The sequence below is a fragment of the Phyllostomus discolor genome, chromosome X (genome assembly GCF_004126475.2).
Source record: "Phyllostomus discolor isolate MPI-MPIP mPhyDis1 chromosome X, mPhyDis1.pri.v3, whole genome shotgun sequence".
Lineage (NCBI taxonomy): Eukaryota > Metazoa > Chordata > Mammalia > Chiroptera > Phyllostomidae > Phyllostomus > Phyllostomus discolor.
Genome location: NC_050198.1, coordinates 9,397,810 through 9,465,458, shown reverse-complemented (window position 1 = coordinate 9,465,458; position 67,649 = coordinate 9,397,810). Strand labels below are relative to the sequence as shown.

Here is a 67,649-nt window from a genome sequence, read left to right as displayed (position 1 = left end):
CCCTCTCTCTAAAAATGAATAAAATCTTTTTGTAAAAAAAAGTATAATCCCTTATCCTTGTTTAGAACCTTTTAACTGACAAGGCAATGTCTGCACACTGAAGAGGGTCTCAGTATCTTTTCAGAATTGCAGGGAGGACTCCCAAAATTTCTGCACTGCTCCTTGCTTCAAAGTCTCCGCTAACTGGTTCCATCTACCACCAGCTTTGTCATTTTGCATATGCTGGGGGTAGAAATGCCTTTGGGGGAGTACTGGGAGGTTAAAAGCCCAATTGCCCTTTTAACGAAACCTATGCCAACATTTCAAACCTTTGGAGATTAAACAGGAACTCATTTTAACCACCACTAGGGCGACATCTATTGATTTTGAGGCTGCTTGTAACAACAAATTGATATTTAAAACATTTCAATTCAGCAGTGGTTCCTGCAACAGCTTCCTGCATTTTTCTGCAATGCAACCCATCTGATTTCTCCCTTAGCAGCATTCTAGCTCAGTACCAGTCAAGGCATGGTCCAGAGACTGGCAGCATCAATGTCAGCTGATCAGTCAGAAATGCTGAGCCCGGGGCCCTGGCCCAGACGTACCGCATCAAACTATTTTAAGAAGGTCCTCAGGTAATCCCTATACGCACTCAAATTTTGAGAAGCACTGTCCTAGTTCCTGTTATTTCTAAAGAACAGGGCAACCACACTTCCAGCTGAACCTCTTAAAGTCCTCAGCCAGTCTTCTCAAAAACTAATCAAACAGCTTTTTAATATGATCCCATTTTCAAATTTAAAAGATTACAGTATAGGGCTCTTTGGCCTGAAGTTAAAATAAAAAAAGGGAGGGGGATTCTGGCCCAGTCTCACTCTCCATTCCTCTTCTGGCACAGAGGACATGGGGAAAGAAAAAAATAAACCCCTCATGCCCTGCAGTGTCTTAGCAAACATCCAACAGCAAAGGAACAGTGGGGTCTTAAAAGGTCTTTGCCCAAGGCCTTTTGTTTCTAAGCCAGCAGGACCCCCAAGAACCCAAGTGTGGACTGAGAGCCTATCGCCCCACCATCCTCTTACTCTTGGTGGCATCTCCCTTTATCTGCACTGCGGCAGACATCCTGGGTTAAGCCCCACTCCCGGGACATCCATGATGTCCTGCGGCCCCTGCCCCGGCAGCACCGGTTTTTCCCTTGTGGAGATTTTCTCAGAAAGCCTCAAAGACATGATTTAGCTGGTAGAACTTCTGCCTCACGAACATCACATTTTACTGTCTCCTGTGCTACATCTTAAAAGCAGCACATGCTTATTTGGGTGCCATGCAGGCCCTTTGAACTTTATTCCTGTTAAGGTTTTTGATTCTGTGTCCAAAAATGTGCCTTTATGTCCGTCAGTCAGGAAACCAACTGTACCAAGAGCATTCCTCCCTTGTATTTTTTTTAAATAAAAGATTTTATTTATTTTTAGAGGGGAAGGGAGACAGAAAAAGAGAAACATGTTTGTGGTTGCCTCTCTCATGCCCCCTACTGGGGACCTGGCCTGCCACCTAGGCATGTGCCCTGAGAATCAAACCAGCAACCCTTTGGTTTGCAGGCCGGCACTCAGTCCACTGAGCCACACCAGCCAGGGCTCCCTTGTATTTCTCAATGTTTAACGGTAATTTCAAACTCACGAAGTTAATTTCAAACTCACGAAGTTGCAGTATGTCAGTGAATTGAATATTGATACAATACTGGTATTCAAACTACCATTCCTGGTCCTGACTGGTGTGGCTCACTTGGTTGGGCATCGTCCCGTGGAGCAAAGTGTTACAAAGTTCAATTCCCAGTCACAGCATATGCCTGGGATGCAGGCCAGGTCCAGTCGGGGCACATGCGAGAGGCAACCAATCGACGTTTCTCACATTGATGTTTCCCTTCTTTCCCTCACTCTAAAAATAAATAAAATCTTGAAAAAAACCTACTGTTCCTATTTCAGTTTGTCAGTTTATACGATAAACTTACCAAATACTGCCTAGATGGTGGTGATAGGCCCTTCTCAGAGTGCGGGAGGCACGATGTCCATCTGCTGTTTGTTGATCTTGATCACATGGTCAAAGTGCTGCATGATCTCTCCACTATAAATTTTTCTCTTGCAATGGGTGCATAAACAACAGCCCCCTAAGGATGTCCATACTATACTGGAAGTTCAGAACTTGATGTTACCTTATATTGCCAAAGGAACTTTGCAGCTGTTGTTAAAAATGTTGAATTGGGGAAGATTATTGTGGATCGTCCAGGTGGGCCCCAACGGCATCCCCAGGGGGCCTTACAACAGGGATGCAGAGGGGTCAAAGAGAGAAGGCAATGGAGGCAGTGGAGTCAGAGACTGGAAGATACTATGCTGCCGGCTGTGAGAGTGAAGAGGAAAAGAGCCAAAAAATGTAGGCTGCCTCTAGAAGCTACAAAAGGCAGGAAACGGCTTCTTCCCTAGAACCAGCCCCAGACACCTTGGTTTGAGCTGTTCAAGATTGTTTTCAGACTTCTGACCTCCAGAACTCTAAGAGAATTCAAGGGACTGTGGTAAATTTGTTTGAGCAATAGGGAACTGATACACAACTCATAAGTAATCTGTGGAAGATTTAAAGCCACATTAAATATGCTCCTCAAAATTACCAAGATTTTTCATCGGTGGACGATTCTTGCCTGATTTAGTCTTCATTGTAATTGCAAGATGCTAATTTTTCAACTCCCCCTTAACTACTTATTAATCAGCATTCTATGGTAAGCACCTTACTGATTTATGTGTCCCCCATTCATTTGTATATTTGTTTTCCATACACTCTCATGACTTCCCATTCTGTCAATGGTATTAGAGCTCATTAGTATGCCTAATTAGTTCAGTGCACAAACCTTTCTGGATTTACTCAGTTGGAGCCAAAGGCCATGCTCAAACCAAGCACAAGCAGCCAGGATCAGAGTCTCTTGCTATTATGTCCCTCAAGCAGACAGGATCAGTGGCCTTACTGCCTGACCTGCATGCAGTGGTATTCAAACCTGAGCCACGGTCCTCTTTAGGCTGGCAGGGACTAAAATGGAGGCCACGTACAAGAATTCTATCCAGCCCTGGCTGGTGTGGCTCAGTGGATTGAGCGCCGGCCTTCAAACCAGTCACTCGTTCCATCCCCAGTCAGGACACATGCCTGGGTTGTGAGACCGGTCTCCAGTCGGGGGCGTGTGGGAGGCAACCACATATCAATGTTTCTCTCCCTCTCTTTCTCCCTCCCTTCCCCTCTAAAAATAAAATAATCTTTTATATTTTTTAAGAATTTTATTGGCCTGGCTGGCATAGCTCAGTGGATTGAGCGCGGGCTGTGAACCAAAGTGTTGCAGGTTCGATTCCCAGTCAGGGCACATGCCTGGGTTGCAGGCCATAACCCCCAGCAACCACACACTGATGCTTTTCTCTCTCTCTCTCTCTCTCTCTCTCTCTCTCTCTCTGTCTCCCTCCCTTCCCTTTCTAAAAAATAAATAAAATCTTAAAAAAAAAAAAGAAAAAAAAGATTGTTAAAAAAAAAAAAAAAAAAAAGAATTTTATCCACCTGGCTGGCGTAGCTCAGTGGATTGAGCGCGGGCTGAGAACCAAAGTGTCGCAGGTTCGATTCCCAGCCAGGGCACATGCCTGGGTTGCAGGCCATGACCCCCAGCAACTGCACATTGATGTTTCTCTCTCTCTCTCTCTCCTTCCCTCCCTAAAATAAAATCTGAAAAAAAGATTCTCTCTTTATCTTTATAAAAAAAAAGAATTTTATCCAATGGGTGGGGCATCAGCAAGGACAGAGACACAGTGATGTAGTTGACAGTGGAGTGCACACAGAAAAGAGGGAACACTCACAGAACCGGCTGACACCAAAATGGCTGCAGCTCCGATACTTCCGGTTTCCGGTGTGAGTTTCTCCTCCTTGGGCTTTGGGGCCATCAAGAAGGAACCCAAAAGACACAAATCACGCTGAAGAGGACCCCTTCCAGGAACACAGTGCTTTCACTCATAGTGGGAACACAACCCTTGCTAGGGTGTGGGGTGCACCTTCTTCCTCCTTGATGCATGAAGACACGGAGACGTCTCCCTCTATCATCACAGACTGGTTTTCTTGAACATGCCCATCCTTGTTCTTTTGTCTTTTTCACATCAGTCTGCTTTCTCCATGTTCCAGTTGGAAAATATAATTCTGAGAACTGCTTTTTACAGTGAACTTAAACTCCTAAGCATCTGCTACACGCACAGAGCATTAAACAAACAATCCTGGGCTTTTCTCTCTAGGCTGTACCCCTCCGGAAATTGGAGTGCTCTGTCAAAATACACCAGGCTTGTTCAGTGTGCTTTACCTGCAAGAGCCCCCTGATATTTATTGTTATACTGTTGTGCAAAGTTGCAGAGGGGGCCGTTCCCTAATGCTTCATCATAAAGGAATCACACGCTGAAATAACCACCACACCGCTGGATGTTGTCCGAGCACACCATCTGCATCAATGAGCTGGCCAGGGAGTCTCCGGGACCCCGGTGCACGAGATGAGCCTACCTGTCCAGTCACATTTATCATGATTTCCCAGGGAAATCACATCCAAGAGTACTCACATAGCTTTCCAAAAGCTCTGGACTATTTTTTTTTGCCCATGATCTCTTTCTTATTTAAAAAAAATATTGAATAAAAGCAAGAGTCAGTGAAATGACCACACTAGTTAATTGAGATTTTAAATGGTTCTGGCTGAGGAAAACTGATCTGCCAGTACTGATTTGAGGCTCTGACATCAGGGTGAAAAGGATCCAGCTACCCCTCCCCACCACCTAAATACAATAAAAGCAAAACCTGTAGGTCAGGCATTCCTAACCTGAGGCCCATGGACAGAATTCTATGTGTCCCTCAGCTTGGATGGGAAAACATTTCCGTCTTCATTTTCACTAACTCCTAAAACTGAAAAGTTGCATTTCCTTTAAACATGAACGTAGGTGGTAAGACATGTTAGTACTGGCAGTGTCTATGATATTTATCAATAGAAATCAGATGTGTTATTACATTTCAGTTGGTGCAGATCTTATAAATATCTGTGCTAATTACTACTTCAAAATTATGGTATTCAATCCACCACTAGATCCAGCTGTGTAACAAGTTATTAAAACACAAGTATTAAATCATAAGTTTTTGAAGAACCATGTAACTTGTTTCCTTATAATTACCTCCACTTCACGTATCGAAAAACATGTTTCTGAAGAGGGGCTCACAGGTTTCACCAGGCTGCCAAACGAGTTCAAGGTGCAAAAAAGGGTAAGAACCCCTAATGTCCGCTTTCAGAGAGCAAATTCCAAATGCTAGAACCTAGAGTCAAATGGTTACTAGGCAGGGGACCCCAGGCATACTTTAAAATCTGACTGCTGGCCTACTCTGGAATATTAACATTGAAATCACAAAGCTATTTTAAGGCTGAGGAAGAAAATGTAAAGTGCTTTATTAACCGAAAGCACAGCAATGTAAAAGATCATTTGCTACAAAAAAAGACACTCAGCAACAGGGCAATAGAAGCTGTTTCTTCCAAGTCACACAGCAGCTCCTATCAAAAAATGCAACCCAATGGCAAAGTGCTGTTCTAAAACTAGATAAGGAGCTTGAGCCACCGCATCTATCAATGAACTGCTTCTTTCACAGAGAAAGCCTTCTCAGGAACAAAAATGTTCAGAAGCAGCCCTGGCTGGTGTGTCTCAGTAGACTGAGTGCGGACCTGCGAACCAAAGGGTTGTTGGTTCAATTCCCAGTCAGGGCGCATGCCTGGGTTGTGGGCCAGGTCCCCGGTAGGTGGTGTATCAGAAGCAACCACACATGGATATTTCCTTCCCTTTCTTTCTCCCTCCCTCTCTCTAAAAATAAAGAAATAAAATCTTTTTTTTAAGTTCAGAAGTAAAAAATTGTGTTTAGAAAATAATTGAAGGACTTCACTTTCAGCAGCACTGCTCTAGAACATCAAATATAGACCAATGAATGGTATGTAACATCACTCATGCACTTCCTTTACCCAGTTCCCACGAATCATGGGAACAGAAAGAAACTTGCCAATTTATCGAGACAAATGCAAGCAAGGACTCTAATGCAACGGAGGGGACTAGTACACTGCACAGGAAACACTAGCACATTTTTGATATCAGCACTGCTCCAGCCCAGTCAAAACACCATTAACCACTTTCTGAAAATATTCCATCACAGTTTCAGGGTTTTCATCTGCTGATGAGTTGGACAGAACTTAAACTACAGCTATATTTGTCTTCTGTTTTATACAGGGGGCTACATGATACTACAGCTTATCCTTATTTTAGATTATAAAGGAGACAATAACACTATAGCCATTCAAGTGAAACAGTGCTTAGATCTTATCACATTTCCTTTAAAACGCAGGAAAAGGAGAGGTTGCTTCTAATCATCAGAATTCAGAATTTGCGTACTTTTATAACAATTACAAAAATGTTCAAAAACAATCAGGCACCATCCTTTCTCCAATACGATGTGGGTAAGGTCAGCATTTACCATCATCACCCTTTTAAATTAAAAACACTGCTTCCCATTCCCTTCTTCCTCCCATCCTACATTCCCTCTTCTCCCCTGAATGCATACTTCTGTGGTCCGACACAACCTGGTCCACCTCATTCCTGACTCTCAGCTCTTGGCAGGACCTGTGTGTCACCAGATTCATCAGTGGAGGCCTCGGCCTCAAGCTTGTCTTGACGCATAAAGCCAGGCCCACAGATTAGTAAACACTATCTCCAGACACCAGATATACCTCGTTTCTTCTCTAAAATGGAAAACATCCAGTTCTATTCACCCAAAACAGTGTTCTAGCAGTAGTAATGCCATTATTTTGTGATCTTACAGTTTACAGAGCCTTTGTAAAGCATTATAGAAGCATTTGGAGTGTGCTTAGGATTCTTAATGTCTTCCAATGCCATTTTTAACTTCTATGCATAAGAAAAAATATTTGCTGAAAGACAATCTAGTTCCAACATGATTTCAACTCCTATGTTGCTTCTTCTTCCACGCCAATCTAATAAAAAAGAAAATAATATGCATATACTCATATTTAAAAACAATCTGCTAGATACATGAACCTATCTTGGGAAGAAGAATGTTCTAGGTTGCCCCTAATTCTATCTCAAAAGAGACAGTGAATGTTTCATTTTTAATGATTTGCTTACTGCACATTCACCATAAATGAAGTCTTTCCATTGATAAAGCAGAAACCTTGTGTAAAAAAGTAACATGATAGCCCAGTGCTGTCTAACAATGCACGTCAATGCAGTCTTACCTTTAATGTGGGTTGTTTTGCACAAATACACTACACCAAGCTGGTATTTAAAAACATTTCCTTAGGTGAGTTTCAGTTGCTCCTGTTGCAGGCCTCTCTACAAACTGTCATCTATTTGTGCATCCAAAAATCTTCTAAGCTTCACAGGAGCGATCCAAAATGATCATTATTTCTACATCTAACATACCAGTAAGAGAGGGAACAGAAATAAACTTGTGACTTTCAACTTTACAGCGAGGCCAAATTTTTTCCTCTCCTCAGGTCACTATTATAATGAAGAATTGGTGAATATAATAGGTTGTGTGTATCATTTACCAGAATGGTAAATGGAAGTCATTACTACTGTTCAAAAAAGGCCCTAAGGCCATCCTCTTATAAAAAGATAAATGGTACCAAGTGATATAAAGAGAACTAAAAAAAGACCAGGAGATACCTCTGTACTGTGTGGTGTGGTCAGAAGAAAGAGGGGACCTAACTGAAATAAAAGAACAGACACATGAAATTTCTCATTTGTAATTTTAATCAAAGCATTTCTAATTATTTTGTAATTTTCATGTCAGCACCAAATTTTAATCATCTAAGTCAATTTTGGGGGAAAGAAACACCATCAAGAACTCCCCTCCAGAACAAAACAATGATGCTCATTCTTCCAAACAACCAAATTCAAAGTCTATGAAAATAAAAACAACAACAGCCTACACAGGGGAGGAAAACAAGTAATGAAAATCACATTCTAGGGGTTCAGTGCATTTAGCAGCCTTTTGCTATGCTATCTAATCATCCTTCAGTTGACTTTCAAAAAATAACACCCTAGGTCATCAAAATATACATTTTCCATTTGCCTTTTTAAATTAAAAATAATAATTAAACAAGAAAACTTGGGAGGGATTCACAATCAATTGCCTGCCTTGTTTGGATGTCATGTACAGCGCATGATGGTCAGGAAGGCTATTCGTAAGCACACATGATTAGGGGAAGCTTATCTTCAAGGTGTAGCTTTCTTCCACACGGTGTAGAACACCCACCTGGGCACGGAGTCAAGGAGTAAGAGCAGGTAATTCAAAGAACAAGCATCACTTAAAATGTGTTTGCTGGCCTACGGATTGAAGGATTGACGAAAGTTTCATAGCTTAACAGCAGAGATTTTCAAACTTTTCTTATCTCATGGCGCACATAAATTACCGAAATTGTGTGGTACGCCAAAAAATATATGTATTTTTGGCTGATGTGACCAAAAATATGTGTAATTTTGATTCATTCACACCAAACGGCTATTGTGCTGGCTGTTGTCATTTTTTCTACTTGACAATCTAAGGAAAAAGAGGTCATTGCCCGTGAATAAATAGTCAGGTCTTAATGTTTTAGAAATTCTCACAGCACACCGGTTTAAAATCGCTGGCTTAGAGCATTGTAGCAATGAGAACGAAGGCCTCTTAAATAAACCACTTTCCAGCCTGGACACTCACCACCTGTGACACTGGGGAGCAGGAATCAAACATAAAAAAAGGCTAAAGGCACGCACATATCCTCTCAGTAACAGTACTGCTTTCAAGATCTCCTTATGATGTTTTAGCAAATTCATGTAAGAAGGAAGGGTAAGAAGGAAGGGTAAGAGGGAGAGGCCAAAAACGAGAGGGTGGTGAGAAATGGGGTGGCGGGAGTGCAGGAGGTGGGAGGAAAAGAAGGCCAAAAAGGGTGGAAGGAGGGACAAGAGTGGAAGGCAAGTCAGAAGACCAAAGCCCCTTTTCCAAATGTTATCAACTGATTTCTCAAGTCTTTCCACAGATAACCACAGACCTGACTATAAAAACTGCTCTGGAGAGGAACCCCGATGAAGGTGAGCAGTTGGTAAGGGGAGAAGTGTCTAAGCTTGCTACATGCCAAGGATGAACATGGCCACCGGGAAAGCACACAACACTTAATTCATCCCCGGGCGGACCCCAGGGTCGGTGGCGGGGCTTACTGCCGGGGCTCAGCAGGCCAGCAGCAGTCACAGAAAACTGCCACCTCAAGAAAGGATGCTTTGGTTCGCAGAATACAGTCTTTCAGAAGGAGGAAACGCACTATAAATTTCTAATGACAATGCTCATTCTGGTTTTTCCCCTGGTTCTTTTCTTATGTCTCTAGATTAACTTTACTAAGGAGCACTAACGGAAACCAACATTATCTTTGAGATCCCCAAGCAGTATTTTTAGCTCTCAATTTCTACTGCAAATCAGAACCAAGTGAAGTGTAGAAACTAATATTAAAGTAAGATAATCTTAACATAAAAGTTGAATGCATGCCTTCAGTCCTTTTGCCTGTTCCAGCTGGGGTGGCGTCTTAGTCTAGGGCTTCCGAAGCTTCAAGTGCGTATCAATCCCCTGGAGGGCTGCTAAAGGCAGGTCACCAGCGCCACCTCCAGCTTTTGCCATTGGGCAGCAGTATGGGTGTGGCCTAAGAATTTGCATGTCTAATTAGTCCCCAGATGATGCTGCAGGCCTGGAGACTGCCTGTGACAACCAGTAGTGCCTGAACTTTAAAATCACCTGGGAGGCTGTGGTAGGCCACACCCCAGAATCTGAGAGCAGGATCCAGGAATCAGTCAGTACTGCTTTCAACTCCCAGAGGATTCCAATGTGCAGCCAAGTTTGAAAGCTGGGGCCTGATACAATATACTAAAGAGCGATTTTTTAAAAAATGTTAAACTGGCATGGGATTCATTTGGTGTTTTGATCTGGCAACACAATGATATGGTCAAAGGATACAATTCCAAGTATGAAGGGACACAGACGATCTCCTTTGAGAACTCCACAGGACAATACAGGTGCCCGAGCTGTTCTTCATAGAGTGACAGGGCTTCAGTCAAATTGACACAGTTCCCCTAAATCAAAGAGAGAAAAGCAAACAATAGGGTACTTGAGTCCACTGAGGGTCCCACTCATCTGAAGGTCACTAATACATGAGAACAATTCTAGTTTGAGATAAAAGTTCACCTTTGAAAATGGGGTAAGGTTTCCGTACTTTCACAAATTGTACTGAGTTCTATTTATAGATCCATTAGCTCATTATCCTTCTACCTCATTTACCAAGCCATTTCAAATGATTAGAGTATGAAGCAATGGAAAACAGTGAGACCAATTTCTCATTAGTGACACAGCCATTGTATCAACACCATGCAATTAGCAAAGATTCATACACATAAGCCATTCAAAATAAGTTTCCCAGTAGTCACCACTGCACTGAAAATAATGTATCAAAGAGACCTCAAACTATGATCCGCATATAAAACTGTAAGATACTGGCACAGAACTATATTCACATCCCTCACACTTTCCCCCAAATCTCAATTCAGGCATAAGAGAACTAAAGTCTATTCAGGATATAGAGACTAAGGATATTGCCCAGTTCTACTCCTCATCAAGCATTCCCTCCTGACCTCATTGTTCTTTTGTCCCTTTTTTGCCTCCACTGGCCTGCTTTCCCAGCAGATCAGGGTGGTCAATGAAATATAGAAGACATCTGCCTCGGGAATACTTGGAAAGGTATTTTTTATTCTGGACAATCAAGGAAAAACAGCAACCCATCCCTTCAACTTTCTTCTAGCCTATAACCTAGAAGTAACATTTGGAGCTACAGCAGCCACTCTGTGTCAATGAGGAAAAAAGGGTAAACAGAATCAGAGATGCTGGCCAAAAGTCACAGTAAAGCGGCTGAACGTATACCACTTCTGCCTAGTTCTACAGCTCTGCTTCTCAATCTTTTTTTTTTAATCACAAGTTGCCAATAGCAGTTCTTCTTTTTGACATCCTGTTCTGCAGCTTCCTTGCCTCTTTTTGTCCATATGCCAAAGAGTCGGACATTGGTACGAGCCTTGCGAAGACTGGCAAATGTCTTGAAGTTCTCCTCCTCTGCAATGACCCTGGCTGTCGTCTTGTAGACATTCCACATGGCCATGACCGCTCCTGTCAGCTAGGTGGCCAACCTGAGTTCTTCAACAGAACTCTCTCCCTTCTTGGGGTCTCAGAGAGCTGCCTGGAGAAGAGGATGAGCTTGGAGCAGTACTCCTTCAGCTACTGCAGGTTAGCCTGGAGGGGTGTGTTCCACCTTCTTCCAAGCTGAAGGAGTACATTTTTTCTGGATGCCATCCATCCTTAACTCCTCACGCTGAAGCTTCTGCTGGCTCCAAGTTTGGTGTGGTACCTCACCTCACCTCACCGTGGGGCATCTCACTATGGGTCAAAGGGGTCCAAACACAGGGTATGCTCTGGCTGGCCGCGTATCTCCCAATCATGCTGGTTAAACCATGTGGCAACATGCCGCTGCCAGTCCTGTGGAACTGGGGCCTCAGGACCATGCCATTTCAGCAGCGCACTATGGCTGCTGCCTACGGGCCTTCTCTGAAGGAGAACCGCCACCAGAAAGCAGAGGTTCTCAATCTTTAATGTACATATGAACTGCAGGTGATCGTGCTAAAATACCAGTTATCATTAAGTAGACTGGGGGTGGAGTCTATCTTTTTAGCACGATTGAGCTTTCATAACCGATTTAGAAAACTAGATGGGCATTTGAGGCCACCTATTTTCTTTTAACCACTGAAGTTCTTAACATTCAAAGGGCTAATGCGCGTATGTGCTGATTCTATTTCTTTCTAAGAACTCCACTATCAATTTGCCTCAAAATAACCAAGTACAAGGTAAGATGCAAATTATTCACAAATAAAGACAGTTTGTGATGTAAGCATTTTCGAGGCTGGTATTTCAAAACCAACAAGCCAGCCAGCCACGGGCAAGCGGGTAGACAGAACTATTCTGAGAGCGGGCCTCGGCGGTTTTAACTTTGCACATTCGCTCAACATGACGTCGTCCTTCAGTGCCAGCCAGTTTAGTAACCCATCATTCTAAGGTCCTGCAGTGGGATCTGGCCAAAGTACCCTTGGCCAGCATATAATTTGGTTTCAACATCAAGTTCACCATGAGAGCATATAAACACCACACGTGTAATTTAAGACTCACAAATAGAAAACACCGCCTGGCTGTTTTTAGAGCACATCACCACTGGGGAAGCTGTAGAGCGGAAATGCCACCAAGGTGCACAGCTCCATGATTTCCCCTGCCATCCCAAAACTGACACCACACTCTCTCTTGATAGAGGGTGTATGGGAGGACCGCCTTACGGACAATGTGGTAAGGAAACAGGATACTTTCAATTTGTCTTTCCCCAACCCTGTCAAAAAGCAGTTTAAAAAAAGAAGGAAAAACTCACCACAAATAGAGACCTACCCAAAAAAGTAATGCATTCCACTTTCTTGTGTATCTAAATAACCATGTTTCTTTTTTCTTTTTCTTAAGAAAAGACACAGGGGAGGTGCAGAACAAAAATCAAATAGCAAAGGATTAAGCACTTATTAAGGATGAGAGAAAAGGAATAACGGGACAAGGAGGAGAGCAGTCCAAGAGGGTAAATCCCAATTCAGTAGCTTTGGTTCTAGAAAGTTCTCCTTGCCCCATGTTAGGTGTGGGTAAGTGACACTTGGTTTTTTACTTTAAATTTCTGCATTGTTTGTATCTTTTAAGCTTAAGTTACCATGTATTACTTTTATAATGTAAAAATAAGGTCCAGAAGAATAAATCCTTAAGGACACCATTTTTCTCAAGTTCAAAAGCAAGCAAAGCTAAACAATATAATGATTTGGTATATCACACATAGATGAGACATCTATAAAGAACAGCACAGGAATAAAAAAACACTAAAGGTAGGTGACTTTCAGAAGGTGGGCACAGATTACGGAGGAAGGTAGGTACTGGTAATGCCCAATTCTCAAGCTAAGGGGAGCCAGGGGTTTGCTAATACTTTGCATCATAATTGACATGAATGCCACATACATTAGCAAATAGCCCAGTTTTAAAGGGGAAAGAAAGGAGGTCAACACCTGGGACCTGCCTCACAGTCTCGTGAAAGCAATTCTTTCCCAGATTCGGATTCAAATTCCCCCACACACCGGGACTCAGTCCCAGGCACTCCGTGATGCCTTCCCTGGCTTTGTGGCACGACAAGGTGGTCTTCCAGCAGCCACAGGGCCATCATACACTCGCTCCTGTGATGCAAGCAATTTTAAGCAGGATCATCTAGCTTTTGTCGGTCACCAAGCAACAGGCCACACAGCATTTTCACTCCATCTTTAACCTTATTCCAGTTCTAAGAGACACACTTGGGAAAGGGAAGTAGGTGTAAATCAAGGCTGTCTTCTGAGCACATCGCCTGACAGTTTAAAAAAATGTCGCGCTGTGGCAACCACAGCAGTACATCCAGCATCAAAGCGCTCTGCGCTATTGACTCGACCACTGCTTCTTCAAAGGCCTACGCCTCCTCCGTCTGTATGAGTGTACCGTGTGGGCCTGGGTATGATAAAATGACGTTGCCCGAGGTCTCCAACTGTAATGAACGCAAGGACAAGAAACATGCCCAATACATCTTTTGGACAGTTCTTGGAAACTAGCACAGCCCTGGGCATAGAATGTGTTTTATGGTAAAATTCAGGTGGCCAAGGCAAGTTATCAAAGCCTGGGCCATTAATATTTAATGGATAGGCTGTGGTGATCTGTTAAGGAAGTGTTTTTATTACTTCACCATACTGAGATAGCAGGTCCCCAAGAGGGCTGTTTACCGGGTTAATATTCTCAACAAAAGAAAACAGTCACACTTTCTTGCTAATTTCACTTGTGAATATTCCCCAACTCACGGATTTGGGTTCCTTTTACAAGAATAAGCTGACTCTGTTTGAGCAGGTTTCACTGTAGAGTTCTTATAAATGGAAAAATCACAGTCTGTGTCTCCATCTCCTGGTGGCAGCTCATATTACAGCCAAAGCCCATGGCTGACAAATCAGGAAGGTTAAGGTAACAGGACACAACAGAACTGATTAATTCCAATAGATGACCGGTCAGCTATTTATAAATTTACTACTTCAAAGAGCATAATTAGGTTGTTCTATGCTTTCTCATTTCAAAATAGAGAATGCTTTTGAGAGTCTGGGGGGAAGAACGGTTAAGCAGACTACCTGTGTAAAATACTTCCCATCCTGTTTCAGGACTTTCATGGAGAGGTCAAGAATCAGTCTGAGGAACTCCCATGTGGAATCTGGATTTGTAAAAAAAAATAAATTTTATAAATACAATCTGCATGCATCAGAAACAATAGCTAAAGTCAAACCATTAATACTCAACAATAACAAAAATGAGCCATGAGTTCATTTGAGACAATATTTGAGAGCTTATTAATAATGTATTGTCATGTGTGAATAAATTCGTATTTATATATGTGTGCATATGTGTGTACTGTCTTACATACATATGGGCACATATACAAGTAAGGTCAAAAGCCAATGTGCATGGCCCTGACTGGTATGGGTCAGTAGTTTGGGCATCGTCCTGCAAACTGAAAAGTTGCCAGTTTGATTCCCAGTCAGGGCACATGCCTAGGTTGTGGGCAGGTCCCTGGTTAGGGACTTGCAAGAGGCAACCAACCTATGTTTCTCTCTCACATCCATGGTTCTCTCCTTCTCTCCCTTTCACTCTCTCTAAAAATAAATAAAATCTTTTTTAAAACTTTTATAAAGAGCAAACATGCATGTACTTAGCACTGCTCTCATAGGGCCAATAAAGATTCAACACAAAAGCAGAGGTTGAAACCTGCAAGACGACAGCTTTAAGTTAAGGAGGAAAGCAGCAACACTCCAAGAATGAAACTGCAAGGGTCATCGGATAGGGACCCAGTGTGCGAAGTCAGCAGGAAGACAAGGTTATACAAAAATCATTAACACTGACACCCGAACCCAGCAGTGATTTCGAGTGTATAGTTTCAGCAGGGAATTGCCTCTGGTGTTGCTTAGGCAGGTCACCAGTTTGTCCCATTACAGGTTAAAAACCACATAATGCAAATAAATTATCAAACAAACTAATGTCTTAATGATATGATTATGACTCATTTTATTTCATGTTTGTTTCAAGTGACTCAGTTAATTTGATCACATTTAGGGGCAGGACAGGATTTCACCAAAGCCACATACATCCCATCTTTCCACTGTGGGCCTCAGTTTACTTTTAGAAAATGAAGGAACTTAACTAGATGATCTCTAAGATCCTTTCATTCTCACTTGGTGCCCATAAAAACATTTCCATGAACATTATTTTGATTAAAAACAAAACACAATCTACCTTCTTCCGGAGATGTGGAGATTGGAACAGCTGTCAAATCATTAATCACATAATCAAACTCTCTCCCTTCTTTGGCGTACCTCTTCAGTACTGGAATACAGTCCTCTACTAGAACCTTCCAGAAAGAACAGGAATAGATGTGGGTGAGCCAACACATGTGGAAGTAGTTAAACACTTGAAGAGGAAGAGGGAAATGCAGGCTGGGGCTGACATCCAGGGTACCTACCACACAAACAAAAAGGACTTCCACCAATGCCTGTAAGAGCTAAAATTCAGTGCTTAGTACAGGCTTTATGTGCCTTTCCATTTAATCTAAACAACTCTCCAGGGACTATTATTATCCATGTTTTACAAATAGAGAAAACCAACTTGTGGGTTTACAAAGCTTGCCCAAGGGCACCCAATAAAAGAGCCAAGAAGTACACCTAGAGCTATCAGACAGGTTCACGCTGTTAACCCTAATCTGTACTGCCTCTCCCACTGTCTGTACTTCTTTTACTTTTAGTTTTTCTTTTACACAAAGTACCGAATAACTTTGTTGTCTATTGACGTATATTTGCGTCTTACTCCAAACTCTTTTTTTCATTGTTGTTGAAGTACAGTTGTCTCCATTCCCCACCCACCCACCAAAACCTCCAAACTCTTAACATATGGTTTTTCAGTTTCCTCCAATGCTTTCGAGTACTGCTGGTAATAAATAAAGCTGTGCCATAAATTCCAGCTCCCACAACAGGGTCATTGGTGAGGGAAGCACCGCAGTGAAGAGCTGGAACTCACACACATCCTTTACCATAAATTCAGGAACTAAGCTTGGGGTTTGCCTTGTCTTTGGAGTATACTAAAGCCTATATGCTGGGCACCCATCTGGTTCTAGGCAACATCCTGAACTACACAGGAGTTATTCTCTTTGTCTTTTGTTTTTCTAGCTGTGAAATACATATTTACGTACAAAAATCACATATAATAAAACAAAAACCAAACTTTGCCACTATTCCCTAAAATAATCTATCTATTCCATATTTTTTCTGTCAATGTTCTTACACATATCCTCAAAGTCACCTATTTCTAAAATAACTGAATCTCACTGTCCTAATGTTTATCATGACCTTCACTTCAAACATCATTCAGGCGCAACCATGCAAAAACACAGAAGCTGCTCACACCAAGTTGCCTTCAATCGACTTAGTGATCCCATCAGATACGCTCAGATTTCCCCCCCTATGTTCATACAGATTCTTAGAAACACTCACCTGCAAATAAACACAAGTGCTTGTTCTTTTGCAAAACTAGGGTCACACACCTTGTTCTGAACTTGGGAATATTTACCTAACACCATTCCAGGTAAGGATGTTTGTAAAAACTGTATAGTTCCACTAAAAAGGCTCTCCACTTATCATCTTCAGGCCTTCGCGTCTACAAACACAGCCATGCTAAACCTTCTCAGAGAGATGCCTGTCTGTCTGTGGGCTGGATCCGGAAACATGGGATTGCAAGACGAAGGCACATGTATTTCAGTTTTTATGGCAATTCACGCTCCAACCAACAGTGCATGCGAACAACTGTTCCCTTTCATCCTTCCCAGCACTACATGTTGTTTCTCTTCTTATAGTTTTGTCAAACCCCTTGCTAACATTTTCACACGAACTTCCTCCGCAACCAGCAGGGGTGAGCGTCTTTTAAGTTTACAGGTTATTTGACTTCCACCTTCTGAGAAGTACCAGTTCATATCCTTAATATCTTTTCCTATGTAGTTACTTTTAAAATTTAAGGTGCATGGGGCTCTTTGTATTAAAGGCATTAAACTCCCTGTCATGTTTGTTGGCAGTATTGTTTTCAGTCTGCCTTTGGCTTGGAGCGTGTTATCATTACAGTTTGGGGTTCTTGTCCTTTCTTTAAAGGTTTGTCAACTCCTAAATTTTCCTGAACGTGTTTGTTTTTCTATCTAGAGCTTAAACCATCTGAGATTACTTTCTCGATGGCTTTTAGGGTTAGTTAACTTTGTTCTCATGCAGATGGAGAGCCCATTATGCCAACATCACTCATTAAAATCAACTAAATCTTCTTTTCCTAAGTGAAATAATTAATAGGGTGAAGGATCAGAGTGAAGAAATGAAATGGAATCGCTATGGTCAAGCTGCTAAATTATTTGTAAAATGTAGGCCAAGGCATGAAGAAACGATTCTCTTCTTTCTTGCCTTAACGAGCCTGGGAACTTAAACTTCTGAACTCTCCAGGCCTGCGTCAATGCCTGGATGCACATCTGGTTGCATGTCAATGCTTGGACATCTGTCAGACCCCCAGATGACCATCCGAATGACCTTAAGAAACCATTCCACTGTCCAGATCGCCGGCCATCTGAGGCTTACTATCCTGGACCAATCAATGGGCTAAGAATACAAGATTGCTTCTTCTCAAGAATGTGCTTCTTTACTGTAAAAACTGTACTTTGTACTATAAACACTCTCAGCTTTTCTTTCCACTTTGGGACACTTTCCAGTTTGCAAACCCTAATCGACAGACACCCTTGAATAAACCTTTGTCCTTTATCCTTTTCATTTATTTCTAGATAAAGCCTCCTACCCTTTCGAGCTGAGTCAACACACATTAGGCCACTCTAGCTGTTTGTGTTCACGCCTCAGTGGCATTCCTCCTCTCCATTTGGTCTGTTCCTGTGTCAACATCGTACTTCTCCTTTGATTACAAGAGGGCAAATCTCCCTTCATTCACTACGGTTATTTAAAACTGTTTCCTTGGCTATTCCTAGAAGTTTGTTGTTGCAAATGAACTTCAAAATCATTTGGTCTAATTTTTTAAACTCCCTAGGGATTCTGATTAGAATTAATTGTAATTAGGAAGAAAGATACTATGTCGATACCTTCATCCAAGGAATGCAATCTCTCTCCCCACGGATTCAAACTTCGGTTGCTGTGTTTCGATAAGATATTAACATAACTCTTACCAGTCTCAAAATACTCATAATTCTTGTTAAACTTATTCCTAGGTATTTAAGAACTGGTCACGACTTTGAATAGTTTCCAGCCTACCCTTCACCCCCAATTTCCCATTCAAACTGTTTTGCATTTAGCATAGCAGAAGAAATTTTAGTCTGCCTTTATCCAATCACTTTACCAAATTTCTCATGAATTCAACTAGATTTGTAGATAACTTTCCCAGAACTTGGAAGCATTCATATTGTCTGCAAATAATTTCTTTCTTATCATCAGAGTATACATATTTCTTTCTATATGTACTCTGTTCATTGTCCTACCTTACTGAATTAGCTAATGCCTCAAAAACTGCTGAATAAAGGTTATAAACATCCTTATCTTGTTCCTAGTTTTAGTGGAAATGCCCTATGTGGTTTGCCATTGTGGGCAAAAAGGAGGCCACATACTAAACCCGACAAGCTGAGAGGCAGGCCCGCATGGCAGCCTTACAAACTCAGAGACTGAAAGTAACCACACGGGATGGTCTGAAATTATACCTTCCTAACTAAAAGCAAATCATGGAAGGTAGTCAGGTCCTAAGCTGGTATCATCCTTAACAAGGTCAATCTTTACCTTAACTGAGCCTGTCTGTTGTGTTTTTGCACCTAGTATGATAATGTATCTTTGGAATGTCAGGGTCATTTCCTTTTTCCAGGCCCCTTGGGGCACAATCTCTCACCAGAGCACAGACCAGGGAACCCTCACAGTTGTTCTGAGTTAGTTGTTAACTGTTAACTATCCTGTACCCACCAATGTAAACGAAGTACGTGTCTATCCCTTCTAGTCTTTATCCAACCTCAGAGACTTCCCCACTTTGTTTTGTCCTGCCTCCCTAATCTACCACCAACAGATTTTATATAACACTCCTAACACCTCCTCCTTTGACAGTAGTGTATAAAATAAACTGCAAAACTGCCAAACTCTGGAGCATTTTCTTGATCCATTCAGATTTTGCTTCCTGGCAATTGTCATCAGTTGGACTCAAGTAAACTCATAAAAATTCTTACAGGTTTGGATGTTTCTTGCATCAACACTATTTAATACAATATTATCTGTAGGTTTCTGATAGTTTCCACTACATTTAGTTTCCCTCCTTTTGCAATTTTATTTTATCTAAAGAGTTTTCGTTAAGAATGATGAAATATCCCCAAATGCTTTATCATCTATTAATATCATTTTCTCCTTTAAATTATTCATGTAATGAATTATGTTGATTTCTTAATATTCATGCTTTTATTTATGAACTCAAATTGTCCTGTGCATAATATATAATTCTTTAAATAAATTGCTAGATTTAATTCACTACTATTTTACCTTGTACATACATACATATTCTTTTTGTACCCGTTCAATGATGTTAGTACTAAAATTATTCCATCATTATAAAAGCAACGGAAGAGTGCTTTGGAACATTTTCTATTTTCTAAAAAAAGGATAACACAGTAATTATCTGTCTCTCAAATGATAAACAGCGGCAAAGACCTGGTGTTTTGTTAATGGCTGTCGCATTTCAATGCCTACGGGGCCTGTCTGCTGCTGCCCAGGAGACTGAAAGCCCTACAAACTCAGAAGAAAGTTCCAGGCTCCCCCTGGTGGTTGTTCTCTTCCAGAAAGGAGGCCGGGAGAAAAGGATGCATTCCGGCAACCAACTTCCTCAAGAGCTCAGCCATTTCAAAGAAAACGCTACTTTTCCTTTCCCTAAAATGTCCGACTGTCTATGCCACCATCTATCTGCCTTTGGTGCTCTACCCTCAGATGGACACTCAAGTGGAGAGGCTTTTTTCCCAAAGTCGTTAGTAAATATTCCCACTGAAATATGATCTTTAATTATAACAATGCACAACTCAACGGTACTGCACGTTTGAGCTGGGGATCTGTTCATATTTTCTTAATGCATGTAAGGAACTAAGAATCTGAATCACTTGTCTGAAGTTACTCTGAAACCTGGAATAAAAACATTCTTTAAACTCTAAGTTTAATCTTCTTCATCCACAAAATAGCAATAACACGTATTTGGTACAGGTGTGAGCATTAAATGTTAAAACACCCGGGGCAGAGAGTATAGCTAACAATGCAAACATTATTGGTAAACAACGGTAACTTTTAGCTCATTGTGAAAAAATCCATTGTGCTCTAGAGAACCTAATTGCTCCCTCCCTTTCTAAACTTTCAAATAGTACAAAGTGAAATATATAGATCTTTTCCTTTTGCCCACAAAACAGTTACAACTGCATTTTAATGTGGGTATGATTCCTTTCTCAGCTTAAAAAATCAACATGCATGTCCTGTGAAATCAAATCTGGATGCACACACTTCAGGGAAGATCGGGTAGGGGCAAGTAATTTACATATCAACAAACTGAAGCTCTCATCGAAATTGTCTATACATCTGGAGATATTCAAGATTCTGTTTAAATAAAATAAGTATTTGCTTGGTTATCTTGTGCTAACAAGTACCGTAGGTATGGACATCAAACATGCATCCTCAAAATACAATACAAAACAGACCCTACAAACTGTAATGATAGGTGAACTTGCAAGCACAGTAGATAGAATTTAGGACAGAGACTGATTTGCTTATTAGTGCATTCCCTCTGAAAGACAGATCCAGACAGAGAGAGGTTATCCGGAGGAGACACACAAAAGGTGGTGGTTGCTAGGTCAGAAAAAGGTACATGACATCTTTTAGATGAGAAGGAACAAATGTTATTAAATCCAGAGATTCTAGAGCTCTCCCTTATTGTAAGTATACATACTTATAACTCACAGTGGGAATGAAGGGGAGAACATGCCACCTCAAAATATGCCACTTCAGCATATTGACTATTTTGAGTTGTAGGCACTTGAAAAACAGCACTTGTAGAGAGAGGCTTTCTCTGCCTAAATACAGATCCTCTCAAAGGGACCTCAATTGTCATGGATTCCCCTCTACGAGGGATTCGACCAGGGAAAATCATCTCTCATCTCCGGAGAACAGACTGGCACCATGTGGACTCAGGCAAACTTTGCCACCAACTATCATACCTCCTTCCTTACCTATTCTTCTAAGGGTCCAGTCCTCTTTCCTAAAAGTCATCTATTCTCCCCTAAAACATCTACATCCCCTTTTCCTATTAAGATGATATTTAAGCCTAAATTCTAGACCTAACTTTGTGTTACCCATTTTTCTCTGGGTGTCTCCCCCGTATACATGATAATACATGCTAATAAATGTCTGCTCTTCTCTTGTTAATCTGTGATTACAGGAGTCTTAGCTAAGAACTAGAATGGTAGAGGGAAATTTTCTTCTCCTCTACAAAAGGATCTATTTATCTTCTTAAGCAAATATACTTAAACTTGTTTTATTCAGATCAATAACAGATGTATTATGGTATATTATCAGTTCACTTAAAAACATTATCTGGAAAACATACCTGATAGCAGTCTCCTTTAAGATTGTCTAAGACGTCACCACACGTTTTCCGCATGTATTTCTTGCATCCATCAATCACCATTTGGTCTATGTTCGAACCAGGTTAAGGACAAATTTTCCCTGAATTTGGATGTATCAAAGAATTTTGAAAGGGTTAAGACAAAAGTTTTATAGCACTACTCTGGGTATCTCAAGTTACAAAATGATGAATAAGACAATGATTTTATTTTTGCATCAAGAACACTGAAAAGGAACTGATTTTTTCTTCTCATGAAGAAGCCATTTCAGCGACGGCTAAGCAGCAGATGTGGTACCAAAGTCATTTGCTCTTTAATTTGCAACTACATTGTCTCTGCTTCTTTGGTGGTGGTCGCGTAAAAAGGCTATTGGTACTAAACTGAAGTGTTTGCACTGGCTGGTGTGGTTCAGTGGACTGAGTGCCAGCCTGCGAACGGTGGGTGGAGTGGGGGGTGTGTGTCGCCCATTCAATTTCCCATCAGAGCACATGCCTGGGTTGTGGGCTAGGTCCCTAATGGGGGTCGCACGAGAGGCAACCACACATTGATGTTTCTCTTCCTCACTCCCTCCCCCTCTCTAAAAATAAATTTTAGAAAATCTAAAAAAGTTTAACAACCAAATTGTTAAGTGGTTGTTTCAGGCACTCAACCCCACATTGGCTTCATAACTTTAACTGCAGTCTTAAGACAAAGAGGGAAGAAAACAAAAGCAGCCCATTGAACTTGATCTCCTATAACAAAGGATATCTCTACCATAGTGACCATCTTTGGTTTCAGTTTGACTATTTCACATAAAATGCCCCCGTCTCCGCCTCCCAGAATCAGCACGTCTTTGCCAGTGTAGTCTTCTTTGCCACTGCCCATGATGGCCCGGGTATATGCCAGATCACTCTCCGCCAGATCTAGGGAGGAAACAGGTCCAAAATGGTGACTCTATCCAAAACCACCTGACTCACACCACTACGAAGTGCTGGATTCTAGCTTAAGGTGTTTCCCTTTCCATCTTTAAGAACTGTCAGAAATGGACAAATTGATTTTTTCGGATGGTGGAGTTTTAATCAACCCCAATATAACAGGTTACATACACAGATTACATATATATAAACATTAGTCATTTGGAAGAAAAGTCAGTCATAAGGATGTACTGATGTGAATAATTAAAAGCAATTATGTCTTTCCAGATGAACTAATAGAACATCTGAGAGTTGCTCTAAAATGAGGGGAAAAATGGTCTGGGGGGTTTGGGGAAACAAGATTGGCCAGGAGCTGGTAATTGCTGACATTCAATGGTGAGCATATATGGGTTCATCATACTACTGTAAACATGGGTAAGCATTATACACAGGACTATTATACCCATGGTAGGTAATCATTATACCCATGTCTAATGTGCATCCTTATTTTTCCCTCAAAAATTTGGGCAAAAAAGTATGCATTATACACACCAAAATACAGTATTCTGTCTATTTAGATGTGAGGTTTTCCATAATAAAAAGATTCTTGTAACTAAGCAATAATACTTACTGAAATACAGTCCAAATACTCATCACAAAGAAATTTAAAAAAAAAAGGAATGTCATAGCAAGTTTTTATACCTCTGCTATAAAACATGAATGCCCAGACAATCCACAGGTTAACACAACAGAAATGTTCACTGCAAAAACCAGTAGTGCCAACGACAGACTTGGGGGAATCCACAGCATTGCTATTTGTCAGGAAAACAACATAATCCAAAACGCTGTCACTGTTATGCAATCGGGGTAAGGATGGAATACTCACTGACATCCCCACTAAGGATGAGAATATTTCCAAACTGCTTCGAGTGCAGGATTTTAATGTTCTGATAAGGTGAATCTTCATCATACACCACTTCATCTATGTCGTATTCAACCAGGCGGCCATCAGCAGTGGGCCAGTACCTATCAATGGCCCCTCCTCGAACTATGGGCGGTAACCTGGGGAAAAGGGGAAACAGAAATGAGTCTTGTAAGAATGCTCGCTGCTTATGGCGAAGGCTGCCTTAAAATTGTACCTCGGAGCAAAAGTGTGCAGAAGATGCAACTCCTGAATAGTACCCAACAGATGTAATGTTTGCCTTTTAGGGCTACCAAACATGGCAACCACCAAATCTCAACAACTGCTGTACAAAAAGGACTTAACTTTTATAAAACCTTCCCGGCCTGATTTAAATTTTCCTAATAACAGGGGGGAGTAGGGTAGGTGGAAGTGGAAAAGGGCATAGGTGGGATAAATGGTAACAGAAAAGTGCAATAATTAAATAAATAAAAATAAACAATAAAGACACAAAATTTCCTCATAAAAAGCTGAAGGAGGAAAGGGCCGCTGCAGACACCACACTTCAGCAGGGATCTCTTAAGGCTGCCTGCATAAGCACAGGGCCGCTACCACATTACTGCAAGTGCACGTGGACGTTAATATCATTATGTAGTTCGGATTCCATATTCGAGTGTTTCCGATTGTACCAATAATGTCCTTTATAGCTGTCCCGCTTTTGAATGAAGGATCATACATTGTAATTTGTTTTTCCTTTTCTACCCTCATTTAATCTAGAAGAGTTTTTTTCTCTTGCATGTTTCATGACATTTACATCTTGTAAAAAGTACAGACCAGGTGTTCTGAAGAAAACCCCTCAGGTGGGTTTGCCTAATTATCTCTTCCTTAGGTTGACATACAGGGTCCGGCAAAAAATTTTTAGGATAAAATCTTTTGTTACAAAATCTTAAGCATGTAAATCTGTTAGGTAACCTTATCACACTCAAGCACACCATATGATATTTAAGGTGAACTGTTCAAATTACAATTATAAATTATTATATGCATATTCTTACCACACCAAACACACTCTAGCAGGCGTTGCTTCTGCTGGATCCTGTTATATGGGCATTACGTCAGGGACAAGAGATGTATGCTTGTTCTACAAGGGGGGACCCCCCCAAGAAACACCTAGGAATTTGTTTGTAAAAAGATTGTGTATTTACTCTTACATGTTTAATCTTCAGTCACCTTCAAAGTACTCTCCATTTGATGCAATACACCTATGGAGATGTTTTTTTCCACTACTCAAAACAGTTTTTGAATGCATTGATTTTGGGGCCTTTTAGTGCTTCTGCCATTTTTTTGTTTCTCATCTTCTAGGTGAGATCAGGTGAACAGGGGTGGGGGCACAGGGGACATGACGGTTTGGGTCAAAACCTGCCGAACTCTCAAAACAGTGTGGGCAGGTGCACGTGTAGTCACCCATCAGAAAATAAGCAAACACGTGGAAAGACTCTTCAAAAACATTTCACTAAAGCCAAACCCATCCTCTCACAACAACACCAGCTGGTGCACTGATACCGATGGGTTCCTAGAACACTCACCTAGCAGAAAAACCTGCACTGCAAGGGACCCACCCCCCAGTAGATAATTCCAGGGGTTTTTGCCCCCCCTTGTATTATTGGTGATGTTAAATGTTAAGCATGGTTGAAGTAGATGGCACCAGATCTCTCCATGTGCAAAGGTACCTTTTTTCCCCATTTGAAATTACTAAGCAAGCTGTGAGGCAGTCCTCAAAAACTGGGTGAAGGTCCTGATCTCCCAACATGCCTTCACCAATTGCTCTGGCATCTAGAACATTCTTGCCTAAACCAAATATTACTAGAGTAGATGCAAACTGATTAATTTCTGATTCCATTCTTCAGGAACTACTCAGTATTTAGATAGGGTGACTATACTCAAAACTACCAGCAGAGGACACTAAATGACAAGGAAAAACAGGCCTGGAAAAGGGGCTTAGCAAACCTAACTGGAACTCAAAACAAAAACTCACTGCAGGCACAGCACAACCGTCTCCAAGTCCTGTGTTCTCAGACACAGTGGTGTTTGATAGGAAATGGCCACGGACACCTAAAATGCGGGGAGACGCCACCCCTGATTTGTTCTGAAGAATTTCTTTCCCCTTCCTGCTCACCTGCTCCCCACAGTCCAGTTTGAACCTGCTGTAAGTAAATGAGGCTTCCGGTAAAAAAATAGTACTAACAACTGTAAAGAACACAAACTTACAGACTCTCATTTAATGCTAACAGCTCCTGATTTAACCACTTCATCGTCAGGTGAACAAATTCAGCTGTTAGAATGTTAGGCAGACCAGAGGTTTGTCTTGTAAACTGTAGAGCCCCAATCAAAACACCTCCCCCATCTCAAGAGCAGGCAAACAGGACTTGGGGGAAGCCTCTCCGCCCACAACGCCCTCCCCCCAGCAGATGGGGGGAGGAGTTGGAGTGAGGTGGGAAGGTGACAAATATGTCCCAGCTTTCAGAGAGAAAAACCTACCTCCTGGTTGACAACCAGGCTTTTACTGAACTATGCACACACCCACTGAAAACAAACAATGCCCATCCTCAGTTGTGTCAACAGTGCCTTGGCTGAGGTTGAGGTCTCTCCTCCATTGTAACACAGTGGTTTGCACAGACTGGCAAAGACACAAGGATCTCCAACAGGATGGAGACGCCACAATCTTGACAAAAGTAGTCATCCTAGCATGACGCGCACCTGTCTCCCTGCAATGGGCTATGGGGACTATTCTGGAACCATACACAACTCTGGTTTTCAACCTTCACTACTGCAAATCAAAGCCGGATGGTAGAGAGTCAGGCAGAACATGCCCTGGGAGAATATGTACAGCATGTAAATTGCAAGAATTGTTTTCAACAAAACCGATATGAACTTGTTTTCCTGTTCCTTTTCTTTTGAAAAGTAGAATACAAAAATAATTTTTCAAAGAAATCCCATGAGTTCTTAGACGAAAATTCACATTTACTTTGTCAGCTACAGGGGAGTAATAATTTCAGATGTCACTGAGTTATTTGTTAATGACTAGGATCTCTAACAATGTCACTCCCCAGAGACAAAAGGGGCACCATCCTTGGCCTTTTGAAGCCAATAACGAAGGGCCTACAACAAAGTAGTTTCAACCACTTCTTGCTCCACCCTGATTTTATGAAAAGATGCAAAGACAGTGACAGCAAAGAGCAGGTCTGCATTTGGAACTGAGTGTCTAAAAACTAACTTCACTGTCACTTTAGAAACTTCTATCCCAGAAAAACACAAAAGAGTCAGACTTCTTATAAATGCTGAAGCCCCTAAAGACATTCATTCCATCTGTTTCCAGATGCCCAGAAGCTCGGATAACAAACCACACCAATAAAACTCAGAGGCATTGTGATGCTGGCCAATTCACCACCAAATTCAGACACTTTACAACTCAGTGGGAACCTGTTCAATGCAAATCAGTGTAGATGAGGAAAACTCTTGCAAGCAGGAAACGGAAGATGAAAAGTGAACAAAGGAGCATGGGCGTGACTGTGGTTTTCAATGATGATGAAGGGGCAGATAACACAGCAGACAGTGAACTTGGGCAGACACTGAACTTGGGCGGGGTAAACACATCCAGGTCCTCAGACAGAAATGAAACACATGGGCAGTTCCGCCCCGTGCCATGTTCTTTTCACTTGCAGTTTCCTGCCGCACCAGAGAGATTCAACAACTTCCTAATTCTGTTGCCTGGCCCTGCAGCTTTCCTATGGACTGAGCCATTAAGTACTTAACTTTCGTATCTCTTGACAAGGATTCCCTCTTCTGGAAAGGGCCATGAACTACAAAAATCTGTATTCCAAATGCTTCCATCCTTGATGACGTGACCTTGGTCAAGTCCCTCTGAGCCTCTGCATCTATGTGTTTGCCTTTGTGAGCAAGGGACAAGCCTCCTAATTTGTGGGGCCTGATAAGGAGCCACCCAGGCAGGCAAGAGCAAACTACTGAGAATTACTTGCCGTGAATCCATTAATTCCACTGTTAATTCCCAGGATCTATCAGACTCCACCGCTTCCAACATGTGTTAACACTGGTGCTTCTATCAAAGCTGTACCCATCTGATACCACTTGCAAATCCCTCTGTGCTGTGCAACATGGCAGTCACTAGCCACTAGCCTAGTGTCTTGTTTTGGTGCGAGGGGCCCACTAGCTCAGCGTACCGTGTTGCCAGAAGCAGAGGTTGACTTCGATCTTTGCCACATCTTCAGCAGAAACAAGACGGGCAGCAGCACCACCGCTGCAACTATTTTTATCAATTAACCAAACATAAAAGGGCACTCCAGAGTGGACTTACCGCTTCACCCGCCCAGTACTGTCCTGGCTCAGTTCTTTCATTCTTTCTTCTACTTTGTTCAAAAGCTACAATTCAAAGAAAAGAAATCAATGGGTTTCTGGAATGGGTTGAATGGAACAGCAAAAATTAACAGACCAGGACGGCGAGGCTGTGGGGACAGACTTGTGTAATACAGGTATTCAATACACTCCCAGCCTCCCCCATCCATACCACAGCCTCCAGGCCCAGCCCAGTTCTGCACTCCCACACCAACTAGCCCTCAAGGGTCAACCTGACCTCTCAGTTTAAGTTACCAACAAAATAATGGGAAAGGGGAAGGCCCCAGGGTAATGCAGATATAACATCCTGGCTAAACATTTATATTCCACTCCCTTCAGTGGAAAGTAAAATTGGTACTCAAGCAGTCAAGGGAAAGATGGCAGCCAGGTTCCTCAAAACAACTGAGGAACAACTACTTGTGTTCTAAAATCACTTATTGTGGAGGGAGGACAGTCTATAGTTAACCGGGAAGTCAGCAGTTATGTGACATAATTTTAACATTATTAAGCGGAGCTGGCTTGTGCTCCCTGGCTGGTGTAGCTCAGTAGATTGAGTGCGGACTGGGAACCAAAGAGTTCCCAGTTCGATTCCCAGTTAGGGCACATGCCTGTGCTGTGGCCAGGCCCCCAGGATGGGGTGAATGAGAGGCAACCACACATTGATATTGTTTTCCTTGTCTTTCCCTCTCTCTAAAAATGAATAAATAAAATCTTAAAAAAGAAAAGCAGAGCTGGTCTTGTAATTTCCAAATACTTGAGTCAATAAAAGTGAAAAACTGGCCCAGACCAGTGTGCCCCAGTGGGCAGGGCATCCTCCCGCAGAGAGAAAGGTTGCCGGTTCCCGGTCAGGGCACATGCCTGAGTTACAGGCCAGGTCCCCAGTTGGGGGTGAGAGGCAACCGATACATGTTTCTCTAGCACACATGGATGTTTCTCTCCCTCACTTTCTCCCTTCCTTCCTCTCTTTCTAAAAATAAATAAATACAATCTTTTTGAAAAAAGTGAAAAACTGACACTTTCAGCTTCTTTGCCTTCCGCATCACCGTCGTAACTCTGAAGGTCCAGCAACACCAGTCCATGTGGGTAAATTCTTAAATTGGCAAAGCTACAAACGAAAGCATAATTTTAAGGTTAGGAATTATATTGTGGCACTCAAAAGAACAACGAAAAGACAGCAACCCAATTCAAAGGAAAGGCCATTTTTCTTTTTTTCCCCCTAAATGACATATCTGACCCTGCTGCTTTCTTATTAGTGCCACTTGTTGGGGACAAGGAAGCCACCAATCATTCAGGGAAGATTTAGAGTGAGTCACCAAATGCTAAGGTTTTCAAAACAGGTTCTTGGACCCAGAATATCATTCAGCAGCGAATTCTGTGAATCTGGTTTTTAAGAAGCTTGCCCAGCAGGTGACTCAGCCAGATTTGGTAATTAATGGAAAGGAGGGTAGGGAGGGGCCAACTGGGTTCTCTCAATTAAACGTCAGAATGCAAAACATACCCCCCAAAAAACACATATACGTAACACATAGACAAAGACAATAGCATGGTGATTGAGGGAAAGGGAGGTGAGGGCTGGGTGGAGGTGGGAAAAGGGAGGGGAAAACGGGGACGGAAACAGACTTTGCTTGGGGCGATGGTGGGTGCACAATGCAGTGTGCAGGTGATGTTTTATTGAGTTATACACTTGAAACCTTATGGTTTTGGGAGCCAAGGTTACTCCAATAAATTGAATTAAAAAAAGAAAAAAAGAAAACCAGAGCCAGATTTTTCCTCCTGCAGGCAGGTGGTGATTAAATTCACTGAGTTCAGGGTCAGCACACTCAGTGCAGCCCGAGAGCCAGACCCAGCTCGCAGCATGTTTTGCAAAGCCTGCACTCTAAAAATGGTTTTTATGTTTTTACAGAGCTTTTTTAATGAATGGAGAATATGTGACACAGACCCCATGTAGCTCCTCACAGAAAAAGCTTTCTGCCCCCTAATTTAGTCAATCTGAGCAGCTGTTTTCATGAAATAAAGATGAGAGTAACACATGCAATCAGAGTTAATTATCTGAGGAAGCTTTTTTTTTTTTTTTCAATTATACTGTTTTGTGTATTGTATATTCACAGATGTGTATCTGACGATATTAATGTTACTTCTTACTACAAGTCACGGTTAAAGAAATACTTGAAATATACTAAATTAGAGGATGAACTCTGTTTAGAAAATACAGGCAGTGTGCTTGAATTTAAAAATAAATGCAACTAATTTATTTTCACCTCCAGCCCTTAGATGGCCTCAAAATCAAGTTCAGGTCTGGAACACGACACACTCAGCTACATCCGAATGAGCTGATCAGCTGGCCCTCCCCCTCCACCACCACCAGCAGCACAAAAGAATGGGACCCCTTAACCACCTGGGTGGTCCTGGCAAAGAGTCCTTTCCCAGAGAATCGGGGGAACGCACAGCATGCTGGAAGGTAGGGTCTCAAGTACCGACCTCAAGGGATTAAAACAAGAAATAAAAAGGAAAATTCACCAGGGGGAATATGGAGAACATGAAAAAAGGTGGCTGCGGACCAGGACCTCAAGGGGCCATTAACCAGAAGCTTAGGCCGGAAGCTCAGTGTGGAGCTACAGTGCTTCCTTCCAGCGAGCAGTGCCTAGGCAGGAAGATTTCAGAACAGGAACCACAGGGATGGGTCCCAGCTGCTCAAGTGAAACTGGAAAACTAATGGAGAAAATTAAGTTTTTTCAAATTAAGCATGCTGGAGGTTTCGAGGGGTTTTTTCTGCTGCTTATAAAAGCAATTTCCAAACAGCTCTTGCACTAAAACACTACCTTCCAGGAAGAATTCTAAGTCCTCTGGATGGCTGGAATTGGTGTATCAGGCAGAAGATTCAAGAACTTCAGTAGAGAGACAGGCAGGGCCAGGCTGCAAAGGCCCTGAGGAGACAGGCAGTCAGAGATGCCAGGCTGCACTGGGAGTGCAGGAGTTTTCCAAGGTGACAGAGTGTCAAGGTCTGATTTTCTGAGGTCCCCAAAGGATGGGCCACAGTAAGGACAGTGAGAGATGGTGGCAGGGAGGGTAGAGCAGAGAAGTCAGGGCAGGGAGGGACTGAAGGTGTTCCTGCAGGAGCCAGAGGGCTTGGGGGCAGCTCAGGCCTCTGCTTCCAGGAGACATGCTGGTAACTGGGCCGGACCATGAAGAGGATGGAGAGCCAAACAGGGTTGGGTGGTGACACTGTCAAGTTATTTCTTGGGTGAAGAAATAACTTTAGATACATATGAGTTATCTGCTAAACACATATATGGAGGCTTGCCATGTAGTCAGAAATAGAAATCTGACTTGGGGAGAAGGGGTGAGGATGTCTTTGAGAGGCACCAGGAGAAGGAATGCCAAATACTGCCATAGAGGTGGACCAACTAGACTTATAAAGAGAATAATGGATGAGGAGGTAGTCTCAAAAAGCAAGTTTCCTTTATCTCATAGCAGTGTCTTCTGGGCCTCTCTGTAAGATGGTTGGGGCGGGGGGCGGTTAACAGAAAAACAAAGGAGAGAATATGGGATATTAATGAAGTCACGTGGAATTCTAGGACTTTGTACTCATTGGGGGAATGGACTGAAAGCCATCAAAAATACCCAGGAGCTCACACTTTTAAATTCACAGTGTAAATTACTAAGAATCTTAATAGCATACTAAACCCAGTCTAGAGGTAGTACAGACATTCCCATTCTCAAAACACCTTGACTTTCATCTACATGTCGATTACATAAAGTCCAGATAGTCTGTAGGTGTTAAGGAAAAAAAACTTGAACTCTTGGATCTCCTCCGCTTCCTGGCAAGCTTCCAGTACACATTTTCATCCTGCATCTGACGATGGTCTACGTGAATGGGTAATCACTTATAATAGTGCTACTCACAGTGGGGTCAACCCACCAGCAGCATCAGCATCCCCTGGGAGTCTGCTGGAAATGCGATTCGGGGCACTGCCCTGGACCTACCACATCAGAAACTCTTGCACAGGGCCCAGGAACCTGTTTTAACTACGTCCAGATCACTGCCTACCAATTCACACTGCTTGTGCTGCCCAGTGTTTCCGGGTCCTGGCCACGCAGTAGAATCACTTGGGGGCTTTAGAGAAATGATGTCCAGTGGTTTACTCTCTGCAGGGGAAGTGACTGGGCATGGGATTTTGTGGAAGTGCCCCGGAGAGATGCTACTGTGAAGCTAGGGCTGAGAAGCACTGAATTCTAGCCCCTTCCCAAAAGTCATCAAAGAAGGGAAAAAAATACCTAGACACCCCCAACTACTGCCCTTTGCAGCACCCCGGCTCCCACTCCTGAAGTGCTCAGATGCAAAGACAAGCACTCAAGGACAGCTTACCTGCCATTTTTGTTTATGTAGGTCGCTAAATAGCCATGGTCCTGCCAGGTATGCACCGACTCGGTCATTCCCTGCTCCTGGAAAATGGACTGGAGGCCTTTAAGAATGGTCTTGCCATCAGCTAGAGCGGGGAGAAAAGCAAGATGGTCAGATGAATCGTGTTCAGAAGGAAAGCCAGTGAGGCACAGTTTGATGACTGAACTTTTTAAGAAAACCTGAACAAAAAGAGTGGCCAGAGTCACTTATCCCCTTTGTCATGAGCTGTAAAACAGTCTCCATCCTGCCAAGCACAGGCTACACAGATCAGCAGGTAATACAAGAGAACACAGTTAATTTAAGGATATAGAGCGGAAAACATCTTGGATTGTCCAGGTGGATCCTAAATCCAATGACAAGTGTCCTTGTGAGAGAGAGAAGAGGAGAAGACACGGGGAGAAGGCACAGGTGATGTGAAGGCAGCAAAGGTAGAGACTGGAATGATACACCCCGGGCCAAGAACACGCAGCAAGCAGGAACCCTCCCCCCACAGCCTTCAGAGGGGTGTGGCCCTGGCCCATGCTTTGTTTGCAAACTTCTGGCCTCCAGACCTGGGAGAGAGTAAGTTTCTGTTTTCAGTTACCCATCTGTAATATTTTATTACAGTAGCCCCAACAGACTAATATATCCACTAAAATTCATATTTTCAACTTTGCTTAAACAGGAGCAAATAGAGCAGCAAGAATGGCAGTAAAGGAGTGACTGTAATCCTCTGAATCCCCAAACACAGAGCAACTAGGGTACCACAACCCAAACTCAGACACCATTTAGAACAAAACTAGATGACAGAGTGTACCCCCAAACCCTAAGACAGGGTAGGCGGAGAGAAGTGAGCCACAGCCCAGACACCTACGGGGTACCAGCAATTGTGGAGAGGAAGAAAGAGATTGGGAAGGCAAATGGACTTCAACCCCTGCATTAAAATGCCAATAGGCCCTGGCTGCTGTGCTCAGTGGGTTGAGCGCCCATCTGTGAACCAAAAAGTCACCAGTTCAATTCCCAGTCAGGGCACATGCCTGGGTTGTGGGGACCAGGTCTGTGGTTGGAGGCGTGGCCAACCGTGGAGGCGTGGAGGGGGCCTGTAAGAGGTAGCCTATAGATGTCTCCCTCCCACATCAACGTTTCTCTCCCTCTCTTTCTCCCTCCTTTCCCCTCTCTAAAACATAAAATCTTAAAAAAAAAAAAAAAAACAGTGGTTTACCCACAAAGAAAGGGGTCTCCTCCCTTTGAGGAGATAACAGCCAAACAGAGCACAGGAGGGACAGCAGGAGACCTGGGCAAGACCCGAGAGTGTCGGGGTGCCCTTTGAACAACCCAACTAAACTGAGGCCACTTCCAGGAAAAAGCCCCATGTAAGGTAGAAACTACTGGAGCAGAAGCCACAGAACACACCCACGGGGACACAAGCACCGACCAACACAAGCACCGACTTGGAGTGCCATTACAGTCTCACTCATTCCCAGCGAAACTGTGCCTCTGGGAAACTCATTTGGCAGAAAAATGATCTAGCTGGCTTCACGATTCTGAAATTGGCTCAGGAAATTAAAAGAGGAGGCCTGAATTACATCCTCAGAACGGTGGTTTTAAGACTGAATTCCACCTCCTAAAAAAAAAAGTTCTGATTTCAAACTTGACGAAAAGATCTGCCCTTGTTCAGTGTGTGTTTGCCAAGGAAGCCCGGTGAGGTCAGGCCACCGGGGAAGTGACTGAAGGGCACAGTGGTGAAGACAAGTGTGCCCAGCACGTCTGAGTCCACATCCCCCGGCGGTACTTACCCTGAAGACGAGGAAAGCCACTATGTAATTATTCAATCCTCCTTGGCTAGAACAGATGTTTTCTGTTTTGAAAGTGTATAAAACAACTCATCACTCCTGGTAAAGGGCCTCAAGATTGGGTTCTGTTGGCACATTTCAAAACAGAACACAAATCCCCTGGGCTGGTGAAGGGGACAATCCAGGCAGGACCACCCTGTGTGCCACTGGCCGGGCTGGGCAGTGAGTGAGGATCTCAGCCCACAGGTTGAGCTGGGGCAAACGTTGTCCCTTGGATGAGAGAAAGGGGTTTACTTTGTGTGGTACTCACAAAGCCCTTGACTGCCAGCAAAGCCCAGCGTGGAGATCGTCTGTTTTTCTCTAACTGCCACAATTAGCAAAGGCACCAAGTGGGCCAATAGCACCCTCCAGCCAGGTTCAAAATGGAAGAAAAACACAATAACAAAGAAATTCAATTTGATGTGTTACTTATTTCTTTTTTTAAAGATTTTTTAAAGATTTCATTTATTTATTTTTAGAGAGAGGGAGAGAAACATCAAGGGGAGATTGCCTCTCACGTGCCCCCTACTGGGCACCTGGCATGCAACGCATGCAAACCAAGGTGTGTGCTCCGACTGGGAATCGAACTGGCAACCCTTTGGCTCCCAGGCTGGCACTCGATCCACTGAGCCACACTAGCCAGGGTGTGTCACTTATTTTTATACTATGGGTTCCCCCCCAGTTCAATAGAAATAGGCCAGGTCTGAATGTTATTTCTGGCTGTCTCCACTTCCTGGTCCCCATGGGCACTGTGCCAGCCCTGCCACTGACCTGGGGACTCCCCTGTCACCCACCCCGCTCCCAGCCCTTGGAGAACACTCCAGAAAGGGGAGCCAGAACTGAACTAACTGCCCATCATCTCTTTTCCACAATCATGGTTTTAAAGTGAAAAGAGAAAGCCAAAGACATAAGCTCCACTTTGCACAGTTTCTAGAACATGTAGACCAGTGTTTTTCGATCCTAGCTGTGTATTATAATCACCGAGGGAGTTTTAAAAATTCTGATGCCACATCCTAGACCAATTAAATGAAAATCTGGGGGTTGGACGCAGGCATCAGTATTTTTTTAAAGATCCCTAGGAAATTACAATATGCAGCCATAGTTGAGAACCACTAACCCACACCAATAGACACAAAAAAAGAAAAGGAAATCCCCATGATCTCCAAACTAATTACACTCAAGCCACCAAAAGGTTCCCTAGCAGGGAGCATGTAACACGACCGAGCAAAATGTGGGTTCCTAAAGTGAGAGGCTCTCTCAGGGTTCCCAAACTGAGGTTGACAATATGGTTTAAGTGACAATCCTGTGCCTCACAGGACTTTGGTAAAACGAGTCGTGCCCACTAAATGTGAGTAGTCCCCATCACCCCACTCTTATGGGGAAAAAAAGCCTCATAACCCAATTGCCCAAGGATGGAAACCCTTGAAAAGTACTGGATGCTCTACAGACAAGTGAAAATGAGCCTGGGGTCACAGCCTACCGAACTCTGGGAACATAAGATAGCAGTGTCATAAATGTTTCCAAATCTGAAAATCCAAAAGTAGATTCAAATGCTAAAAGAGATATAACCACACCGTTTTTAGGTAGACATGGTAATCCAAACCAGGCTAATAAAATGGGGGGGTTTTTTTGGCAAAAGTTCTTAAAAGAGCTCTGGCTAGCCAGGCAAGAAGAGTATGTAATAACTAGCATACTACTCAGAGCCTTCCAAAGTGCTCAGAACCACAGCGACCTGCCCCAGGGTAAAATGTGTCCTTTATCCGCTGAAGAACTAATGCCCCCACTTCCAGATCACTGCCTACTCTGTATGTATTTATTCAGCAATGACTCAAAAGGAATCAACTTGAAGGCAGGGGAGGGAAGGATGAAAGCCCAAGTTTCATCTCCCTTCCTCAGTTTTCTGCCAGGGATCCATTTACAGGCCTGTCTTAGAGAATGAACCTCAGCGCTCCGACCTTGACCACCAGCTTCAGATGGTCAAATCCCCACCCTGTACATCCGCTGGAACCTGCCTCCCGCCCAGCTGCTCACCCACTGTCCTCTAAGGAACTCGGCACTAGTGCTCATTCCCTCCATCCCTTGCGGTCTGGTACTGCCATTTCATCACTGATCCCCCTGGTGATGGGCATTAAATTAACAAGAGTAGCTGCACCAATCCAACTTCAGTAGCCCAACAAGTTGAGGGACTGTTGAACAAAAACCTAAGACACCAAGTACCCTGGCAAAACTGTGGGAAAATGTGTTTCAGTTATATTCTCACTCACTCAGCTTTAAGAGGCTAAAATACTCTAACTCCCTTAACAAAGTGGATTCCATTACAGGCTGCCCTCGGGAAATACGCATTCCAGAAAAACTCTGGACTCTCCACCAGTGACCTTGAACTGTGCCTTGAAGTCTTTTGCAACGTGAAAAACTTCCACCAAGACAACTTAGGACAAACGATGTGTGGACGTTCTTTAAGCTCCCCAATCCTGAGTCTCCGCCATGCTGGACGCCATCCCTTCTGCAGGGCCATCAGTTGGCACCAGCTTGCCGGGCTATGGGCCACAGCTGCACTAGTCTCATCTGCAAAATTAGGGGGGCGGAATAGGCAATTTGTGGCCAGCTCATCTCCTACTCCCCCAGACCCTAGGGCTTCCACAGCCCTGTACCCTCCTCCTACCTGATTCTCCACTCCCTCAGGTCTACCTTCCCCACCCACACTTCCCCTTTAAGTCCCGGTCAGAGGGCCCGTCCGAGTGCAGGGCCCACCCCCACTCCCTCTTACCTCCATGAGCAGCTCACCGCAAGAGAAAGCAGACACACTTATCCTTTCCTCAAAGCTCGAGGCTCTGATGTCAGAACACCTAAGAGCTAGAATTGGGCTGTGCAGTTTCCCTTACCACATAAACCAGCTTTCTGATTTTCCTGAAAGACCTCTCAACATAAAAGAGGAAGAAAAGGAAACTGGACTCCAATACAGTTTGAAGTCATTCCAGTATCTGCTTTAAAAATCCGCTCAGAAGTCCTAACATTCACAGTAGGGTATGGTTACGTGACCACTGCATTGGTCAAAACTCAGAACTGTACACTAAAATGTGCTGTGTGTAAATTATATCAAGTTAAAACAAGTCTGTTCCAGGGTTCCCACCACCACCGGCTTAGCCACTCTGACACTAACAAAAGAGCGCAGCATTGCTCACAACTCCCTCTCACCCCAGCAGCTTGCCCAGAACTGTCTAAGGCTTAGAGAACATCGTTTGCAGTCACTCAGGATATGCTAGGTGTAACCAAACACAGGAATGTTGCCAGGCAGCAAGTCCAGATTACCGAAATCAAATGATATACAGAGTCTACATATTTCTCACAGAGCTTAACCCTTAAACTTAAAATGACATTAAGGTTGTTTCAGCCCTGGCTGGTGTAGCTCAGTGGATTGAGCAAGGGCCCGCGAATCAAAAGGTGGCCTGTTTGACTCCCAGTCAGGGCACATGCCTGGGTCGCGGGCCAGATCCCGGGTTGGGGACCCATGAGCAGCAGCCACACATTGATGTTTCTCCCCCTCTCTTTCTCCCTCTCATCCCCTCAGTCTAAAAATAAATAAATGAAATCTTTTAAACAAAAAAGGCTTAATAAATTTCCATGGATTAAAGTGAAGGTCAAGGAAGTAGGCAGTTTTCTCAGGCCTGTCTTCCTTCAACAGCTTGGTCTTATATTCCCTCATCCAGTTGTGCTTATGTAACAGCAGCAAGATGATTCGTGTCCTCACACAAAACCCAAGCCAACAGGAATGTTCAGAGCAGCATGCTTCATAATTATCAAAATGTGCAAAGCCCTAATAGCCCAAAGTTATAAATGGACAAACAAAACACGGTATATCCATATACCATGACCTATTATTCAGCCAGAGGAGAAACGCAGCACTGACACTTGCCACAGCCTGGATGGCCCTTGAAGATGCGATGTTAAGTGAAAGAAGCCAGTCACAAAGGACTAATATTGTATAATTCCATTCTATGACACAGCCAGAAAAGGCAAATCCCTAAACACAAAAAGCAAATCAGTGGGTGCCAGGGGCTAGGAGGAATGAGGGTGATGCCTAAGGGGTACAGGTTTCTGTCTGGGTGATGGTCACACAACTCTGAATATATAATTAATTGTCCCTTGGTATCCAAAGGGGACTGGTTCCAGAACCACCCTCCCTATGGATACCAAAATCCAGGAATGTTCAATCCCGTATATAAAATGGCACAGTATTTACATGTAAGCTATGCATACCCTCCCATATACTTTAAATCATCTCCAGGTTACTTATAATACCTAACATAATGTAAATGCTATGTTTACATTACATTTGCTATATTTACATAGTTGTTATACTTTATTGCTTAGGTCAGTGATTTTCAAATGGCGTGTCACAAGAATTTTTAACTTTCAGTACCTGACTATGTACTCAGTCAGGGGCGCTGGCCTCTTTTCCCTTAGATCATCAAATTAAAAAATGACAGCAAGAAACACAACAATAAGCTACCTGATGTGAAATGAATCAAAATTATACCTATTTTTTTGTCAGATCGGCCAAAAATATAATACATTTTTTTGGTGCGTCACACAACTTTGGTAATTACTTTATTTGTACCATTAGATGAAAAAGGTTGAAAATCACTGATTTAGGGAATAATTCCAAGAAAAAAAAGTCTATCCATGCTCAGTCAGCAACATTGTAACTCCCCTCCTCCAATATTTTCTATCTGCAGTTGGTTGAATCCACAGATGCATAGGGCCAACTGTACTGGAAATCACTGAAATATTTACTTCAAATGAAAGAACGGTATGACATCTGAGTCACATCTCAATAAAGCTGTCCCCTAAAACCCATACACAAACTGTTCTTTTGGATTCTCAGGTACTGTGAAGTAACCAAAGCGACGGAAAGTTCCAGAAGTGGGGTTCTCTCCTGCAATCAACCATAAGCCAGGCCACAGGCACCAGGGTAAGGTGGTTTCAAGGGGTGGTCTTCCTACCCATCCCCACCAACCACCATCCGTGTCCAAATAGCAAGTATCTGAGTGGCTGCTGTGTGCAGGCACTGTCCCAGGTGCTGGAGATGGCTTTCCAGCCACTGAGGTGCACCTGCAGCCAATCTCAGTGCCTGGGTCCAATCACAGCAGTGATGTACAGCATGGTGACTTGAATTGATAGTACTGCATCACATATTTGAGAGTTGCTGGGAGAGTGAATGTGAAAAGTTCTCATCTCAAGAAAAATATTGTAACTGTGTGATGACGGGTGTCGACTAGACTCATTGCTGTGATCATTTTGCAGTATATACAAATATCTAATTATGTTGTATGCCTGTAGCTAATATAATGTGAAATGTCAATGATACCTCAAAAAATAATATTACTACAGTGAGGTAGGGTTGAGGAACAATGAGAAACAATTTGGAGAGCTTGTTTTCAGAGCAGTTTCTAATGTTCATAGAGAAAAGCGACCTAACCAGGAAAAATTAACTCTAGAAAGGAAGAAAAAGACCTACTGAAATTGGACTGGGAGCCATACAACACAACACAGAAGTAACCCAGCTCGTTTCAGACAAACACACATTAAGGAAAACCATATGGGAGTGTTTACAGTACCAGCCACAATGACTACTTCTTAAAACTCACACGCCATTATACTTGGCATATTGCAAATGTGCTAATTATTTCACTGCCTGGCCTTTGCTTCCACGCTGCAGAAGAGCAGTTAAAGGTGCATTTCCCATCACCCCCAACACCTACTGGAAACGGGGCAGGAGCCTCATTCTACTTTTAAAGTAAACACCAGCCCAGGTCCTCCAGGAGCTAATCTCCTTACAAAATTAAAGGAGGGTGTATTAAAATATAATTTGTGTGACACAATCCTAATCCATCTTTAGTTGGGAACCCAAACACTAATACAGTATTGTATCTTCTTCCTGGTAAACCTGTTTCCCCCACACGCCTCAAATGGCAGAGAGGGCGCACCTCCATGGAGTTAGTTATCAAGTGGCTCAAACTCTCCGGCCCTCACACTATTACTTAGCGCACATGAGAGGCTAACCAAGAATTATGAAAGAAAGCACAGAAACGGGAGCTTATGCAAAGGCCTGGCTCTCATTTGGAGGGAAGGTAACACTTAGTTTGTGGTTATGAGATGCTAAACACCGGGCCACCTTCCCCTTTCCAGAAGGAAACATTTTAAACGATTGTAAGGCACCCTACAACTCCATGGGCTCAAGGAACATGTTTTCAGAGACGAGGAAGGAGTCAACTTGGGCCAGAGCTGTGGAAGACGAAAGGGGAAGACCACCAAGGCAGCGGACATGGAGAAGAGGTCAGGACCGTAGAGACTTCTCTGCGGGCTGCACTCATCTCCACAGGAAGAAGTTAAAGGAGTGACACAAAAACAGGCCCAGCAGCATCAGAAAAGGGACATGCCAGGTGGCAAGATACGACTTGTAGGGTTTGAGGTTAGAGGACAGGAAAAGACTTAAGGAACCTGAACCCGTAAAAATAACCAGCTCTTACCTTTAGTTCAAAACTGCCATCCACAGTCCACCAAGAGGTGTGAAAGGGGTCCCAGCTGCCATCTGTCATCTCCCCCTTTCCCTCATGTCACAGAGCAGCAGGATGAAAACAAGTTCCAAGCTGGCCCAAGGCTGGACAGCAATGGTTCCTTCAGCTCAAGCCAGGAGAACAAGATTTCTTTCCCAAACTAACTGTGTGATCGCCACTTTTCTCATCCAGGAGCACTTAGCCAGTATTGGAAATACCTAGCTCTCTTCCCAGTAAGTTTAGGTGGGCAGCATCCTTTTACAGGTCAGACCCTAGTACCTTTTATGTTTCTATACACAATTCTAGGGTTTTCTGCCCAAGCATCTGTGACAGGCTGTGAATCAAAAATAGCTTTTTCAGAGATAAAGGAGTTTGGACCTTGTGATGTCAGAAATCACCTTCCCATCAGAGCTGTTTCTGAGGCAGCCCTGGCACCTTCCTTCTTCTGACTTTGAGCAGGCAGACTCCGTGAAGATGTTCAGGTATGCCCCCTGCAGGGGACCTCCAAGGAGATTACTCAGCACCTACAAGGCACTGGAAAACTAAGTGTGATGGCAGAACAGCACAGAGATGAAAGACAAAGGACACAAGTCAAGACTCCCAGACACAGAGAGGGGTGTGTGTGATGATGGATTCCAGATGAGAAATAGGCCATGTGCAGGGGCTGGGAATCTGTACTTGTAAATTTTTCCAGATGGCTCTGAGGCAAGCCACTGGACTTAGTGTAAAGGCAGCGGGTGGGCCACCTCATCCTGTAAAGGGCCACAAAGGAAAGATTTCAGGCATTGCAGGTCTCTCACAAAAGCGTGTGTTTTACCACCCTTTAAAACGCAAATATTATTCTCAGCTGGAGGGCCATACTAAAACAGGCCAGAAAGCAGGATTTCTGGCCCAAGGGTCTCAGTTTGCTGACTCCAGGTCTAAGGTATTTTCAGCTCTCAGTTCCTAACCAACAGGGAGGGGTATGGACACTCAGCTGTAATCTACAACCTGAATTTCCAGAAGTGGTGTTAACACTTGAGACTACGATCATCTGAGGAATAATTCCTACATTCAAGTTAGCAACTTATTAAATGTGGGGAGAAAACCAAGCTAATAAGCTATATAACTCGGACCCCTGCTTTTTTTTAAAAAAAAAAGAATACACAAAAATGACATTAGCAGTTAACAGAAACGCCACAGTACAGAATGAGAATTTTTAAAGTCTCAAATCACTAGTCTGTCCTCCCACTTCACGAACCTAGAAAAATAAAAGTGCGTCCAATGCAAGCAGAGAAAGGAAATCATAGAGACAACAGCAGAAATCAATGACATTGAAAAAAAGAAACAAAAGCTATTTGTTCAAGAAAAAAAATCAAAATTGACAAGCTTTAGCAAGACTGACAAAAAAAAGGGGAGATACAATTACCAATATTAGAAATAAACAACAGGTATCACTATAAAGACCAAAAGGATAATAAGGGAACCCTACAAACAACTCTACCCAAAGAAATTTGACAAGTTAAGAAGGAAAAGGGCCAATTCCTCAAATAAACACAAACTACCACAATTCACTAATATGAAATACATAAGCTGAATGGCCCTATAACTACAATATTAAGGAAATTGAGGGTGGAGGGATTGAATAAAAAGGACATGGGCAACAGTGGGGTGGATTGTGGGGCAGGGTGTAAGGAGACTAAATGGTAATGGAAAAAATACAGTCAAAAATTTTTTAATGAAGAAAAGTAAAGCAAAAAATATCTATTCACTTAGCAAATTTTAAGTACATAATACAGTACTGTTAATGACCAAAAATGAAGGAATTGAATGTGTAGTTTTTTAAACTCAAAAAGAAAGAAAAAGAAAAAGAAAAAGATCTTGAGGCCAGATGGTTTCACTGGAGAATTCAACCAAGCATTTAAAGAATTAACACCAGTTCTATATAATCTCTTCCAGAAAACAGAAAGGGAGAGAACGCCTCCCAATTCGTTTTACTAACTAAGCCATTATCCTAACACAAAACCAAAAACAGTACAATAAGAAACCTACAGACCACACCAATATCTGCCATGAACATAAACACAAAAATCCTTAAATCCTTGGAAAGTCCTTGGAATCCTTAACAAGTAAATATTTCACAATATGAAAAAAAATTATATACCATGACCCAGCAGGATTTATTCCAGGTATGAAATATTTTTTTTTTAATTTATGTAACGTGCCATAGTAATAGGCCACAGAAGAAAATCACATGATATTAATTGATGCAAGAAAAAGTATCTGACATTCAACACTCATTCACAATAAAATCACAAAAACTGAATCAGAATTATCCACAACTTGATAAATAGCATTAACAAAAACCCTACAGCTAGCACTATACTTATGGTAATAGACTGAATGGTAATGAGGCAAGGATGTCCACTCTCCCTGCTGTTATTCAACACAGTAACTAAAGTGTAGCCACCCCAATGAGGAATAGAGGCAAAGGATATAGCCAAGGTCACATAGCTAGTGGTGGTACCGCCAGGATTCGAACTCAAGCAGTCATGCTCCAAAATCTAGTGCTTTCAATATGAAGACATTGTGTTGCCCTCCTCAGTTATGTATGTGAAAAGAATAAGCCATTGGTCCCATAAACCAAAACATCAACAGTGGCTGTCTCCTGGTGATAGGATTTCTGGGTTTCCCCCTTTCTATTTCCCTACACCCTATACATAGTCTAAAATGAGCAAATAGTTAAAAAAAGTTATGTAAAAAAACAAATGTATAAACTATTACTTGAACAGCTTCTGCAGTTTCAAGTAAATTGCCACATCTTTATTCAAAGAAAAAACAGACACATGAAATCCACGAACAATTTAACACTCACAAAATGCTTTTTTAAAGAAGTCGTATCATGTTCTTGTACTTCATACCAAAGAGAATCAGTTGATAATAAGCTCTTTTCTCTCTCCAACCTAGACTAACCGCACTTAGGAACATCAAACACTTGGATAAATACATCCACCACCCTCTTCCTCAAAACCCCCAAACCAATGGGGCCACATTAACCAACTGCAGCATTACGTAGTTGAAAAACTCAGTGTTAAACTATTTCTAAAACCCACACCATTACTTTTTCTCAAAGCGTGGTCCAAGGCTCTGGTCCTGAAAAATACTCCAAGAAAAAGGGTTCCATGCTGAAACAAGTGCGAGATGCATTCTATATACACTTCTAGAAATTCAAAATGCCCTTTAGCCTATCGGTCTGGCTTCATCACTATGATCTGCAGTCCTTCGGGAGAGACAATTTGGTGAAATATAACAGTATCCTAGAAATTGGTCAGGGTTCTCACTGCAGAAGTTCCCATTCTAGAAAAACGGAATCATGCAACACAAATCCATGTAAGTAGTATTTTAAAAATCAAAGTTTCTTTCAAAAATTGTGCTTTACTAATTCAAAGAAGTCCTTTATATATATATATATAAGTAGGATACCCTTCATATTGCAGGCCCACCCATTTTTTCTGCCTTGTCGTTTGCCAGCAGAACTTTTCTTATACTTCAGTACGTTAAATTCACACCTCTTTATAACTGAGCACCTTTATCCACTGGCACAATTTGAAAGTACTCAGCCGTAGGTATTGCAAATAGTGTTACATACTCTACATATCATCTGACACTCTTCCAAACATTTCACTGGACACAGTGTGTGAGATTTTGGTATCATTAGCGCCTTCACGAAAAGAGAGAAATTAAGGTGCACGTGGAACTATCCGGAGGGTCCAGTCAGCTCAGGAATCTAGAACACACTACCTGCTGCCGGCGCTTACCAGCTCCTTTTGAGTTTGCGGCTTAGCACATAAATGCATTTGATCACAAGTATGCACTAGCTCAGTGGCTCCTTCCGGAACACAGATGACAGTAACAGTTTAATGAAATCCAGGCCCACCACAACTTAGGGCCCGAGTTGTTTTTTCTGGGGTCTGGAAAAGTGCCTAGTTGTAAGGGTTTAAAAGAGCGTTTGTGCAATGGTTTACATACTTGGTTTGCAGAGTCAATTGGGGAGGTTTCCCAGCTTCTCAAAAGAACTGAGCCTGTAATTAAACTACCATGAAATGGTGGTTGGAGCCGCAGCGCACACCAGCAGGCTTGGGTTACAACTGCAGTGAAATGGTGGATTGAAATGCCTGGAAGATCCATGACTCCAGAAAGTAAACTCAATAATAGCTTCATTGAACACATTTTGAAACAGACGCCCAACCGTAACTTTCTAAGTAATCCTTACCTACCAAGGGTTATTAGTGTAACTGTGGTGGTCTAAATTCAAATCATACAAAGTCCTACTCAGTGATCACATCCGACACCAGGAGCTGTAACTTTTCAAAACTGAGAGACCGCAGCACTTCAGTCTGTCTCCCAAGAAGGTAGCAAAGGCCTGTGAGTGCCCATTCAAACACAGTCAATTTCATTATACAATTAAGAGAATGCAAATAAGATTCCAAACTGGTAACTCCTCCACTGCAAAACAAAACAGCAACCCCCCCACCGCAAAAAAAAAAAAAAACAACAACAACCCACAAGACATCGTCTATGGGCTTGGTCATTGAATTCAAAACCTGTTCTCCTTCAGAAACATCACATGCAGGGCTTCAAGACTACTTAAAAACGTTCCTCTCTCGTTAGCTAGGGTGGGAAACATTCTTAATGCCTAGACTATGGAGTCAATTCTTAAACAGCTGCTTGCTATCTCCTCCATTTACAACAATAGAGAACTACCAGGTAAGAAATAACACAAACCAATTTTACCACATTTGACCTCTGCAGGTTTCAAGAAATGGGTATAACTGTGGAACTACACTCTAAAAAAAGTATCATGATTTATAGAATTTTTTAATGGCAAGTACACAAAATGAAATCTCCAGCAATGTGCAATTATTCAGCCTGCGGTCCAACAGAGCATGATCAGTGGAATTAAGACTCTATTGCAGCCCTGGCTGCTGTGGCTCAGTGGACTGAACACCAGCCTCTGAAGCAAAAGGTCACCAATTCAATTCCCAGTCTAGGGCACGTGCCTGCGTTGCAGGCCAGGTCCCCAGTTAGGGGCATGCGAGAGGCCACCAATTAATGTATATCTCAAACACCAATGTTTCTCTATTTCTCCCTCTGCTCCCCCTAAATATATATAAAATCTTTAAAATAAAAGACTGTATTGCAGAGTTGGAGGAAAAGAGTTAAAAAGATCCCAACCAACCAAACAGCATGCCACATGAGGGCAGACTCTAATGTGGACCTCCGCCAAGCAGTCCACAAGGCATTTTCAAACATAATTAAGGTACCAAATCATACCAAAAGGTCCAAAAATGCCTCCCCCAAAGTTGTCCAATTCTGAGTTCAGGCTACATGAAAGCAGGAGTTTGAGACTGAAGTGTGTGTTCAAGGATGAGAACTGGGTAGAAATGGACCTTGTGAATGCTGATGGGGTCGACCTTATCTGGAGGGCAATGAGGACCCTCAGGAGGATTTTCAAATGGGTAAACAGTCAAGGGTGTCCAACCCACCGCATGCGGCCCAGGATAGCTATGAATGCGGCCCAACACAACATCACAAACTTACTTAAAACCTTTTTTTTAAAAGATTTTTATTTTTTAGAGAGAAGGGAGGAAGAGAACCATCAACGTGTGGTTGCTTCTTGCACACCCCCTACTGGGGACCTGGCCGGCAACCCAGGCACGTGCCCTGACTGGGAATCGAACCTGCAACCCTTTGGTTCACAGGGCAGTGCGTAATCCACTGAACCACACCAGCCAGGGCTAGTGTTTGTGTACTGAATGTGTGGCCCAAGACAACTCTTCTTCCAGTGTGGCCCAGAGATGCCAAAAGGTTCGACACCCCTGGAAGGGAAAATGATCTGTTGAGTTCCGGATGATCCAGCCTTCCCCAAACTGGAAGCAAATAAGGAGACTATGGCCAAGAACTGGAGCCAGGAAAAGTGAGCAAGGGATTTGGGAGACTATATAGTGGGGACTTCATGACTGGGGCTGATTGGGGCTGTGGTGGGTGTGTGCCCCAAAGGCTTCTGAAATGAGTTTTGTTTGTTTTTAAATGAGGGTCTTTTTATAGTAGTTCTCCATACTTCATCAACATCAGAACTACTGGGAGAAAACTGGATAAAAAAATGCAAATTCCAGGAACTCTGTCCCCTCCCCCAAGCTGTGATTCAGTCAATCTAGAGTGGGCCCAAGCCGACATTTCCCACTCCCAGTCACGGCTCCCCAGGTTTCAGGGTTACAGTGAGAAGGATGGGTGTGTTATCACAATGGTGGACAAGGGATAATGATAATGCAGGCAGCAGAAGGAGAAATCTTCTACTCTTGAACAGAAACACTTGATGCACTGAAAACTGAATTGTTGAGGTTTTAACTTATAGCTATGTAAAACACTGGAACACGATATGCTTCTACCAGAAAGCAGCTAAATAAATACACAGGAGAGTGGGAGTCTGGTAGATGGGCAGGAAATTAGGGAGGGTCACCTGAAGCCACAGGTTCAGTTGGGTAGGAAGTGGTGGTCATCCCCAATCACTTCCAACCAACCCCAGTGCAAACCTTAGAGGAAGCCACCGTCCCTCCATGCCTATTGATTCGTGCATAATGGAGCCCTCCAAAAACAACCAGAAAAATTTTGCTGATGATGTCTCACCCCATTTACTACAACAGCCTAGTGAGAATTGACACTGGGGTTTCTCTACTCCAGCACTACGGACATTTTGGGCTGCCAATGCAGTGGAGGGGCCCTGTGCACTGTATTGTTTAGCAGCATCCCTGGTCTACTAGATTCTAGTAGCACATCCCCAGCTTTGACAACCAAAAATGTCTCCAGATACCACCAAATGTCCCTGTGGGCTGGGGGGGGAGGTGAAGAGAGACTGGAAGGTTGAAAATCACTGCCTTAAACTGAGAGGTTTCCCAGTTGTTGAATTAGCAAAGGCGTTGAAATCCAATAGACATGGCTGTGAATCCCAGCTACCAACCCCACCAATAAGGTGAAAACTTTAATGGGCCCATGTATTCATCTTAAAATGGGCATAACAGGTCCAACCAAAAGGTCGTTGTAAGGATCACATAAAATAATGTGTGATGCAATGACTAGCCAAGGAGGCATTTAATAAATACAAGCTTTTACATTTTCAAAGAATTGTTCTGAAGAAAAACGAGGAACATCTGCCTATAGCTCTGGCCTTGATTGGAAACCTCCTCCTAAAAAACAATATACAGAAATGGCAGTCTGGTTCTCTCTCTAGCTCCTAAGGGGTTTGAACCTCAGGGTCCATGGGCTCCCAAGGGGTCAGTGGATTTAATTCAGAGGGTCTGTGAAGTTGGATGGAAAAAAATACACATCCTTACTTTTATGAATTGAAATTTAACATTTTCTTCAATTATACTTATAAAATCACACATTCTCAAATACACCTGGCCAATGCCACCAATCAAATCACAGCTTTTTTTTATCACATCACAACTTTTATACAGATTTCCTCCGCTCTACTTCGGAATTGTGGACGTTATTAGGCCATGTTATTTTTCATGTTATTAAAGGAGCACATATTACTACACCACATATTTGGGTTTTTTTTTAATTTGAAGATTGCATTTCAAATAACTGGGGTATTTTATACATCTAAAATTCTTATTCTCAGGAGAGCTCCAAAGCCTCCCTGATGAGGGTCAAAGGCACAGGAAGTGAAGAACCCCTAGCCTAAACCTTCTGTTCTTAATTTGATATAAACAAGGTTTTTATTACGAAATTAATTCATCAATTTGAGTGACACCGTCGTTTTCCCCCCTACTATATAACGCATAGGTTAAGTAGTCCAAAAGACAAATGTAACAGCATCAGCCAGGCACCTGGTTTCCCCACTCTGGCTTCACCCTCAATTCTAAAAGTAAACGTGTGCCTTGTTTTCCCCTAGTGGACTTAACTAATAGCTTTCCACTATCACCATAACATCGATCAGGTCCATTTAACCAGCACTTATCAAACACCTATGATGTTCCAGAACTGTTTCCTGGACACAGACCGTGGAGAACTGCCTTCAAAGATGCTCCCAGCCCAGGGAAATCTAAAGGATTGCTAGACCTTTCCAGGGCTAACTGGCCAGCTAGAGACTGTGCTCTAACAGGGCAAGCAGAGGCATGGGCATCTCACCCACCTCTATACACCCCACAAGCTCACTGCCTAGCGTACAGAACTAGAAACAAACCAAGGGTCCTTCACCAGCCCAGTGATGCTTAAACTATACAAACACCAGACATGTTTTAGTCTTGTTAGCCTCTCAGGTTGAGAAATCACAAAATGTTTTCTGGGCACAAGAGTCCTCAGAGTCCAACACTTCACTTACAAGATGACCAAAGATGAGATTTTTTTTTTTTAGCAAACATTAAGATTTACTGGGTTACCTCATCAACCCGCGCACTAAACAGGTCTCACCAGGCCCAACTTAAAATTGCCCTTAGCGGCCCAGTGACTGCTATGTACTTACTAGCTGGCTTGCATTGGTAACCAAGTTATATAGAATCACAGTAACATAAGTAAATGTTTCAAGCTTAATTACATTAAAATCACATCATTGAACTGCAACATTAGGAAAAATTACTGACAAATGGGAAAAAGAACATGAATCCAGGCTCCGCAGCCATTTGACTCACCCCTGAGTCAATCCAATACTCAAGTGAAGAGTAGTGTTTTTTGACTCATTATTATCAATTAAAATAAATGTTTTTGGAGACCTCACAGGTTGTAGATCTCTCACCAAGTGCCCCTTAATGAAAACCAAAAGAACTTAGGAAAGCCTAGTCTAGCCAGATCCCCTTCTATTTTACAAATGTGGATACCTACTGACAAGTGAGGGTAACATGCCTCCCTGCCTGCCCCCCCCCCGCCCCCCGTATCAAATGATTCTCCTTGCAGTAAGAATCAGACTTCTCTTACTCCCAAAACCCTCTTGTAGGGACTCAAGATCTAACATAGGTGTATGCATGCATATGCACACATCCCCCTCAATATTTCTTTGTAGGATGCTCTTCACCTTACCATCAAAACTTTCTCAGCTTTAAGATTAACAGGCTGGGAATTAAGAATAACTAGCTGGCAATACCCCTTAATCTTTTTTTACTTTATTTTCTCTTTGCCCAACTAAATTATTTAGATGTCACTTCCACACCTTTCCAACTCTGATTCTGCCAGTTCCTCCTGCTCCCTTCCAAAATGAGTGTCCCTGGTTCTCTCTCCCTCCCTAACCATGTGTGCCCAAAGGAAGTATTCAAGTTTTATCACTTTTCTTCACACAATCATGTGAAGATTTTCCCTCATTTTTACAACAGAACAGGGAAGCGCCCATCATTTCCACAGGCAACATCTAAATTCAGCTGAAAGGCTGTTTAAGCTTCAGGCGGTGACACAAACTAAGTCAAGTACCAGAATCTTCAGGCCTCATCCAGAGTTTACCCTTCTTAGAGCCTAGAAACTCCTGTTAGTTCAGGTGAGTGCTCACAGGTGCTTACTACCAGGATCACCTCCTAGACGCACCTCCTTGCAGCTGGGTGACCTTGAGCCACTATTCCTCAAGCCTCTCGCCCTTCTGACCTCTAAATTGAGTATGCCAGAACTTTCACCAACCACTAATAGCTTTAAGCTGGCAGGGCAATTATTCAACAAAATCTTAGCTATCTCACACCCCACTAGCTGCTGCCCTAATCACTATTTTATATTCGGATTCTTCCCACCAGTTTCCTTTCCCTCCATCCTCACCTAAGAAATGTAGGAACTAAAAAATGCTTTGTTTTCTCCAAGGCACTTCCAGACCACCCAAATACAATGAGATTACTTAACAACATTGTGGTGTTTTCCGGCAACTCCCTTAAGATTAAAAGCCCTCTTAAGTGTTCACTGTTCTTCCCCCTTTTACCACAGGGAAGATGAAAAACAAGACCAAAGTCACATGCGGAGCCAATCATGAAGGGTAGGGCGCAAACCTAGATCTTGCTCCAGTCCTCAGTCATTTTATTAGGTCTTGTACCTCCGGAGATCCTTTAACCTTGGGGGAGAAAATGTAAAGTGAGTACTCTTAGAAGCTGAAACAACGGGAAGAGAAATCGAGAAAGTCAATGTTCCAAATGGTAACAAAAAAGGTGGGTCCATCCAATTCAAAGAAAACACTGCAAGAGCGGGATATTGACGAGATGCTCCAAGTGGGACGTACGGGAAGCGCAGATTGAAGTCTACAGCTCTCATAGGTTTAAAATTAAAAGCCACCAGAAAACAAGACCCGCAGTCCTACCCCTCCCCCCATGTTATAAGCACCCAGAGCAAAGCCTGCAAAATACCCCTCCCCCCCTCATAGTTCCTGCACACAGTTCCGACTTCCCCAGCCCTCTATTCTAGTCGCCTCTCGGGCTTCTTAGGCTCCCCAATTTGGGGAATTTGGGCTCCCGCGCCCAGACCTCATCGCCCCCCCACCAATAATAATCGTTTCCTTTTCCCGTCCCCGGTCCCTTTCCGGGGGATCCATCTCCTACGCAGTCGCCCAAGAATTTTGCAAGCGCAGCGTGGTCCTTTCCCCAGCCTGAGCTCCCGTGAGGGGAGTCCCCGTCCCCAGGGGGGGAATTTACCCGCCCCAGAAAACAGGAAAAGGTCACGCGGGTGGACCCGCGCCATCCACGCCTCGTTTTGCCACCGCCCCTGCATACCCGCCCCACGGTGTCCCGCCTAGGGGGCTCTAGGCGACCCGGGCCCGAAGGGCGGCTGGGCTGGGGGACCCGGCACGGCCCCTGCAGACCCCGCACTGCGGTCCGGACCGAGCGCGGAGCGAGTCTGAGCTCGGTCTCCACCCGCCCGCCGGTGCACATGGTCCCGCAGCATGCATTGTTCGGCCCGCAGCGTGCGCTTCGCCCGGCCCCAGCCCTCCAGGCGACAGACAGGGGCGACGGGGCAGGTGGCGGCTGCATGTCCTCACCTTTGGCGCCGAGCGTGAAGTCGAGCGTGCTGTGCCGTGCTGCTGCCATAGTGAGGCGAGGCCCTGGGCCATGCCTGGGGGAGGCGGCCGCGGGAAAATGGGGGACCGCACGGCGGGTCAGCCTGCGGCCAGCGGGGACTGTGCCGCGCCGGGGAGGCCGAGGGTAAGAGGTGGGAGGGGCCGCCGGGAGCCACCCGGGGCGCAGGGGCGGGGTCGGGCCCGCCTCCGGGAGGGAGGAAGCGCCGGCGCCCGTAGCCCCGAACTTACAGCGCAGAGGGGGGGTGAGGCCTCGCTGAAGCAATGGTGGAAACGTGGGCGCCGTGCTCCCTCGCGTGCGTCACCAATGGCCGCGCCCCGCGCCCAGGATCAGGCCGGGGATACGGCCATCCGTTAGGTCACCTTAGGTTTAAACAGCGCAGCACGACTTCCGGGGGGCCCACCCCCCCCCCTTATTTCCCCCAGACCAGCCCCCAACCCAAGGCCCCTCTTATTTCCCGGCCAGGAAAATAAAATGCTAGGATCCACCCTGTAGTCTAAAACTAGTGTACTGCCGCCTTTTTCTTAACTCTTCAAATGCTAATAGTAATGATTACCATTATTATTAGCAAGGGTTGGCTTTGCATTTCAGGACCGAATAGAAAAGCTCTTGGGCATTTAATTTACCTACATTTTCATGCAAAACGGGAATGGGGGAGAAGCCAATGAGGGGATAATGTTGTTGATGTTGATCTAGGAAATTACAGATTATAGAGCTGCGCCTCCATCATTGATGCCTCTATCCGTGGCAGTGAACCTTTGCGCTCTGCGCTGATCTTTGACTTGGGGATTGTGGCTGGTGTTCAATAAGAATGTGGTAAAGGGAAGAACACCAGTGGCTGTGCATTAAAACCCTCCTTAATTACACCAATATCACTGGGCAAATGCCTCCATCCTGCCATCAGTCTTTTGTGCCTCTCTTGGCGCTCGGAAACTCCACGTGAATTGCTGTACTGGCCCTACAAATTTTAGATCAGTGATATCGCATACCTCCACAAAAGCAGAACCTAGGTATTCAACTCATCTCTCCTGCAGGCATCCTCTAGTGCTGTTTTGCTGAGTCCTTTCTACAAGAACTGGACAATGCCTTCAAGGAGTGTTCTTCAACTCACCATCCGGTTAAGAACTGTACCGCTTTTTTAGCACCTACATTTACATGTTCTTACCCACAACCACCTGTTTGCTGCTCTGCCTGTTTTCCTTTCTTCTGTGGTTCCCAGGTTCTCAATTTGTCCAATAGCTACTCTGCTGTTTCAGCTTTCAGTCTCTGTAGTTCAGACTGCAGCTCCTGCTTTCTTCCTGCGATATTTTCCAGTTCTTGCCATCCCTCTGGAGCCAGGTCATTGGGGGAGCCAGTTGCCCTCCTCTGCCACATTGCAGAGCAAAGGTCTCAAGTGTGCCTCTCCCCACTCAACAGCAGGATGGGCCTCTGGGACATGTAAACGTGCGCAGTGGCACAGAGTCAAGGGCTCCGAAGGGCCTGCACTTGGTTTAATGCTCTGCTGTCACTGTCTTGAAATTCTTACTAGTTTTTGAACAAGGAGCCCTGTGTCTTTGTTTTGCACTGGGCCTGTAAATTATATAACCAGTCCTGCTCGGCAGCTTGTGTCCTGCTGCGCAGGAGACAAAGGCCAGTGCTAGTGCCTCACCTTGCCTCTGCATGATGCAAAGTCAACGTGTTACAGGGTGCAGCCAAGAGGGGGGACCCCAAATGAGCATTTGAAATGGGGTCCAGAACTCAAGGTGTCCAGGAGATTTTAAGATGTGTTCACCCCTTCCCCCACAGGTGTGAGTTGGGGGAAGGGGCACACGGAGCAAGAACATGCAAGGCTTTTTTGTACAGCAACAGCCTTGCAGCTACCCTCTGGCATGGTCATTGAACATATCTATAACCTTTGACTGGTTACATAGATATGTTAAATAGCTGTGGCCATGCTCTCAGCCAGGGGAATGGAAGCAACTTCCCCACCAAGATGTAACTGGGGGGCAGGTCCCCTAAGTTACAGTGCCTGTGTGGGAGCTTGGAGATGATTGGCTCCGTGACATGGGGCCACACCTGCCCAGACTCATGATGGCAGTCCAGTAGACCTGGAAGGATATGAGTTCTGGCATGTGAAACCGAGTGTGGTAGGTGTTGGGAATGGGGCTGCAGAGGAAGATTGGTGTGGGGATTTAAACCCAGACACGGCAGCCATTGAGAGGGAGAACCACTCGGCTTTGGCAGAGTGGAGACTCCCGCAGCCCTGCGAGAGAGAATCACCATGCGGCTTTAGCAGAGAACCGCCACTCGGATTTGGCAGAGTGGCGACCCCCCCGCCAAACCTCCTTACAGCCATTGCAGAGAGAAGCACGCAGCTTTGGCTGAGTGGGGACTCCCGTGGCCCTGGAGCGGTGGAGAGAGAACCTCGTGCCTTTGCCAGAGTGGGGACCCCTGCAGCTTTAGTAGGGGGAACCACCACCCGGCTTCAGCAGAGATCCAAGCAACACAGCTGAGGGTGCCAGGAATCAAGGGAGACCTACCAGCTGAGACTGATTACTGGGAAGAACCAGGGGCTGCTTGAGCCACGGACTTATATTCCTTTTCCTGAGATACGGTACCCCAGACTGGGCAAAGGGGGAAGGAAGGACTGTGTATGTTTGTGGGTATTTTAAGGGACTTTAGGATTTTGATGAAGACATTAGGTCACTACTTTAAGTTTGTATAGCATTAAATAAACATTTCCTTTCCTTTTCATGAATCTCTGGCATTGAGAGACGTCTTTCCTATAGACGGCGGACATACGGGCATGGGGGTTTCTTTTGGTAATAGTATATCATCCCAGCCCCCCCCCCCGTTGTTCTGTAACAAACGGATGTGAAAATCCTTGAGCTGCTTTGCCTCGAACTAATCAGACAGCCATAACAAAAATGCTTCATGATGTGCAGAACATCAGAGATAACTGGGCCTCGATATAGAATCGACATTTTGGGGGGCAGCTTTAGGAGTTATTATTTTAAGGATATTCTCAATGCATGTGTCACCTACCCATGACACAATCCTGCCAAGATTGTTAAGGGTAGGACAGGGACAGGAGCCAAGGGCTTGAGGCTTCTTTAAATCCCCAACTGAGCTATTAGCACCTATTTGGATTCTGGAACATGCTGTCATTGCCTGGGTTTTATAATCTAGGCCCCCGGCTTCAAGGCTTGTTACAGGATGAATAATCCCTTTGTTTGTGGGAATTGCTCGTATTATGGTTTCTGGAAATTGATAAAATCCTGCAACGAAAAAGCAAGAGACTCAGCTACAAGCTGCATTCTGGAAGCAACCTCCTAATCAACATTATCTTGGCAATGGTGAAAATGTGGATATCATGGATTAATGTCCTCTAGATGGACCTCATCTGCTCTTGGTCAACAGGGAGCGAAAGGCAGCTCCTGCTGTCCTGGAGCAGGCTGGGCAGTTTGCTGTTGAAACTAAGCAATACTCCAGAACATGAACATCAGACAAGGCTATCCTATGACCAGGATAGGACAAGACAAAGACCACTCCATAATCATGTCTGAACATGCAGAATATGTGAACCTTATCCAAACCACAAACGTCACCAATATCCCCTAATCCTGGCTAATGAGGGACTGCACCTTCTTTACCCATCACAGCTTCTGTCTAGTCTTCCGTGCTTCCAGAAGACATTTAAAGACATCCAGTCATGGGACTATTCCGCCCTCAGTCCAGAGCAACACCCGCCTTCCTTAAAGGCTCCCCATAAGCACCTGATACGGGCCCAGCCCTATACGTGGTCCTTCCTGACACCCTCCTGCTGCGATGCCCCACGGTGTGCAATCTCTCTCACTGCAAGGAGAAGAAAACCTGCTTGTTCCACTCCAGGGGGTGTGGCTGGAGGGCAGTGCCAATAGTGACAATAAGGTGATGTCAACACTTACGGTGAAAATGCTTAGGTGCCAGGCATTACTCTTATCCAAAGCTCACATTCACATGGACCCACCTGCTTATTTACAGTCAGGCCAACTTGAACATCTGGACAGAGTTTTTATAAACTCTGAGAAAGAGCCACACTTTCCTGCACAGCTAGCAACAGTAACTACCAACTGGGAAGAAGGAAGTCAAAACAGAAAAGAGAAGAAAGAAGAAGAAAGATGTGGTGGCAGTGACTGGGAAGCGAGGTACTAACTGGATACCTCTGCAGGCTGTCATTGTGCTACCGTCCCCAACCTTCCTTGTAAAGAGAGGTAGGGGCTGGCAGCCCTTAGCAGCAGCACCTGCCACCAAAGCCAGTACCTTTCGTTTTACTGCTTTATTTTTCGCCTTTTCACCAGTCTACTTGGGAACCCTTGGAGACATTCCGCCTCCCTGACTTCTGTGTGCAGCTGTGATGAAATCACTTCCTTTCTTTAAAAACCCGGCCTTAGTTATTAGGGTTAGAATGGCTGACAGAAATCTGGATGACTCCCCTGCCATTTTGCAGATGAATGTAGGCCTCGCCCAGCTAGTGAAACACGATTAAATTTCTGATTAAAAAAAAGTATGTAGCCGAGAGGCGCCTGGAATCTTTGACACAGTGTTTCTCAAATTAACTGCACACTGGATCACCTGGGGAGCTTTAAAACCTACACCTGCCTGAGCCCCAGCCCACAAAGACCAGTCTGGGCATTGGGCTTGTTAAGAATAGATAAATAGCCCTGGGTGGTGTGGCTCAGTGGATTGAGTGCCGGCCTGTGAACCAAAGGGTCACCGGTTCGATTCCCAGTCAGGGCACATGCCTAGGTTGCAGGCCAGGTCCCCAGTGGGGGCTAGGTGAGAGCCAACCATACACTGATGTTTCTCTCCCTCTCTTTCTCCTTCCCTTCCCCCTCTCTCTGAAAATAAATAAATAAAATCTTAAAAAATTAAATTATAAACGAAAACAAAACCAGGAGATACCAGTGTAAAGCCAAGGGTGCCACGGCCAAATCAAGAAGCAGTGTGAACCACAATAGATACAACTCCGCTCCCACAAAGGTGGCTCTAATATAAGTAAATAAATTGTTAAAATGAGAAAATAACAAGCGGCGGTTTTGGTGAGCATGTAGAGAAATTGGAACCCTCCGTACCTCCATGCATTGCTGGTAGGAATGTCAAGTGGTGCAGCTGCTATGGAAAACAGTATGGAGGTTCCTCAAAATGTTAAATAGAGGTACATATGACCCAGCAGTTCCAGTAGGGCATATACTCAAGAGAATGGTAAACAGGTGTTCATAGAAAAGTTTGCCCTGGCTGGCATAGCTCAGTGGATTGAGCGTGGGCTGGGAGCCAAAGTGTCCCAGGTTCGATTCCCAGCCAGGGTACATTCCTGGGTTGCAGGCCAGAACCGCCAGCAACCGCACATTGATGTTTCTCTCTCCCTCTCTCTCTCTCTCTCCCCCTCCCTTCCCTCTCTAAAAATGAATAAATGAAATCTTGAAGAAAAAAAAAAGAAAAAAGAAAAGTTTGTAAATGAATGTTTATAACAGTACTATATACAATCGTCAAAAGGTGGAAACAACCAAATGTCCATCAATAGATGAGCAGAGGATAAACAGAATAGTATTCAGCCATAAAAGGAATGAAGTTCTGACCCCAGCTACAACACACATGAACCTTGAAAATATTTTATACAAAAGAAGCCAGTCACAAAAGGACAAATAGTGTGTAATTCCATTTGAAATGGCTAGAACAGGTAACTCCAAACAGACAGAAATTGGGTCAGTGGTTGCCAGCGGCTGGGGAGTAGCAAAGGGAGGTGACTGCTTGATGGGAATGGGGTTTCCTTTTGGGGCGATGAAAATGTCTTGGAAGTAGGTACAGGCGGTGGTTGCCCAACATTGTAAATATACTAAATGCCAGTGAATTTTTCACTGTAAAATAGCGAATTCTATGTTATGTGAATTTTACCTCATTTTTTTTTAAAAAAGGCCTGTAGTTGAACAAAGTTTTTAAGGTAAAGCTGTACAGAAATTTATTTTGGATTTTATTAACTTATTTTTAGAGAGAGGGGAGGGGAGGGAGGGAGAAAGAGAGGGAGAAAAACATCAATGTGTGAGAAAATCATTGATTGGTTGACTCTCACACAACCCCAACCAGGGACCTGGCCCGGGAATTGAGGGGCAACCCAGGCACGTGCCCTGACCAGGAATTGAACAGGGGATCTTTTGGTTTGTGGGATGATGCCCAACCCACTGAGTCACACTACTCAGGGCTGTACAGAAATTTTTATTAAGTGTACTTCATCACCTGAAACCAATTTCAAATACATGCCTAATAGGAGGAAGTTGAAGTGAGGTGTTTGAAAAACTAAAAAGGAAAATCAAAGGCTGTTGGGAAACCAGCCTCATGATTGAAGTTTTCCCAAAGAAAAGCATCCTTCAGCCTCACACACTAACTTATTTACTCCTTATGAGAGCCAAAACAGGTTGGTACAAATGTCCCCATTTTACCAACTAGTTAACTGAGGTACAAAGAGATTAGGTAGCTAGAAAGTGGTAGAGCCAGGACTTGAACCCGGGCAGATGGCTCCAGAGTCGGGCCATTCACCCCTTCATGGTGTAGCATCTGATTGTCCTAGCTGTTGTCTCACACCATTCCACTTTTCTTGCAACTCGATAAACCCAAAGTGTGTGAGTCTGCCTGCCTCCCACCAGCAGGCACCCCTGTCCCATCAGGGAGTGTGACCTTGGAGAGAGTGTCCTGCCTCTCCCCTCTCTGGAGCCATTGCCTGTCTTCACCAATTTCTGGGGTGAATTCCTGCCCCACTTCTTGCCAGCGGTGTGACAGTGGACGGGTTCATCAACCTCTCTGTAAAATGAAGCTAATAACATTACCCACCCCATAGAGATGTTGTGAAGATTAAATGAATAAATATATGAGAAGCACAGGGGACTATCTGACATGTGACACAGATTTGGTAAGTGGCAGGTAGCTACAAGGATGAGAATGAGAATGTTGAAACTATTATCAAGGCACACCCTACTCTGGGCACCAAGCTCTTTCAGGACACCTGCCTTTTCACCATTGTTCTCCCAGTGCTTAGCACTGGGCCTGGCACAGTGCACTGCTGGCCCCCAATACCTATGTCCTTGGAAATGAAGTGAGGGGTAGAACATTATGCTCGACACCCCAAAGGACCCCAAGCAGAGACCAAGTTCTCTGAGGCCAGGCGTTGGGGAAGGGAAGAGATGGTAACAGCCAGCCCACATGACTTCCCATTCTGTTTCTCATAATTCCACTCCTAGTCCTGACCCCCAGGGTGCCAGGCAGTTCACAGCCCATTCAGAAGGTCTTTACAAGAGTTCACCGGTAGAACTTTCTGGAGGATTATTTAAGAAAAGTAAATGACAAAAAGGCTTCCCTTAAGACATTTTAAGACAGCATCCTGAGTACCAGTCATACTCCTCTGTTGTGTCCCCCGTCAGCCCTTTGACAACTAGCATATAGACCAGAAAGGATGACAAGTCGCTTCCCACTGTTACCCTGCAGCCACTCTCCTCACCCTGCAGCCTCTCAGTGCCCTGAGACATGTCCACACACCTTAGAGGGTTCAGCCAGTTTGAGAAAGCCTGACTTAACAGGAAGATTTGAAGTGTGAGACCCCATCGCTCAGCCCCTAAGAAGGCACACCAGGCCAGCCTTTCTTAAGAGGAACTCTTCTTGAGACTCTTTAATGAACCCCTCTACGTGAAACGCTGTACTTCCCTTTTCCCTCTCATTTCTAGCAAAGAATGGTGCATTGTGGGGAAGGAAGTCTTCACTGTTACAATGTATTACCCGAATGACCCAAGTAACCACACAATCAGAAGTGTTACCAAGGCAAATAATGGAGGGTGCTTTGGTCTCAGAGATAATGCCCTGGCTTCTTGTTTCAATGCAGCATTTACTATTGCTGATACTTGAAGATGTGACTAAATTCTCGACTGTACGTTCTACTTCAAATGTATATTTTTCTATAAGGTTGATTCCTTTCTTCCGTAGTCTCTGGAGAGGCAGTTCACAGAATGATTACAATCAGGGCTCTTTGTTAGCCAGCCTGGGTCCTTATCTTGATTATTCCATTTGTTTGCAGGTGACCTTTGACAGATGATCTAATCTTTCTAAGTTTCTTCTCAGTGAAGAAGGCATCATAAAATAACAGCACCTCTTCGTACAATTGGTTTGAAGCTTCAATAAACTAACAGAAGTACAGCACTTAGAACGGTGCCTGGCATGTAGAAATCCCCATGGAAGAATTAGTTATTATTGATGAGTTAAGACTGATATTTCCTTTGCCCCAGTTCAAATGGTGGGTACCTATAGGGGTTTAGAGGGCAACTCCTACTTCAGCTGCCATTTGCCTATTTATAGTAGAGCTAAAAGTTTCCCAAAGCCCACATAGGGTCCGCTTACCTTAAAATGTGTTCGAGCGACACAAGTCAACAGTCAGAGGTTGTCCCAGAAGCTGACTGTAGTGGGATTGGACGTGAGCCACCATTTTGCATTGCATGATGGCACAATGCCTTTCACTTGCCAGACACTTGGGTCTCTTTCCTCACCTGAAATACCTCCTTTCTCCAGCAAGGCTTATTCCCTATTTAAAGACATAGAGACTGAGGCCAGGTGGCCTGCTCAAGGCCACACACCAGTCTGTGGCGGAGCAAGTCTTGGAGCGTGGGTCACTCTGACTCCAAAGGCAGGATAATTTCTAATCTATCAGGTTGCCACTCAGTACTGGAAATGAGAGCAGAGAAAAAGCTCTGAATGCGTCATTTAAAACATGCTCATTGTACATGCAGACAATTGTTGTTTTAAGGAAAAGGGAGAAGAAAGAGAGATTACATTTTGGCATGCAAAGGCAAAACAATAAATATTTTTTTTCCTGTTCCTGGATCTCAATGCAGCTTCTTCATGTAACTGAAACGCAGGCCCGCCTGCCTGCTGCTATGAAAGACAATACTTGAGAGGCAGGTGCTGATGTAAAGGAAAGTGGTTTATTTGCAGGTGCCAGCCATCTGGAAGATGGGGGACTCCTGTCACAAAGCCCATCTCCTAGAACATGGGGGAATCATGTCTCAAAGCACATCTCCACCCCTCAGTGGAGGCAGAGGTTTTTATAAGGAGGTAGAGGGGAACAGAACAAAGAGATCAAGGGAGGGGGTTGAAAAGCTCTCTATGTGCAGATGAGCACACTCCATTCTGATCAGCCAAGTGATGGTCTGGTGTGTGTCATCCTGGTTTAGTCGTCCTGGCTTCACATTTATCCCAGCTTCACATCATCGTGGCTCCACAGTTAAAGATCAGCAAATTTCCAGGAGCAGGGATGGGTCACAATGTCCCACTGTTACAATTTTCCACTGTTGCATTCAAAGCACGTGAATTTATACATGTTGACACAGCTCTTATTTTAAACTCTTCTTTGGCTCAGTTTTCACCTTCTTCCTCTTGACACAACCAGTCTTATGACTTCCCGCTTTCAGTCTCTGAGAATCCGCCCCAAGTCGTTATGCAGTAGTTACTGTTAGTATCAACACTGCAAATGATAATTCAGTCCTCCCCACCAAACCATAGGTTTCTTCTGGTTTTATAGTAAAGTGTCTGGCATAATATTACCATGTTAATCTTAAGGGTCTTTCTTGCCCTTTAAGGATCTATTAATATTGATAGTTTAAACATATATTCCTTGGGGAGCACCCTTCTAGTTGCTAGATGAGGTGCCCAATTCATGATTCACTTAATAAAGCCAATCAGATCTTCAAAAATAAAAAGAAAATAATAAAAAATGTTCATTTAATCAGAAAGTTTGTCCTTTAATAATCTTAAATCACCCTTTTCCCAAATTATTTACAAATACATAGTTTACTCATTTTTGTCTGAAATAGACAGTAGATATTGTTTCACTCTCAGCATACCTATTGACATTAAAACTCCATAAGTGAAAAGTGAATGTATGTTATTTTAAATTTGCATCCTTAAAAAATAACCAGGTTATTGCACTTTGGCTACTTGCAAATTAATCAAACAAAATTTAGAAACTTTGCAGTAAATATATTAGGGCAAAAAAAGAAAATTGTACTGAAATGCAAGACGCCTGCCAAAAATCATGCTAAAGAATGTTCCATTGCTGTGCAATTGGTAAGATCACCAGTCGGGCCAAACCCATGTCATGTGCCTCCTGCTGTGATGTACTAAAAAGGACCCAACATCCCTTCTGTAGTATTCTTGCCAAAAATAACACAACCTGTACCTAATCACGAAGAAACATCAGACAAACTCAAACTAAGGGACCTTCCACAAAATGAATATCCTATATTCTTCAAAAAATGTCCAGGTCAAGAAACACAAAAAAGTTGAGGAATTGTTTCAGATGCAAAGAAACTAAGCATATATTACAACTGAATCAAAAGTGCGATTCTGGATTGGATCCTTGAGCAGGAAAGAAAAATAGCCATAGGAAGAGATTTTACGGAGACAATCGACAACAGTGGAACAGGGATTGTGTATTAAACAATAGCTTTGTAGCAATGTTAAATTTCCTGACTTTGATCAGTGTACTGTGATTTCATAACAGAATGTCCTTGTTCTTAAGAATTATACCCTACATCCTGGCAGGTGTGGCTCAGTGGATTGAGTGCCGGCCTGTGAATCAAAAAGCTGCAGATTCGATTCCCAGTCAGGGCACATGCCTGGGTTGTGGGCCAGGTCCCCAGTAGGGGACGTGCAAGAAGCAACTACATATTGATGTATCTCTCTTTGTCCCTCCCTTCCCCTCTAAAAAATAAATAAATAACATCTTTTAAAAAATTGTTTTAAATTATATCCTGCAGCATGTTTGCTGAAGGGGCAGAATATCTCCAACTAATCGATGGTTTGGGAAAAAATATGCATGTATAAATAAAAAGAGAGAGAGACTGACAAGGCAAACAGGGCAAAATGTCAACAATGGCTGAATCTGGGAGAGGGTGTACAAGAGTGTTCCTTGTACGCTTTTTGCAACTTGTAGCATTGGATGCTATATTTTCATGAAAAATACTTAATCTGTATTTAGATTCCATACAATTTACAGTTGGAAAAAAGATAAGTTTACAGAGCCAAGTTGTTTTAACATACCTAACATTTTTCCCATAACTGAATGGGGTGCCAAAAATCATTTTCCTTTAATATTTACATCCACATTGCTAAAACTAGTATATTTTTTAGAAGAATTGATTTGACTCTGAAGCAGAACATGTCTGTTTCAAAACCACATCTGTACAAGTTAAATAAATTCAGTAATTTGTGTCAACTCAGTATTTTTAATGTTAAAATCAGAGGGGTATTGTGCTATTTGAGAAGCAATTCTAGATTTATCAATATAAACAAAGCATTCTTCAAAGTTTCTTTATAATTTCACAGCCACCTTCCCTGATGCTGTCTATTACAATTAAAATCGTCTGCATATTGTTCTATGTTAGCAAAATGTATAAAATCATTATCATTGATTTAAATCATGCAAAGTTTCAATTTCAACATAAACTCTTATACCTGCATAGCTAAATCACAAATAAGCTTTTCCTTTTTGTGGAGCTTCAAATTTATCTTGTTCATATGCAAACATGTAAATCACATTACCATTTTTTTGATTAGTGAATATTTGGCAAGCATTCCTTTTGTTCCGAGAAAATCCTGAATTGCAGTTAACAGCACAGTAAAACTTTGTAAAACTTGTGGCTCAACCAACAAGCACTGGCAACAAACACAAGATCATTAAATTCATCGTCTGTTTCTTTCAACGGTTCCATAAACTGGTGATGAGTCATAGAATTTACACGTATATGCTCAACAATTTTAACAACTGTTTCCATGACACTTTTCATAGAATCTGTTTTGGAAAACTGAGTACAAATATTTTCAGCATGTATCATAAGTGATATGAAGTCACCAGAAAAACATCAGTCTCTTGTTTTAAAATTCCAACAAATCCAGAGTCTTGACCTAACAGTTGGAGCACCAGCTGTTACGGTATATTTTTTATATCTAACTAAAGTTTTTCTATCAAAGATATAAAAGATTTTAAAATATCTATGCCATAGATTTTTAGGCTATGAATGGTCATTTCATTGCAAGTATGGCAGTCCTTTGAAACAAAACATACCCAAAATACTAATTAGACAATGTCCTATTCACTGTATGAATCATACAAAGCTAAAGAAAAGTACTTGTAATTTTTTCAATTTTTAATCAATTAATCTTAGATACTGTTAGAAAGGTCTGGTAGTCTACAGACAGTTATTTTGTGTTTTAATTGAAGATCTTCTTTTTTGTAAAATAACATTTTTAGTCTTTTCCTTATAATTTTTAAACAAAATGTCCATAACTGAAACAAAAATTTCTTTTACTATTGCCTTCTAAAACTGGCTTTCTTTTACATGCAGGTATTCAAGCAATTTGAAAGTTGGCCAAAGTTACAAGTTCAGAGCTTGCTATCATATTTTAAACACTTTCCACAGGACATTCAATTTTGAATGCAGGCAGCTAATTTTATTGATTGCTTTTTACTCTTCTCATCAAATTCACTCTCTATTTGCTGAAAAATGTTCCTTATTTTTCTCCCCTTTATTACCTTTAAACAGTTTTTATACAACAGCTGTTTTTTTTGGTCTGCTGCAACAAATGATATGAAATTTACAACATACCTCTTGTAATATGTTTTTTTTTCTTCTTCTGGTTTAGTACTAATATCCATATCTCCACTCAATTCTGCCTCAGTACTATGCCCTCTATTTAAATTTTAAAAGTTAGTCCGTAGTTATCTTTTATTTTATTTTTAAAATTAATTTATATTTTAATCCTCATCCGAGGATATTTTTCCATTGGTTTTAGAGGAAGGTGGGGGGAGAAAAGAGAGAGAAACATTGATGTTAGAGAGAAACGTCGACTGGTTGCCTCCCGTATGTGTACCAACTGAGGATCAAACCCACAATCCGGGTACGTGTTCTGACTGGGAATCGAAACCATGACCCCTCAGTTTAAGGGATGACACTCCAACTGAGCTTCACTGGTTTAATTATATTATAATTTAAAGTATAGGAAATATTTCACTTTAGTTACCAATTACCATTTACATAGGTATGGTGGTAAATGGTGCTATCTGTATAAAATATTCAAATAAAAAGACATTTCAGCCCTGACTGGTGTGGCTCAGCAGATTGATCACGGGCCTGCAAACCAAAGAGTCACCAGTTCGATTCCCAGACAGGGCACATGCCTGGGTTGCAGGCCAGGTCCCCAGTAGGGGGTGCATGAGAAGCAACCACACATTGATGTTTCTGTACCTCTCTCCCTCCCTTCCCTTCTCTATAAAAATAAATAAATAAATAAATAAAAACTGTTAAAAACACATTTCAATGATAAATTAGTGTGTAGGAAAAATTTGAATTGACTTAATCTACTGACACTAACTAGACAGATCATGGGTTTATGTATAATACTAGAGACAACCCAACACACAGTGCAGTACAGTATAGCAATATCTATGAGATGGAACAGTTAAAGTATAAATGTTCTAGAAAAATAGGGAGGACATACCATATTTTTCGGGCCATAAGACGCACCTAGGTTGTAGAGCAGAAAAATAGGGAAAAAAATTTTGAAGCAAAAAATGTGGTAAAATATTTAATAACATAAATAACATAATATTCTACCAATGTAAATGTAAGCAGAACTCAACAGCAGCATTAACAACCATTATTCCTCCCAAATTTGTGGGGGGAGGAACATGCATCTTATAGTCCAAAAAATATGGTAAATATGTTTACCATCAACTATGGATAAACTTATGCGTTATTTTTTCAAAAGAGATTTTATTTCTCTATTTTTAGAGAGAAGGGAAGGGAGGGAGAAAGAGAGAGAGAGAAACATCAATGTGTGGTTGCCCCTCACGTGCCCCCTACTGGGGACCAGGCCCTCAACCCAGGCATGGGCCCTGACTGGGAATCAAACCAGCAGCCCTTTGATTTGCAGGCATGTGCTCAATCCACTGAGCCACACCAGCCAGGGCTGCATTATTTTAAAATAATTTTCTTTTTTTGACAGTCTTTATTTTTAAAACTACAGTTGGTACTAAGAAAACTCTCATAAAAATATGTTTTAACTCTAACTCAGGTTAACTCCATGAGGCCTTTTGCCACCTTCCTTTTCTCTGTTCCTATAAAATCCAGTGCACTACTCTGAAAGAGTTTAGCAACACTGGTGGTCCCAGGTATTTGTCACCTAATTCAAGTAGTACCGTTAAAAAATGATGGTGATGGTGATGGCATTAATAAATATGTATGGAAGACTGGAGTCCTCTTCCTGAAATAGTCATTTTTTTCTATAACCTAAAATAATCATGTCTTTTCTATAGCTATGCTGTGTTCTTTCAGATGCTCACTGAGATGTTGCAGGTTTGTTTTTTGGGTTTTTTTTTTGCAGTTTCCTGTGAATAATATTTTGATGTGCCTAAATTGTGAATAAACTGACAACGCCTTTTTCTTTCCAACGTGGTCTTGGTAGAAGGGCTCCCACCAAAAAGGGTGGTGAGAAGAAAAAGGGTCATTCTGCCATCAGCAAGGCAGTGACCTGAGAATACACCACCAACATTCACAAGTGCATCCATGGAGTGGCTTTCAAGGGGCATGCCCCTCGGACACTCACAGAGATCTGAGAATTTGCTATGAAGGAAACGGGAACTGCAGATGTGCGCATTGCATCGACACCAGGTTCAAGAAAGCTGTCTGGGCCAAAGGAATAAGGAATGTCCCACACCATATCCGGGTACAGTTGTCCAGAAAATGTACTGAGGATCAAGATTCACCGAACAAGCTCTATAGGTTGGTCACCTACATACCTGTCACCCCTTTCAAAAATCTACAAACAGGTAATGTGGATGAGAACTCACTGCTGATTGTTGAATAAAGTTAAAAAATGCAAAAAAAAAACCCGCCAAAAAACCCAGCTGACAATGCCTTATAAATACAACGATGAGGACAAAAACAAACCTAGCACATATTTGTATCAATGCTTGCCCCTGTCTCTGAGTTATTGAATTCATTGTTTATCGCTCTGTCTTTTCCCTTTAGAATGTGAGCCCTTGAAGCAGGGGCTGTTTTGTTAACCTCTGAGGCTCAACACCTAGGATAAGTCCTGGCATATGACAAGAGAGCGGGCATGCTATAAATCCATGAGGAATGAATGAAAGAATGGGAATCCAATGTATTCATTGTTTTTCACGCATGTATACACTCAGCCCCTACTATGTGGCATCTATCCTAGAATATCTATAAGTTTGGGATACAAGAGGACGATGATCTATTTGTTTGAATATGGTGAAATAAAATATTTAAAAGCAAAAATTAAAAGGCATAGAACCAAGAAGACAACATAGACCTGACTAGTTTTATATAGTGGGGCATTCATCCTAACTATGAAACAAAGGCACTACTGGGAACGTGAGAAACAGTGTCCTACAGACTTCTTTCTCAGTGGGCACCTGATCCTAACTTCACATGAAAGGCTTAAAATAAAAAGACTGCTCTTTGCTTTTTTCCTTTCTCCAAATCTTGTGATTTGGGGATCAGAATCACAAGTTGGCAAACCTACCCAGAGTTTGCAGCATTCTGATTTAAGCACAGATGTTGTTAAACTACAAATAGAATCAAGTGTTTTCATCACAGCTGGATTTCTACCTTCTCTGACATCTGTGGGGCCCACCTGCTGGGTAATCAGTCAATAGGTGCTCGCCTTCTC

General features: G+C 43.1%; 1 protein-coding gene and 2 pseudogenes across 1 annotated transcript; 1 reads left to right on the top strand and 2 right to left on the bottom strand.

The window, feature by feature from the left end:
• Positions 1 to 7,797: 7,797 nt before the first annotated feature.
• SMS (spermine synthase) lies at positions 7,798 to 52,077 on the bottom strand. Its single transcript, XM_028522908.2, has 11 exons — positions 51,863 to 52,077; positions 32,481 to 32,601; positions 29,129 to 29,219; positions 28,077 to 28,141; positions 23,690 to 23,865; positions 22,658 to 22,812; positions 21,895 to 21,984; positions 15,496 to 15,610; positions 14,340 to 14,419; positions 10,048 to 10,163; positions 7,798 to 8,325 (listed from the first exon to the last, which is right to left on the bottom strand). The coding sequence occupies exons 1-11, from the start codon at positions 51,909 to 51,911 to the stop codon at positions 8,286 to 8,288; spliced, it is 1,098 nt and encodes a 365-aa protein (XP_028378709.1). The 5' UTR covers positions 51,912 to 52,077; the 3' UTR covers positions 7,798 to 8,285.
• On the bottom strand, positions 10,550 to 11,642 carry LOC114504829 (annotated as a pseudogene).
• Positions 52,078 to 66,366: 14,289 nt separating the features above from the next.
• On the top strand, positions 66,367 to 66,822 carry LOC114505586 (annotated as a pseudogene).
• The last annotated feature ends 827 nt before the right edge of the window (positions 66,823 to 67,649 follow it).

What these genes read in the sequence shown, in the direction of transcription:
- SMS (XM_028522908.2), bottom strand. Translation starts at nt 51,911, where the DNA reads ATGGCAGCAGCACGGCACAGCACGCTCGACTTCACGCTCGGCGCCAAA. An exon ending in CTCCACATCTCCGGAAGAAG is followed by an intron (nt 14,420 to 15,495) that starts GTAGATTGTGTT and finishes TTACAAATCCAG; the next exon opens with ATTCCACATGGGAGTTCCTC. An exon ending in ATGGGAAGTATTTTACACAG is followed by an intron (nt 10,164 to 14,339) that starts GTAGTCTGCTTA and finishes TCTTTGATTTAG; the next exon opens with GGGAACTGTGTCAATTTGAC.